This window comes from Manis pentadactyla, chromosome 6 (genome assembly GCF_030020395.1).
Source record: "Manis pentadactyla isolate mManPen7 chromosome 6, mManPen7.hap1, whole genome shotgun sequence".
Taxonomy (NCBI): domain Eukaryota; kingdom Metazoa; phylum Chordata; class Mammalia; order Pholidota; family Manidae; genus Manis; species Manis pentadactyla.
In genome coordinates, this window is record NC_080024.1 from 88,732,321 (window position 1) to 88,804,409 (window position 72,089).

General features: G+C 39.3%; 2 pseudogenes; one reads left to right on the forward strand and one right to left on the reverse strand.

Moving 5' to 3' along the window:
- The first annotated feature begins 16,212 nt into the window (after positions 1-16,212).
- Positions 16,213-21,547, forward strand: LOC130684121 (trafficking protein particle complex subunit 8-like; annotated as a pseudogene).
- A 3,128-nt stretch (positions 21,548-24,675) lies between these two features.
- LOC130684198 (iron-responsive element-binding protein 2-like) lies at positions 24,676-49,676 on the reverse strand (annotated as a pseudogene).
- Positions 49,677-72,089: the final 22,413 nt, after the last annotated feature.

A 72,089-nucleotide genomic window follows, 5' to 3' on the forward strand; every position in this document is an offset into this window, starting at 1 on the left:
TACAAGTAATAAAAGCCTGACTCAAATTGGTATAAAAATGAAGAAATATATTATCTCCTATAACAGGAAGTCTGGATGAAGGGCAGCCTTTAATGTTGATTGATTAGAGGTTCAACATTGTCATCAGAAATTTGAAGTTCTGTGCATCCCTTCACTCTACCATACTTGGGATTGGCTTTATCCTTTGTAAGGTGGCTACAGCCATTCCAGGCATCACATCCAGAAAAAAAACAACATTCAGAGAAAAAGTGGCCATTTCTTCCTGTGGCTTATTCTTAGAAGTGAAAGAAAAATTCCTAAAATATGGAGATGAGCAGATGCCCCTTCATGTTTTATTGGCCAGATTTGCAGGTAGAGATTTCTTTTGGTTAATAAACTCTATTGGTAAGAAAGAGAAGCCATCGGAATATACCATTGCTAAACTCATCACTGCTAAACTGAATGAGATTACTGAAAGACTAAATCAGACCCACATCTGGAGTTGGGATTTCACTCTGGTCATTTTGTTCTGGTAAATTAAGCCTTATATCTGGAGAGTAGAAATGAGTGGCAGTATATTAATAGGAACCCAGAAAAGTCCTTCTGTTCAAAGGTATATGAATGTACACATTGGTTCTTCTTTTAAAATGAAAATTAGTCCTGGAAAATTACCTGAAGAATTCAGAGTTCTATCAAGATCAGAGTTTAATGCAATTACCTCTGGGACAGGTACGTACCCTTTTCCAGGTTAGCTATTGCCTGGAGAGGGAGGTTTGTTATAAAATATATACATAATACAAAATAATGTTACTTTCTATTATGAGGGTCTCGTCTCCCTAAAGGGCATGGCAGACAGGTACCCTGAAATATATCTGGCATATACTGCTTTGGGTCCACTCTCTGAATCCTTATAGACACAGGTCTTCCACAGAGATTTTCAGTAACAAACACACTTGCAATGAAATAGTGCTTCTTACTATTATCAGAAAAAACATTGAGTATTCAGTCTTAAAACTTCCACAAACTTTGAAATATAATTTAGAGAAAGTACTTTGTTCACAATGAGCATACCATACAAGATTATAGTGCCAGTCACTGAACAACATATTAGAACAGATGGACCTAACAAACAGACATCTACAGAACACTCCATCCAAAAGCAGGAGGATACACATTCTTCTCAAGTGCCCATGGAACATTTTCAAGAATAGATCATATACTAGGCCACAAGAAGAGCCTCAGTAAATTCAAAAAGACTGACATTGTACCAACCAGCTTCTCAGACCACAAAGGTATGAAACTAGAAGTAAATTATGCAAAGAAAATGAAAAAGCCCACAAACATGGAGGCTTCAAAACATGCTCCTAAATAGTCAATGGATCAATGACCAAATAAAAACAGAGATCAAGCAATATATGGAGACAAGTGACAACAATAATTCAACACCATAAAATCTGTGGTATGCAGCAAAGGCCGTGCTAAGAGGGAAGTATATTACAATACAGGCCTACCTCAGGAAAGAAGAACAATCCCATATGAACAGTCTAAACTCACAATTAACAAAACTAGACAAAGAAGAACAAATGAGGCCCAAAGTCAGTAGAAGGAAGGATGTAATAAAGATTAGAGCAGAAATAAATAATATCGACAAAAATAAAACAAAAGAAAGAATCAATGAAAACAGGAGCTGGTTCTTCAAGAAAATAAACAAAATAGATAAACTGCTAGCCAGACTTATCCAGAAAAAAATAGAGTCTACACACGTAAACAGAATCAAAAATGAGAAAGGAAATATCACTACAGAAATACAAATAATTATGAGAGAATACTATGAAAAATTATATGGTAACAAACTGGATAACCTAGAAGAAATGGACAACTTCCTAGAAAAATACAACCTTCCAAGGCTGACCCAATAAGAAACAAAAAATCTGAACAGACCAATCACTAGTAATGAGGTTGAACTGGTAATCAAAAAACTACCTAAGAACAAAATTCCTGAACCAGATGGCTTCACTGCTGAATTTTATCAAACATTTAGTGAAGATCTAATACCCATTCTCTTTTAAGTTTTCCAAAAATAGAAGAAGAGGGAATACTCCCAAATTCATTCTACGAGGCCAGCATCACCCTAATTCCAAAACCAGGCAAAGACACCACAAAAAAGAAAATTACAGACCAGTATCCTTGATGAACACAGATGCAAAAATACTCAACAAAATATTAGCAAACAGAATTCAAAAATACATCAAAAAGATCATCCATCATGATCAAGTAGGATTTATTCCGGGGATGCAAAGATGGTACAACATTCGAAAATCTGTCAACATCATTCACCACATCAACAGAAAAGACAAAAACAACATGATTATCTCCATGGATGCTGAAAAAGCATTCAACAAAATTCAACATCCATTCATGATAAAAACTCTCAACAAAATGGGTATAGAGGGCAAGTACCTCAAAATAATAAAGACCATATATGACAGACCCATAGCCACCATCATACTTAATAGTGAGAAGCTGAAAGATTTTCCTTTAAGATCGGGAACAAACAAGGATGTCCACTCTCCTTACTTTTATTCAACATAGTTCTGGAGGTAGTAGCCACAGCAATGAGACAACACGAAGAAATAAAAGGCATCTAGATTGGCAAGGAAAACATTAAACTGTCCCTGTTTGCAGATGACATGATATTTTACATAAAAAACCCTAAAGAATCCACCCCAAAACTACTAGAACCAGTATCTGAATTCAGCAAAGTTGCAGGATACAAAATTAATATACAGAAATCTGTTGCATTCCTACACACTAACGAGGAACTGGCAGAAATTGAAGTCAGGAAAACAATTCTATTCACAATTTCATCAAAAAGAATAGAATACCTAGGAATAAAGCTAACCAAGGAAGTGAAAGACCTATACTCTGAAAAGTACAAGACACTCATAAGAGAAATTAAAGAAGATACCAATAAATAGAAACACATCCCTTGCTCATGGATGGGAAGAACTAATATTGTCAAAATGGCCATCCTGCCTAAAGCAATCTGCAGATTCAAGGAAATCCCTATCAAAATACCAATGGAATTCCTCAACAAACTAAAGCAAATCGTTCTATAATTCATTTGGAACCACAAAAGACCCTGAAGAGCCAAAGCAATCCTGATAAGGAAGAATAAAGTGGGAGGGATTATGCTCCCTGACCTCAAGCTCTACTACAAAGCCACAGTAATCAAGACAACTTGGTAGTGGCACAAGGACAGACCCATAGACCAATGGAACAGACTAGAGAGCCTGATATAAACCCAAGCATATATGGTCAATTAATATATGGCAAAGGAGCCATATATATATACAATGAGGAAATGACAGTGCATCAACAACTAGTGTTGGAAAAACTGGACAGCTACATGCAAGAAAATGAAGCTGGACTATTGTTTAGCCCCATGCCAAAAAGTAAACTCAAAATGGATCCAAGACCTGAATGTAAGTCATGAAACCATAAAACTCTTAAAAGAAAACATAGGCAAAAATCTCCTGAATGTAAACATGAGCAACAACTTTTTCCTGAACACATCTCTTCGGGTAAGGGAAACAAAGTAAAAGAAATGAACAAATGGGACTGCATCAAGCTAAAAAGCTTCTGTACAGGAAAGGACACCATCAGCAGAACAAAAAGGCATCCTACTTTATGGGAGAATATATTTGTAAATAACATATCCGACGGGTTAACATCCAAAATATATAAAGAACTCAAGCGTCTCAACCCCCAACAAGCAAACAACCCAATAAAAAATGGGCAGAGGATGTGAACAGACATTTATCCAAAGAAGTAATTCAGATGGCCAACAGGCACATGAAAAGATGCTTCTTAGCATCACTAATTATCAGGGAAATGCAAATTAAAACCACAATGGGATATCACCTCACACCAGTTAGGATGGCCAACATAGAAAAAACTAGGAATAAAAATGCTGGCAAAGATGTGGAGAAAGGGGAACCCTCCTACACTGCTGGTGGAGATGTAACCTACTTCAACCATTGTGGAAAGCAGTATGGAGGTTCCTCAGAATGCTCAAAATAGACTTACCATTTGACCCAGGAATTCCACGTCTAGGAATTTACCCTAAGAATGCAGCACTCCAGTTTGAAAAAGACAGATTCACCCCTATGTTTATCACTGCACTATTTACAATAGCCAAGAAATGGAAGTGTGTCCTTCCTTTTCTAAGTGTCCATCAGTAGATGAATGGATAAAGAAGATGTGGTACATATACACAATGGAATATTATTCAGCAATAAGAAGAAAACAAATCCTACAATTTGCAACAACATGGATGGAGCTAGAGGGTATTATGCTCAGTAAAATAAGCCAAGTGGAGAAAGACAAATACCAAATAATTTCACTCATCTGTGGAGTATAAGAACAAAGGAAAAGCTGAAGGAACAAAACAGCAGCAGAATCACAGAACCCAAGAATGGACTAACAGTTACCAAAGGTAAAGAGACTGGGGAGGATGGGAGGGTAGGGAGGGATAAGGGTGGGGAAGAAGAAAGGGGGTATTATGATTAGTATGTATAATGTGGGGGGTGGGGGAAAGGGGAGAGCTGTGCAACACAGAGAAGACAAGTAGTGATTCTACAACGTCATACTATGCTGATGGATAGTGACTGTAATGGGGTTTGTGGGGGGGACTTGAGGTAGGGGAGAGCCTAGTAAACAATGTTCTTCATGTAATTGTAGATTAATGACAACAAAATTAAAATATAAATTAAAAATTTAAAAAGTTAGATTTAGTTGTGGATAGAAATTACAGCTATTCAGAATATATAATATTGTACTAGATATTTGTGCCTTCAGGGGGCATCTTTTAAAATACTCATTGAAGGCTATTGTTAGTAATTTTAATAGAGAAGTATTTTTTTTAATGATGACATAGACCCAGGTTATGGTTGTGAGCTGGGTAAATAAGGAGGGAAATGTATAAAATGAAGTTTGGAAGAGAGTAAGAACTGCAGTTAACTCCTTTATTATCACTCACATACATGGTCCTTTTCTCTCCACTTCCACATGGGTCTCATTTGACTGGAATAGAACTCAACTGGCAAGAGTCTGGAAAGGTGTGCTCATACAGAAGACATGACAGTCCACAGAAAAATAGTTGCTATTCATAATCTGAACAGATATTCTACCTTTATGGAATTGCTATGTTTTATCAAAACGATTATAAATAAAATGTGTTTTCATTTTGACCTTCATATAATATTAGAAATCTTTTCCCACACATACACAAAAAAATTTATGACAAACTGAGTTGGAAAACTTCTTAGTAAACTAGCAGTGCAGATGTTAATCACTTGGTGGTGTTCAGGCTACGGTGATTTTCCTAGCTGTAATGACTTTATGGTCCTTATACTTTAATTTTGGTTTGCCTTTGAATGCATCATTCTTTGGCCCCGTAGCATCACCTATGATCTTGGCTGTCCCTTTTTCACTAACCATAAACTAGAGTTCCAAATCTTGTTCCACAATGTCAGTTCCTAAGTGTTTCTCTGCTTTTTATCTGTGTGTTGTAAAGATGCCCACATTTGATAAAGCTCCTTTCATTCATGGCACAAACCACAACCTAATTATAAAATTTTAAGTGCTGTGAATTAAGTCTTTGTCATTCATCTTCATGATGGAATTTTCTTCAGAAAACATAAACCCAGAAACTCTGTGCATGTGAGTGATAAAATCATGTTAGGAGAGGGTGGAGCCAACATGGCGGCATGAGAAGGACAGTGGGAATCTCCTCCCAAAAACATATATATTTTTGAAAATACAACAAATACAACTAATCCTAAAAGAAAGACCAGAAGACACAGGACAACAGCCAGACTACATCCACACATGCTAGAGCCCAGCACCTGGTGAAAGGGGTAAGATACAACCCCCGGCCCGGCGGGACCCGAGAACACCTCCCCCCAGCTCCTGGCGGGAGGGAGAGGGAGCCCAGGACTGATAAACACCCAGCCCCAGCCACCCGCATCAGAGCGCAGACACAGTGCATGCGTGGAGGGCTGGAAACTAGGGAAATAGTGCAGCAAGACCTCTGAGCGGGTTCCGAAGCTGATGCCCCTATGACAAAGAAAAGCGAGTGCTTTTTGAAAGTTTTAAAGGGGCAGGGACTTAACAGCTAGACGGAAACACAGGTCGCAGCCCAGTGGCTGGAATTTACAGGGAAAACCAGGCGCACTAACCCCCTGGGCAACAGCTCTGAGACCCCTCATGGAGGTAAACAGCCAAGCAGCCCCCTCCCGTCCATTACCCCTCCTGGCACTGCAAAAGCAGAGTAAAAGCCTAAGGCAAACCATGCCCACAGAAAGGGAGATCCCTCCACTCCAGCCTGGCAAGACACAAAGACACAGCCTACATGCAATTACCCAACACAAGCCAATAGGGGTCGCAGTTGTCCCAGTAAAGAAAGGCCAGTAGCAAGTGAAAAGTTTGGCCCTCCCAGCTGACAGTCAATAGCACCTGTAAACATGAAAAGACAAAAAAATATGATCCAGACAAGACTAACCCAGACAGCTTGGGCATCTACTACATCTTCCCCTGAGAAGGAACCTGGGGAGATAGATTTAACCAGTCTTCCTGAAAAAGAATTCAAAACAAAAGTCATAACCATGCTGATGGACTTGCAGAGAAATATGCAAGAACTAAGGAAGGAGAAAACAGAAATAAAACAAGCTCTGGAAGGACTTCAAAACAGAATGGACGAGATGCAAGAGACCATTAATGGACTAGAAAACAGAGAACAGGAACACAGAGAAGCTGATGCAGAGAGAGATAAAAGGATCTCCAGGAATGAAAGAATTTTAAGAGAGCTGAGTGACCAATTGAAATGGAACAATATCCGCATTATAGGGGTACCAGACGAATAAAAGAGAGAAAAAGGGATAGAAAGTGTCTTTGAAGAAATAATTGCTGAAAACTTCCCCAAACTAGGGGAAGAAATGGCCTCTCAGACCACAGAGGTACACAGAACTCTCATGACAAGGGATCCAAGGAGGGCAACACCAAGACACATAATAACTAAAATGGCAAAGATCAAAGACAAGGACAAAGTATTACAGGCAGCCAGAGAGAAAAGAAAGGTTACCTACCAAGGAAAACCCATCAGGCTATCAGACTTCTCAACAGAAACCCTACATGCCAGAAGAGAATGGCATGATATACTTAATGCAAAGAACAGAAGGGCCTCGAACCAAGACTACTGTATTCAGCATGAATATCATTTAAATATAAAAGAGGGATTAAACAATTCCCAGACAAGCAAAAGTTGAGGGAATTTGCCTCCCACAAATCACCTCTACAGGGAATCCTACAGGGACTGCTCTAGATGGGAGCACTCCTAAAAAGAGCACAGAACAAAACACCCAACATATGAAGAAGGGAGGAGGAGGAATAAGTAGGGAGATAAATAAAGAATCATCAGACCGCATTTATAATAGCTCAACAAGCGAGTTAAATTAGACAGCAAGATAGTAAAGAAGCTAACCCTGAACCTTTGGTAACCACAAACTTAAAGCCTGCAATGGCAATAAGTTCATACCTTTCAATAATCACCCTAAATGTAAATGGACTGAATGCACCAATCAAAAGACACAGAGTAATAGAATGGATAAAAAAGCAAGGTCCATCCATATGCTGCTGACAAGAGGCTCACCTCAAACCCAAAGACATGCACAGACTTAAAGTCAAGAGATGGAAAAAGATATTTCATGCAAACAACAGAGAGAAGAAAGCAGGTGTTGCAATTCTGGTATCAGACAAAACAGACTTCAAAATTAAGAAAGTAACAAAAGACAAAGAAGGACATTACATAATGATAAAGGGCTCAGTCCAAGAAGAGGATATAACCATTATAAATATATATGTACCCAATACAGGAGCACCAACATACCTGAAACAAATACTAACTGAACTAAAGGAGGAAATAGAATGCAATGCATTCATTTGGGGAGACTTCAACACACCACTCACTCCAAAGGACAGATCCACCAAACAGAAAATAAGTAAGGACACAGAGGCACTGAACAACACACTAGAACAAATGGACCTAATAGACATCTACAGAACTCTACATCCAAAAGCAACAGGATACACATTCTTCTCAAGTGCAACTGGAACATTCTCCAGAATAGACCACAAACTAGGCCACAAAAAGAGCCTCAGTAAATTCCAAAAGATTGAAATCCTACCAACCAACTTTTCAGACCACAAAGGCATAAAACTAGAAATAAACTGTACAAAGAAACCAAAAAGGCTCACAAACACATGGAGGCTTAACAACACGCTCCTAAATAATCAATAGATCAATGACCAAATCAAAATGGAGATCCATCAACATATGGAAATGAACGACAACAACAACACTAAGCCCCAACTTCTGTGGGACACAGCAAAAGCAGTCTTAAGAGGAAAGTATGTGGCAATCCAAGCATATTTAAAAAAGGAAAAACAATCCCAAATGAATGGTCTAATGTCAAAATTATCGAAATTGGAAGAAGAAGAACAAATGAGGCCTAAGGTCAGCAGAAGGAGGGATATAATAAAGATCAGAGAAGAAATAAATAGAATTGAGAAGAATAAAACAATAGCAAAAATCAATGAAACCAAGAGCTGGTTCTTTGAGAAAATAAACAAAATAGATAAACCTCTAGCCAGACTTATTAAGAGGAAAAGAGAGTCAACACAAATCAACAGTATCAGAAAGAAGAAAGGAAAAATAACAACGGACCCCACATAAATACAAAGAATTATTAGAGAATACTATGAAAACCAATATGCTAACAAGCTGGGAAACCTAGGAGAAATGGACAACATCCTAGGAATATACAACCTTGAAAGACTGACCCAGAAAGAAACAGAAAAATCTAAACAGACTGTTTACCAGCAACGAAATTGAAGCGGTAATGAAAAAACTACCAAAGAACAAAACCTCCGGGCCAGATGGATATACCTCAGAATTTTATCAGACATAAAGGGAAGACATAATACCCATTCTCCTTAAAGTTTTCCAAAAAATAGAAGAGGAGGGGATAATCCCAAACTCATTCTATGAAGTATCACACTAATACCAAAACCAGGCAAAAACCCCACCAAAAAAGAAAACTACATTCCAATATCCTTGATGAACGTAGATGCAAAAATACACAACAAAATATTAGCAAACCGAATTCAAAAATACATCAAAAGGATCATACAAAATGACGAAGTGAGATTCATCCCAGGGATGCAAGGAAGGTACAACATTCGAAAGTCCATCAACATCATCTACCACATCAACAAAAAGAAAGACAAAAACCACATGATCATCTCCATAGATGCTGAAAAATCATTTGACAAAGTTCAACATCCATTCATGATAAAAACTCTCAGCAAAATGGGAATAGAGGGCAAGTATCTCAACATAATAAAGGCCATCTATGATAAACCCACAGCCCATATTATATTGAACAGCAAGAAGATGAAAGCTTTTCCTCTGAGATCGGGAACTAGACACTGATGCCCACTTTCCCCACTGTTATTTAACATAGTACTGGAGGTCCGAGGCACGGCAATCAGACAAAACAAAAAAATACAAGGAATCCAGATTGGTAAAGAAGAAGTTAAACTGTCACTATTTGCAGATGACATGATACTGTACATAAATATCTCTAAAGACTCCACCCCAAAACTACTAGAACTGGTATCGGAATACAGCAAAGTAGCAGGATACAAAATCAACACACAGAAATCTGTGGCTTTCCTATACACTAACAATGAACCAACAGAAAGAGAAATCAGGAAAACAACTCCATTCACAATTGCATCAAAAAAACACAAAAAACCTAGGAATAAACCTAACCAAAGCAGTGAAAGACTTATACTCTGGAAACTACAAGTCACTCTTAAGAGAAATTAAAGGGGACACTAACAAATGGAAACTCATCCCATGCTCTTGGCTAGGAAGAATTAATATCATCAAAATGGCCGTCCTGCCCAAAGCAATATACAGATTTGATGCAATCCCTATGAAACTACCATCAACATTCTTCAATGAACTGGAACAAATAATTCAAAAATTCATATGGAAACACCAAAGACCCCGAATAACCAAAGCAATCTTGTGAAAGAAGAATAAAGTAGGGGGGATCTGACTCCCCAACTTCAAGCTCTACTATAAAGCCATAGTAATCAAGACAATTTGGTACTGACACAAGAACAGAGCCACAGACCAATGGAACAGACTAGAGAATCCAGACATTAACCCAGACATATATCATCAATTAATATTTGATAAAGGAGCCATGGACATACAATGGGGAAATGACAGTCTCTTCAACAGATTGTGCTGGCCAAACTGGACAGCTACATGTAGGAGAATGAAACTGGACCATTGTCTAACCGCATATACAAAAGTAAATTCAAAACGGATAAAGACCTGAATGTAAGTCATGAAACCATTAAACTCTTGGAAGAAAACATATTCAGAAACCTCTGAGACATAAACATGAGTGACCTCTTCTTGAACATATCTCCCTGGGCAAGGAAAACCACAGCAAAAATGATCAAGAGGGACTATATTAAGCTGAAAAGCTTCTGAACTGCAGAAGACGCCATCAATAGAACAAAAAGGAACCCTACAGTATGGGAGAATGTATTTGAAAATGACAGATCCGATAAAGGCTTGATGTCCAGAATATATAAAGAGCTCACATGCCTCAAAAAACAAAAAACAAATAACCCAATCAAAAAATGTGCAGAGGAAATGAACAGACAGTTCTCCAAAAAAGAAATACAGATGGCTGACAGACACATGAAAAGATGCTCCACATCGCTAATTATCAGAGAAATGCAAATTAAAACTACAATGAGGTATCACCTCACACCAGTAAGGATGGCTGCCATCCAAAAGACAGAGAACAACAAGTGTTGGCGAGGCTGTGGAGAAAGGGGAACCCTCCTACACTGCTGGTGGGAATGTAAGTTAGTTCAACCATTGTGGAGAGCAGTATGGAGGTACATCAAAATGCTCAAAACAGACCTACCATTTGACCCAGGAATTGCACTCCTAGGAATTTACCCTAAGAATGCAGCAATCAAGCATGAGAAAGATCAGTGCACCCCTATGTTTATCGCAACACTATTTACAATAGCCAAGAATTGGAAGCAACCTAAATGTCCATCGATAGATGAATGGATAAAGAAGAGGTGGTACATATACACAATGGAATACTAATTGGCCATAAGAAAAGGGCAAATCCTACCATTTGCAGTAACATGGATGGAGCTGGAAGGTATTACGCTCAGTGAAAAAAGCCAAGTGGAGAAAGAGAAATACCAAATGATTTCACTCATCTGTGGATTATAAGAACAAAGGAAAAACTGAAGGAATAAAACAGCAGCAGAACCACAGAACTCAAGAATGGACTAACAGGTATAAAAGGGAAAGGGACTGGGGAGGTTGGGTGGGTAGAGAGGGATAAGGGGGGGGAATAAGAAGGGGGTATTAAGATTAGCATTCATGGGGGGTGGGAGAAAGGGGAGGGCTGTGCAACACAGAGAAAACAAGTAGTGGTTCTACAACATTTTGCTATGCTTATGGCCAGTGACCGTAAAGGGGCTTATAGGGGGACCCTGGTATAGGGGAGAGCCTAGTAAACATAATATTCATCATGTAAGTGTAGATTAATGATAACAACAAAAAAAAGCAGTTCCTGTGTGTTGACCTCCAATGTGTTCTACACAATGGTATAAATTGCATATAAAAGTGTAGGCAAAGGGTCTGTTTGTGTTTATACAGAGGATCAAAGCCTAATTTGGCTACCCCAAAAATGAACTAAGATACGATATGAAAAAGAACTTCCAACATCAGCACTCTCTGGAAGACTCATGCCAGAAGATGATCATCAAAAAACCCCAACAAAGATCCACGCACTGCTACAGCTGTAGATGCACTCATCCCACCAGTTCCTGGACTTGCCATGGGAATGAGGAAGGAGATATCTAAGCTGGCCTGTGCATACAGTAAAACAACAAATTTGACTGGATCTATACTGTTGGAAGTCAACCAAGAATTAGGAGAAGTGCAAATTGTAGCACTCCAAAGTCTTACAACTACAGACTATTTACTGTTAAAAGAACATAAGGGATGTGAACATTCCCCAGGAGTGGGTTGTTTTAATTTTTCTGATTTCTCTCAGATGGTTCAAGTTCAGTTGGACAATATCCACCATATCATAGATAAGTTTTCACAAATGCCTAACATGCTTAACTGGTTTTCTTGGTTTCACTGGAGATGGCTGGTAATTACAGGTATGCTTTGGTTATGTGACTATACTCCTATTATGTAAATGTGTGTGCACAATTTAAGTAGTAGCTTAAAACCTATACATGCTGAAGTTACTCTACAAGAAGATATGTCAAAGAAATAATCAATCTTCCCATGTTTTCTTTCGCCTGCTACTTCTATAGCTTTTCTTCTTCCTACCTAATTACAAGCCCTAAATAGAATTTGTGCCTCATATCGAATTTACCAAGTATCATAATTCTTCAAAGTGGTAAAGATACCTCAAGACAAATGCTGGGCATAGAAGCCACAGGACATAAATATGCAAAGAAGGAAAAAGCTAACCTTTTCAAACAATAAGGCTTCTCTCTCACTTACCAACTTTACATTTCCCTGTATGGCCCCGGAAGATGACTGGTTAGCCAGAGACGGGTAAGATTTCTCAAGGGAGGAACAACCTAAGACAGGCACAGTTGCAGGGGGGCCATCAGGTGAGAAATTGGGGATCAACAGAGGTGAGGCTTAGAACCTCACCCCCCCTGTTCTGAGAGAAATCTTCTGCATAGGTGGATGTTTTATTGCCCTTGTCTAGCTTGGATTAACACTTAGTCTACAGGCACACACCTGATCATCTGCGTCTGCTCTATTACAACACTAAACTATGTTTTCTACCTTTATCTTGTATCTACCTACCACTTCAGCATTTTAATAAAAACAATAATAACAAAGAGTGAAATGTGGTATCCACATATAAATCAAGTATATAAATCAAATGAATATTCATATTTGAACTGACTCTTTATAGTTCATAATGCATGAGCAAAACCGAAAGTTTCTGTGATGACTGCCCTTGTACTGTTCACCATGTAACTTGTTCACTGTGTAAGAATTTGTTCTCCATGTGAGAACTTGTTCGTTATGCTTCAGAAGATGGGAGACTGACGAAAATTAGGCTTGGGGTGGATTAATGATTGTGCATTGAGCATTGACTCCCCTATACAGAATTTTATTGTTGTTAACAACCGTTTGATCAATAAATATGAGAGATGCCCTCACCAAAAAAAAAGTGCACACTTCCAATTGTAAAATTGATAAGTAACCAGGATGTAATGTATAGCATAAGGAATATAGTCAAAATATTGTAACAACTTGGTATGGTGATAGCTGGTACCTAGAATTATCATGTATATAAATCTTGAATCACTGTGTTGTACACCTGCAACTAATGTAATACTGTGTGTCAACTACCCTTCAATAAAAAATAATTATCTACAAAAGAAAAAACCATGTTAGCATTGATTGCTGTCAGTACAAAAGCACTGACAGATCTGTTCTTTCCAATTTGCTTGGTTAATGGACATCCTTATTTGTAGATAAGCTTAGTAGTCCACACATTTTGGACTAGTTCTACTTAAACTGTGGGTAATACTAGTACATGGTAATTTAAATTAAAAACAGGGCAAGCTCGGAATTTCCCCAAGGCTTTTGCTTTAGCTCCTCTTGGAGTTACACAGCCCTACAAGTGTGTTACACTCTGATAGAACATTCTTTGATTGTGCCTATGATGTTGAGTAAACCTTAGAGTGATGATTTTTTTAGTGCACAATCAAAATTATACAGAAATCAATTTTTTATTGTTAACATTCTTGTTATATTTGGCCAGTTAAACAGTGATTAGATTTATAGCAGGACTTAATAAATTCCTAGAAAGTAAAGTGGGTTTATGATTTAATTTTTTCTCCTTCTTCTCAAAGAGGAAGGATAAAGAGAACAGAAAAGATTGATTAGAAGGGCAAGCAGAGACTGTTGAGAAACTGCTAATTATGCAACAAAATAGAAAATTCTTGCTCTGAAATCTACAGAAAACAACACCTTTAAGAGGATACAAGACTTAAAATTTTTATGTCTTTTAAGTCATAGAGCTCTGTTCTACCTTTGGTGAATATGAAGCTTTGAGTAAGGATGCAGATACTTTCTAAACCCTGTAGATCTGACTACTGTTACTTTAGACACTGGCCTTATCAAAATTTAGGGATTAGTGCAAAAGGTACCCAACTCTATCTTAGAGTGCTTTAAGTTCCTGTGTGTCAGCAGTTTGTGGTAACAGTGTATTTTGTATTCCAAAGAATAATGACTAGAAACTCATGCCAATCTCTTTCCTGTTTAACCACACCACATCTGTAACACAACATCAGCCATTTAAACCATCTGGAGACATCAACAAAGACATACACAAACTGAAAGTAAAGGAATGGAAAAAGATATTTCATGCAATTAATAGGGTCAATAAAAGCAGGAGTTGCAGTACTTGTATCAGACAAAATAGATTTCCAAACAAAGAAAGTAACAAGAGACAAAGAAAGACATTACATAATGATGAAGGAGTCAGTCCAACAAGAGGATATAACTATTAAAAGTATCTATGCACTTAACACAGGAACACCTACATATGTGAAACAAACACTAACAGAATTAAAGGGGGAAAAAGAATGAAATGCATTCATTTTAGGAGACTTCAACATACCACTGACTCCAAAGGACAGATCAACCAGACAGAAAATAAGTAAGGAGACAGAGACACCGAACAACATGTTAGAATGGATGGATCTAATGGACATCTACAGAACACTCCATCCAAAAGCAACAGGGTACACATTCTTCTCAAGTGCCCATGGGACATTTTCAAGAATAGATCATATACTAGGCCACAAAAAGAGCCTCAGTAAATTCAAACAGACAGACATTATACCAACCAGCTTCTCAGACCACAAAGGTATGAAACTAGAAATAAATTACACAAAGAAAATGAATAAGCCCACAAACACATAGACGCTTCATATCACGCTCCTAAATAATCAATGGATCAATGGCCAAATAAAAACAGGTCAAGCAATATGGAGAGACAAATGACAACAATAATTCAACATCGCAAAAATCTGTGGGACGCAGCAAAGGCTGTGCTAAGAGGGAAGTATACTGCAATACAGACACACCTCAGAAAAGAAGAATAATCCCACATGAAGAGTCTAAACTCACAATTAACAAAACTAGAAAAAGAAGAACAAATGAGACCCAAAGTCTGTAGAAGGAGGGACATAATAAAGATCAGAGCAAAAATAAATAAAATCGAGAAGAATAAAACAATAGAAATAATCAATGAAAGCAGGAGCTGGTTCTTCAAGAAAATAAAACAGAACAGATAAACCCCTAGCCATATTTATCAAGGAAAAAAGAGAGCCTACACACACAAACAGAATCAGAAATGAGGAAGGAAAAATCACTGTGGATACCACAGAAATACAAAGAATTATGAGAGAATACTATGAAAAATGATATGCTAACAAACTGGATAACCTAGAAAAAATGGACAACTTCCTAGAAAAATACAACCCTCCAAGGCTGACCGAGGAAAGAACAGAAAATCTGAATAGACCAATTACCAGCAACAAAATTGAATTGGTTATCAAAAAACTACTTAAGTACAAAAGTCCTGGACCAGATGGTTTCACTGCTGAATTTTATCAAACATTTAGTGAAGACATAATACCCATCCTCCTTAAGGTTTTCCAAAAAGCAGAAGAGAGAATACTCTCAAACTCATTCTACAAGGCCAGTAACACTCTAATACCAAAAACAAGCAAAGACACCACAAGAAAAGAAAATTACAGACCACTATCCCTGATGAACATAGATGCAAAAGTACTCCACAAAATATTACCAAACTAAATTCAAAAATACATCAAAAAGATCATCCATCATGAACAAGTAGGATTTATTCCAGGGATTCAAGTATGGTACAACATTCAAAAATCCATCAACATCATCCACCATATCAACAAAAAGAAGGACAAAAAACACATGATAGGTTCGGCCCCAACATGGCGGTCCCGGCCGGGTGGTGACCGCGCTTTGGCCGTCGGGAGGCCTCCCTGGCGGTTGTCGGCGGGTCCTCCTCTGGGTGGAATGCGAGATCGCCGGGGCGAGCGCTGAGGAGGCCGTGACGCGGCGGGGCCGGCGGCGGGGGCCCCAGGAGCCGAGGCGGCGGCGGCCGTGCCTTCCGTTGGTCCCAGGGCTTTAGTGCGGACCCCGCCCGGCCGGGCCAGGCCGGCGGGCGGCGGCTGCGGCCTCTGCGGCCGCGGGGTGGGCGCCGCCCTGCCTCTGCCGCGGCCATGGCTCAGTGCGTGCAGTCCGTGCAGGAACTCATCCCGGACGCCTTCGTGCCCTGCGTGGCCGCGCTGTGCAGCGACGAGGCGGAGCGGCTCACGCGCCTCAACCACCTGAGCTTCGCGGAGCTGCTGAGGCCCTTCTGCCGCCTCACCTCCGAGGTTCATATGAGAGATCCCAATAATCAGCTTCACATAATTAAAAATTTGAAGATCGCAGTAAGCAATATTGTCACCCAAGCACCTCAGCCTGGAGCCATTCGGAAGCTTTTGAATGATGTCGTTTCTGGCAGTCAGCCTGCAGAAGGATTAGTAGCTAATGTGATTACCGCAGGAGATTATGACCTCAACATCAGTGATCGGTCCATTAAAGCTAGTGTTCCTTGGTACAGTAATTGGAAAGACACACTGATGGAATTGAAAGAATCCTCATTATATACAGCTACTACTCCATGGTTTGAGTCCTATAGAGAGACCTTTCTTCAGTCGATGCCAGCATCAGACCATGAATTTCTGAACCACTACTTAGCATGTATGTTGGTAGCATCGTCTTGTGAAGCTGAACCTGTGGAACAATTTTCAAAGTTGTCACAAGAACAGCATCGAATTCAGCACAATAGTGACTATTCCTACCCCAAGTGGTTTATACCAAATACTCTAAAGTATTATGTACTTTTACATGATTTAAGTGCGGGAGATGAACAGAGAGCTGAATCAATTTATGAAGAAATGAAACAGAAATATGGAACTCAGGGTTGCTATTTACTTAAAATTAATTCTCGAGCATCTAATCGAGCATCAGATGAACAGATACCAGATCCTTGGAGTCAGTATCTCCAGAAAAATAGTATTCAAAACCAGGAATCATATGAAGATGGCCCTTGTACAGTAACTTCAAATAATAATTCTGATAATAGCTTGCTTTCTTTGGATGGATTAGATAACGAAGTCAAAGATGGCTTACCAAATAACTTTAGAGCTCACCCACTTCAGTTGGACCCATCCAGTGACCTTTCTAACAGCACCGATGGCCCAGATCATGTAAAATCTGCTTCATCATTATATGAGACAAAGAAAGAAAATACTGGAATTATTCATGGTGCATGTTTAACCCTTACTGATCATGATAGAATTCGACAGTTTATACAAGAGTTCACATTTCGGGGCCTTTTGCCACATATAGAGAAAACAATTCGGCAATTAAATGACCAGCTAATATCAAGGAAAGGTTTGAGTCGATCTCTATTTTCTGCAACTAAAAAATGGTTTAGTGGCAGTAAAGTACCAGAAAAGAGCATTAATGAGCTGAAAAATACATCTGGATTGCTGTACCCCCCAGAGGCGCCGGAACTTCAGACTCGGAAGATGGCTGACTTATGTTTCCTGGTGCAGCATTATGATTTGGCCTACAGTTGCTATCACACTGCAAAGAAGGATTTTCTGAATGACCAAGCAATGCTTTATGCAGCTGGTGCCTTGGAAATGGCAGCAGTGTAAGCTTTTCTTCAGCCGGGAGCACCTAGGCCATACCCTGCACATTACATGGATACAGCAGTCCAGACTTACCGGGATATCTGCAAGAATATGATCCTGGCTGAAAGGTGTGTGTTGCTGAGTGCTGAAATCTTAAAAAGCCAAAGCAAGTACTCGGAGGCTGCAGCGCTCCTGATTCGGTTGACCAGCGAGGATTCTGACCTTCGAAGTGCACTTCTTCTGGAACAGGCAGCACATTGCTTTATAAACATGAAGAGCCCCATGGTTAGAAAATACGCATTTCATATGATACTGGCAGGCCATCGGTTTAGTAAAGCAGGACAGAAAAAGCATGCTTTACGCTGCTATTGTCAAGCCATGCAAGTCTATAAAGGAAAAGGCTGGTCTCTTGCAGAGGATCACATTAACTTCACCATTGGGCGCCAGTCTTACACTCTTCGGCAGATGGACAATGCTGTCTCTGCTTTTAGGCATATTTTAATCAATGAAAGTAAACAGTCTGCTGCCCAGCAAGGGGCCTTCCTCAGAGAATATCTTTATGTTTACAAGAATGTAAGTCAGCTGTCACCAGAGGGGCCTTTGCCACAGCTCCCTTTACCGCACACTGACAGCTCAGCAACGCGGGTGTTCTTTGGCCATGACAGACGGCCAGCAGATGGTGAAAAACAAGCAGCTACTCATGTAAGTCTCGATCAGGAATATGACTCTGAATCCTCTCAGCAGTGGCGAGAGCTCGAGGAACAAGTTGTTGCTGTGGTTAACAGAGGAGTAATTCCACCCAATTTCCACCCCACCCAGTATTGCTTGAACAGTTACTCAGATAACTCAAGATTTCCACTTGCAGTTGTAGAAGAACCAGTGACAGTGGAGGTGGCCTTTAGAAACCCGTTGAAGGTTCCGCTTTTGTTGACTGACTTGTCATTGCTATGGAAATTTCAACCTCAAGATTTCAGTGGAAAGGAGAATGAAGAAGTTAAAGAACCAGTAACAGGTGAACCTGAAATGATTGGAACTGAAGTTATTTCAGAGTTCTTAATTAATAGTGAAGAATCTAAAGTGGCAAGACTAAAGCTCTTTCCCCATCACATAGGGGAGCTGCATATTCTGGGAGTGGTTTATAATCTTGGCACTATTCAGGGCTCCATGGCAGTAGATGGCATTGGTGCTCTTCCTGGTTGTCACACAGGAAAACATTCCTTGAGTATGTCAGTCCGAGGGAGACAGGACTTAGAAATTCAAGGTCCTCGACTTAACAACACAAAAGAAGAGAAAACATCTATTAAATATGGTCCTGATCGACGTTTAGATCCCATAATCACTGAGGAAATGCCACTCTTGGAGGGCTCCTCTGTGGAGAAATCCGAAAAGCATATGTGGAATTTGTCAATGTCAGCAAACGCCCTCTTACCGAATTGAAGGTTGTTTCTAAACGTCCAGAAGTCTTTACTTTTGGTGGTAACACAGCTGTTCTAACACCGCTCAGTCCCACAGCCTCTGAAAACTGCAGTGCCTATAAGACTGTGGTGACAGATTCCACCTGTGTGTGTGCAGCCCTCCTCTCCTCAGCTTCCTCTGTTGACTTTGGCATTGGCACAGGGAGTCCGCCCGAGGTGGCTCCTGTCCCCCTTCCTGACGCCATTCTTATGCCTGGAGCTTCAGTTCAGCTACCAATGTGGTTACACGGCCCAGACGAAGAAGGGGTCCATGAAATTAACTTTTTGTTTTACTATGAAAGTCTTAAAAAGCAGCCTAAGATACGTCACAGAATATTAAGACACACTGCAGTTGTTTGTACCAGCCGATCTTTGAATGTACGCGCCAGTGTCTGCAGAAGTAATTCTTTTGAAGATGAGGAGGGCAGAGGAGGCAGTATGCTTGTCTTTGTGGATGTGGAGAATACCAATACTAGTGAAGCAGGTGTTAAGGAATTCCATATAGTCCAAGTATCAAGTAGTAGCAAACACTGGAAGTTACAGAAATCTGTAAATCTCTCTGAAAACAAAGATGCCAAACTTGCCAGTAGGGAGAAAGGAAAGTTTTGCTTCAAGGCAACACGATGTAAGGAAAAAGAAGTTGCTGCGCAGTCCTCAGAAAAACACACCTTTGCAGATGTCACCTTGGGAAACGAGCAGATAGTAAGTTCAGCAAGCCCTTGTGCAGACTTCTTTTATCGAAGTTTGTCTTCTGAATGTAAGAAGCCACCAGCCCAGCCGTGTGTGCATACAGAAAAGCAGTCAGTAGGGGAAGCTGTGAGATGGATTCAGAAGTGCAATGAGGTGGATTTGAGCATTGTCATCCTGTGGAAGGCTTACGTCGTAGAGGACAGTAAGCAGCTTATTTTGGAAGGCCAGCATCACGTTACCCTTCGCACCATAGGAAAAGAAGCCTTTTCATGTCCTCAGAAACAGGAGCCGCCAGAAATGGAACTGTTAAAATTTTTCAAGTCAGAAAACACTACAGTTTCTTCAAGGCCATCAGTAGAGCAGCTTTCTAATCTCATTAAAACGAATTTTCACTATCCAGAATCATTTAACCATCCATTTCATCAGAAAAGCCTTTGTTTAGTACCAGTGACCCTTTTACTTTCCAACTGCTCCAAGGCCAGTGTTGATGTGATCGTGGATCTTCGGCATAAAACAACAAGTCCAGAAGCATTGGAAATCCATGGATCGTTTACGTGGCTTGGACAAACCCAGTATAAACTTCAGCTTAAAAGCCAGGAGATTCACAGTTTGCAGCTGAAAGCGTGCTTTGTCCACACAGGTGTTCATAACCTTGGAACACCAAGGGTGTTTGCCAAGTTATCGGACCAATTTTCAGTGTTTGAAACAAGTCAGCAGAACTCCATGCCTGCCCTGATCATCATCAATGACGTGTGACATCTTGTAGACTTGTTGGAGTGCCCAGGAGCCAGCTTGTTCACGGAGTGGGCCTTGCAGCAGTGTTTGAAAGGCCTGCCTTGTTGCAGATACTGGTGTCAGATCAATGCACAGTCCTTGGACTTGTCAGTTTGTTGAGGACAGAGCATGTTGGACTGAGAATACTTACATTCTTTTTTTGTATTTCTTTAAACCCTGGTAATAATTTGTGTGCTCATAATACAGAATTTCAACATATCCTTGCACCTTATGAAGCCCCATCTTAAAAACCAATGTCTGAGTCTGCTGTTACAACTTATCGATGATATATGAATATCAGGAGATGATTTTGAGGAAGGAAAGGCCTTGTTGGCAATGTTCCTGTTAATAAATTCCAGCTTTACTGTGAAGTTTCTCTAGAGTGTTAAATACAAATTTTCCTGTTTTGCTTCATACAATTCTCTAATACCAGGTTTGAACTTTGGTTATAGAGTCTTCATACTTCAGTATCTTGTGGTTCCTATGGCTTATACATAACTTTGTAAAACAACATTTTTTTCTGATTCTTTGAATGTGGTTTCAAAAGTAGTTTGACTTTTTTTCCTCATTCATCTCTGCAGAGTGCACTATTTCACAATATGAGATTTTTGTCATTTAAATTATATTCTTTATTATGGAACTTTAACAATTGAGTTGATCTGTTTAAAATATAAATCTACTCAAGTGAATTAAGAATAAGCTTTTCAAAAACGTATTATATTTATAACAATTGTACTGTAAATAGAATAAAGACATGCTATTCACTGTATAGATTTATTAAATGCCATTTTTTATTAAAAAAAAACACATGATAATCTCCATAGATGCTGAAAAAGCATTTGACAAAATTCAACATCCATTCATGATAAAAACTCTCAACAAAATGGGTGTAGAGGGCAAGTACCTCAACACAATAAAGGCCACATATGAAAAACTCACAGCAAACATCATACTTAACATTTAGAAACTGAAAGCTTTTCCTCTGAGATCGGGAACAAGACAAGGATTCCCACTCTCCCCATTTTTATTCAACAAAGTTCTGGAGGTCCTAGACATGGCAACCAGACAACACAAAGCAATAAAAGGCATTCAGATTGGCAAGGAGGAAGTTAAACTGTCACTATTTGCAGATGACATAATATTGTACGTAGAAAACCCTAAAGAATCCACTCCAAAATTATTAGATCTAATATCTGAATTCAGCAAAGTTGCAGGATACAAAATTAATACACAGAAATCTGTTGCATTCCCATACACTAACAATGAACTTAGCAGAAAGAGAAATCAGGACAACATTGCCATTCACAATTGCCTCAAAAAGAATAAAATCCCTAGGAATAAACCTAAGCAAGGAAGTGAAAGACCTGTACTCTGAAAACTACAAGACACTCATGAGAGTAATTAAAGAAGATACCAATAAATGGAAACACATCCCATGCTCATGGGTAAGAAGAATTAATATTGAAAAAATGGCCATGCTGCCTAAAGCAACCTACAGGTTCAATGCAATCCCTATCAAAATACCAACAGCATTCTTCAACAAACAAGAGCAAATAGTTCTAAAATTCATATGGAACCACAAAAGACCATGAGTAGCCAAAGCAATCCTGAGAAGGAAGAATAAAGTGGGGGTTGATAACACTCCCTGACTTCAAGCTCTACTACAAAGCCACAGAAATCAAGACAATTTGGTACTGGCACAAGAACAGACCCATAGACCAATGGAACAGACTAGAGAGCCCAGATATAAACCTAAGCATATATGGTCAATTAATATACAATAAAGGAGCCATGGACATACAATGGGGAAATAACGGCCTCTTCAACAACTGGTGTTGGCAAAACTGGACAGCTACATGTAAGAGAATGAAACTGGATTATTGTCAAACCCCATACACAAAATTGAACTCAAAATAGATCAAAGAGCTGAATGTTAAGTCATGAAACCATAAAGCTCTTAGAAGAAAACATAGGTAAAAATCTCTTGAATATGAACATGGGCAACTTTTTCCTGAACGCATCTCCTCGGGCAAGGGAAACAAAATAAAAACTGAACAGATGGGACTACACCATGCTAAAAAGCTTCTGTACAGCAAAGGACACTATCAGCAGAACAAAAAGGCATCCTACAGTATGGGAAAAAATATTTGTAAATGAAATATCCCACAAGGGCTTAACATCCAAAATACATAAAGACCTCACACGCCTCAACACTCAAAAACCAAATAACCTTATTAAAAAATGGGTGGAGGATATTAACAGATACTTCTCCAAAGAAGAAATTCAGATGGCCAACAGGCACATGAAAAGATGCAGCACATCACTAATTATCAGGGAAATGAAAATTAAAACCACAATGAGATATCGCCTCACACCAGTTAGGATGGCCAGCACAGAAACGACTAGTAACAACAAATGCTGGCGAGGATGCAAAGAAAGGGGGAACCTCCTACACTGCTGGTGGGAATGTTCAACCACTGTGGGAAGCAATATGGAAGTTCCTCAAAAAAATGAAAATAGGAATACCATTGGACCCAGTAATTCCACCTCAGGGAAATTACCCTTAGAAGACAACTTCTCAGATTCAGAAAGACATAAGCACCCCTATGTTTACTGCAGCACTATTTATGATAGCTAAGATATGGAAGCAACCTATGTGTCCATCAGTAGTTGAATGGATAAAGAAGATGTGGTACATATACACAATAGAATACTATTCAGCCATTAGAAAGATGTAAATCCTACCATTTGCAACATCATGGCTGGAGCTAGAGAGTATTATGCTCAAGTGAAATAAGTCAGGAAGAGAAAGACAAATACCAAATTATTTCCCTCATTTGTGGAGTATAACAAAGCAAAAACTGAATGAACAAAACAGCAGCAGACTCACAGACTCCAAGAAGGGACTAGTGGTACTAAAGGGGAGGGGTTGGGGAGATTTGGTGGGGAGTGATGAGGAATGGGATTGAAGGGCATTATGATTGACACACATGGTGTGTGTGGGGGGGGTCACGGGGAAGAGTGTAGCTCAAAGACAAATAGGGACTCTGTGGCATCTTACTACACTGATGGACAGTGACTGCAATGGGGTATGGCGGGGTACTTGATAATAATGGTGAATGTAATAACCACATTGTTTTTCTTGTGACACCTTCATAACAGTGTATATCAATGATACCTTAATTTAAAAAACGTCTCAGGAAAAAGGGAACCTATACCTGTAATTAATATTCACAATATTTGTACTATCTCAGAAAGATGAGAGAATCAGCATGTCCATCTTAAGGGTGAAGACTAAAAACTCAAAAAGAACAAAGTTCCTAAGATATGAGAGTGGTTAGGGTTGGTTTTGCCCAGCCTTTTTACAACTACAAATTGTGAGTATGAAATGTCAGAAACTACAAGTCCTATGACTTCTCTCTCCAGTGCCCCCTATTTGCTCTCCAATAAAGAGTCTCAGGAGAAATGTCTTGGGGCAGATGACCTGTCACCATCTTCACCTGTTCTAGGAATAAAAAGGAAAACGTAGCCTACTATCTCTGAGTCTGTTAACCCCTGATGGAGCAAATCAGACAAAAGGGGTTAAGTAAACTACCACTGTACACAAGTAATTTTTATTATCAAGCAGGACAGAATCTTCTTTCCTTCTAACATTCTGATTTCCTCAAATAAGAAAAGAGTGACCTATATTTAATCAAACACAGAGTATTAAAGTGAAGCTAGATTAGTACGAAATATTATATAAGATCACAAAAAAACCAAAAATATGATATTCAAATAAGAACAAAAAATCCAAATGAGGAAAATAAACTTTCACAGGATGTTACCGCCAAAAGGAAACATTTAAAACTCTTTGAAGTTTAGTAAGATAAAATTTAAGAATTGATATCAGCAAAAACAGTCCTTTGGTGGCCCAGTCCCTTTAATTTCCTGACCCATATTTCTTTCCTGCTGAAACAATCAGTGGGATACCTTCTTTCTGGTACAGCTCAGCAGCCTCAAACACATCTAGCTATAGAGTCAAACAAACACAAAAATCATTAACACAAATTTTGATATAGTTGGCAACTGCTTAAATACTTTGTATATATACTGACTATCTGTCCTGATGGAAAATGAATTGTTTTGGGAGCTGGTTTTCCAAGAAACTTATTAAAAAGCTTGATATTTGCAAAAGTTCCTCTTGTCATTACAGCATCATTACCTCTTCGGGCTCCGTAAGAGTTGAATTCATGAGGGGTAAGGCTACAGGAAAATTATGTAAGTAATTTAATTTCAGGTGGAAAATAATCACGTACTACTGAATTGTAAAACTTACTCAAAACATTTTTTATTATGGATAATTTCAAGTATGTACAAAAGTAGGGCAAACAGAACAGTGAATCAACAAGCAGGTGCCTCTCATCACATTGTAATAATCAAATCATGGACTCTGTTTCTTCCGTAATTATCCCCTATTACATTATTTTGAGGAAAACACATTTTAGTTGTATCTATTTCAGTATGTTCCTCTAAAAGATTCGGACTCGTAAAATACTATCCTGATACCAAAAAAAGCCCCCACAGTTTCTTAATATCAGAGAGCCAGTCAATATTCAAATGTCCCTGATTTTCCCCATGATTCATTTGTTGTTGGTTTGTTCAAATCAGGCAGGGTCCAAATATGCTTCATATATTCATTCAGTCAATCTCTTAATCTTCACATCTGCTTTCCCTTCTTGCCCCTCTTGTACTTTTTCTGAAGGAAACAGGTCACTGGTTGTAGTTTCCTGCATTCATACTGTGCTAACTGCATTCCCACGGTGTCATTCCCAATCCTCTGTCACTTTATTTCCTGTAAACAAGATGTCAGATCCAATGGCTTGATAATATTTGGGTTTTTAATGTTAATTTGTGTAACAGGCCTCATAGGTCAAACATCCATTGGAGGCACATGATACCCAGTTGTCTCTTTCTGGAATGTTACCAGGGACTATCATCACTGTCCAGATTAAATCTTTCATTAGGGATTACACAACAGTGATACTCATCACTCCTCCTCCAACTTTTAGCTGGAAAACTTCTATAAAGACAAATGTCCTTCATCAATGATTAGGTTATACTGAAATTCATTCCACATGATAAAGACTGTTTACAAATCTATGACTGTTAAGTAATCAGATGGTTCCCTACCAACTTCCAGAGGTAAGTTGGTCTGTTTTTTCTTTCAGTATTATTATAAACTCAGAGACTAAAATGCATGATTTAATCCATTCCAGTTAGTATTTTTTACTGATGCTCAGCATGTCCCATCTTTAAGCAGTGGCAGGTTCAAATTGGTTCCTGAGACCTTTTCACAGAAGCCCTGTAGTTTCTGGCAGCTATTTCTCACTGGGAAAAATATAGACATTTTCCAGACCCAAATTTGGAATCAATCATCTCTCCAAGAAGCACTGGTTGTACGGGTTTCCCCTCCTATCTGGAAGAGAATGTTCCAACATAACCATTCATAAACCAAAACAGCATCCAGTCCAGGGCATCTCCTGATTTCTGGAGGGTCACATCCCTCCACTTTTGCCATAGACCTACGCTAGCACTTGCCTTTTTGCTAATGGAAAGAAATCCGAAGGGGATTTTCACTTCCACGAAAAAAGCTGTTACCACACCAATGTAGGTCTTATGTGAAAACAAAGTGGTGTGACTTGAGCTTCTGGAAAGCTGAGATACCTGTACAGTGCTATGGCATTCAGACACCATAATCTGGGTGTTAACGGGCTGGACTGGTCACCAGGACAAGAAACAGCTAAGCATCTCAACAACAGCTAAGTGTCTGTTCGGCCTTTTATGTAAAGGCAATAAATATTCTAAATTTGTACACTTAAATGTTTTTATAATGGAGGTGGGGGTGGGGGATGGTTCATATGTCTATTTAAAAAAATTCTGATTTATGAGAAGTACTGGATTAAATATTCTAAGATCTGAAACTACAATAAATATAAAAACTGTATCTTGGAAAGTGGTGGCTCCTTTTTTTTGAGGGTTGGCAGCAATGTCACAATTACGACCAAGATGGAAATCACAACCAACAAATATCTGGGAAAAAGAAAATTTACCTTATTTCTCAACACTGTATATAAAAGCTAAGTGGGTAACAAACTGATTCATCTTCGTGAAGTTTTACCAAAGGCAGCTGCTATTAGTAATTTCTACCAAAGTACTTTAATTCACACCAAACTACAGTTAACTGGAAAGTAAGTTCAAACACAAAATTCACGACAGCACTGCTGAAACTACAGTAAGAGTTTTCAGGTTTACTACATGACAAACCAAGCCACACGACATGGTCTGTGTATGAGATTTCACTGCAAAGTCTTGTCATTCAAGCAGCACAAGCACCAAGGTTGATCGGGCAGCATGTCCCACCTTCAGCAAACCTGTCTGTGGTGTCAGGATGGCTCTGTGACACCAGAGAGCATTACCATGCACAGAGAAATGAAATAATGTGTTTCTAGTTTCAGATTGTTAACTCCTCTATAAACGATCTTTACATTCATTGATTTATGTAAAATTTTAGACTCAAAAAGCAGGAATTCACTGTCTTTCCATTTGACACAGATCAAGCCTAGCTTCATGCACATGCATCTTATAGTCCACAAAAGACACATTTAAATTTCTAACTAGGGGAGGGTGGTTAGGGTAATTTGACAGGTCAAACCATGATGACTTTTCAACAAAGAAAAATTGAAAAGAGAAGTCTTGCTTCCAATCATTTGTTTATTTTGGCTACCCCTCTATTAGGGGTGCAATTTAAAACAGCCATTTCAGTTTCTAAAAACATAAGCAAAAGCAGGTACAACAGGTACTCCAGTTACTGCGTAAGTCACCATGGCAAGCAGACACCTGTGACAGCAGGTACTTCCTGGAGGAACGAACGTGACCAGAAGCCTCTCAATCAGTAAGAAAGGAGACAAAATAAAAGCATCTGAACACCAGGCACACATACCCTCTACTGGCCAAGTATTTAACAGCAGCACTACTCCTCGCAATGCTTCCAGCGGGCGATATATGGTCTGTGGTGACACAGTCTCCCAGATGCAGTAGGACGTGGGCATTTTCAATAGACAGCAGTGAAACTGGCTCTTTGGTCTAAAAGGTAAAAAGTTAAAGGAATTTAACTCTTCATGAGTTTTTTTAGTTATAACAACATTAAAAAGATGAAACAGTGATAAAACAGTACTTAACAAGCTTATCAAAAAATGAAGGACATCTGATAGAAGTAAACTTCAAGTCCCATGGAAACAAGAGTGAATATGGTGCTTCTAGGGAATCCCACTGCTTATTTCCCATCTGTGAATATGGTTTTGGTTGGTGAATTAAAAGAAAGATAAAATGGGAGTCATAAAAAGAGGCTTATATAAATGATCAAGGGAATAAAGTATTTATGTTAAAATGAAAAAAATAGGTCTTACTGATTTAGAAATAAAGCTGACAGCACATTCTATAAAATCATGACATTTTGGATGGAATCAATAAAGATTTGCTCATCAAATTCCAACACACCAGATTTTTAGGAGCACTACCCTGCGAGTTAAGTTTCAATAGAAACTGAATGTCAAAATTTGTAGACTCCAAAAATCTAAAAAACTTAAAAATATCTACACAAGTTGCTAAAGAGAGATTGTGTGTGGGTATTGCTGTTGATCTTCAGAATATCGTCATGGACAAAAACCGCTACTTCTTTCAATGCACGTCCCACATCACAGTGTGATATTTTCAAACTACACTTATAACCCTTGCCACCTGCACCACCACCCCAGCAGTCCAGCCATCATCGCCTTTCCCTCTGGATTCTGCTGTCACTGGTCTTCCTGCTTCTACCCAACCTTCACCCCAAAGAAAGTCTCAATACAAAGAGCAACCCTTTTGAGTATGACACTCCTCTGTTCGAAACCTTCCCATGGCTCCCACTCCCCGTGTCACTTCACTCAGAGTACAAGACTACATTTTAACATTGGTCTAAAGTTCCCTATGTACTGGGACCTCCATTTCTGACATCGTTTCCTACCACTATCCTTATTTCCCATGCTCTAGCCACACTGCCCTCCTTGAGGCCTTTACCCTGATTTCTCCACCGGGCAGCCCTCTTCTTTGTCCAGATATATGGCTAACTTATTCACATCTTTCAAAGTTTTGCTCAAATGTCATATTTTCAACCACTCTATATAAAATTACAATCTACTCCCCAAATTTTGCACAATTGGTTCTTTTTACCCTGATCATATATATTTTTTCATTACCACTTACCACTTTTTAGCATAATATGTAATCTACCTAGTTATTCTGCTAATGGTTCACTGCCTTCCTCTCCCCATGAGAATGTTGGGTTTTGTTAACTGATGAAATCCGCATACCTAGAAGAGTGCCTGGCACACAGCAGAGATTCAGTAAATATTTGTTAAGTGAATAAACACTTTTTGTGCCCTCATATTTATATTTTCCATTATTAAAAAAAAGTGTGACTATATGTATTTACTTGTAGGTGTAAAAGACATCCCTGGGACGATGCTTAAAAAACTGACAAGCACTGGTTGCCTCTGAGGAGGTGAAGCAGGAGGCCAGGCATGGGTGAGACAGACTCATTGCACCATCTTTCTTTCGAAATCTGAACCATCTGAGTGGGCTAACAGAGCAGTTTATATGAAGTGTGCCCATATTCAAGATGCCAAATGTAAATGCTTGCTACATATTTCTAATAGGTAAAAAAATAAATCAATTCTGTTACTCTAAGCTATTCTCTCAGATACTAGAGATTTCCAGATACAAAATGACTATCACTCATTAAAACGTATGTGTTCAAAATAATGTAATCTAAAATTTTATTCTATTCAGAAAGCAGGATGTGTGAAATAAAGAAAACATCGACACTTCACTGAACTGCTGAAGAAATGAGACTCTTACCTCTATTTCCTCTTTTCATGTTTTAAACATGGACAATATAACATGCTCTTCCTCTATCTGATTAACTTCTTCTCGAGGAGGCCAAATATTATGTAGGTAAATGTTCTTGCCAGTAGTGTCAGTACCTGTTTAGAATATTTTAGTATGAGATTCAAGACATTCACATCGCCAAAGGAATTATCATACAAACTAAGTAAATTACTCAACAGCAGACTGCTTTAGGCATAAGCAGCTGAAGGAAGCAACTATGCCCATTTTACTTTCTTCATATAAACACAGAAATGAATGACGATGCATTACACCAAGAGGTCCTGAAATGATCAAATAATGGCTGATCTAAGAAACATTTCAAAAATACAACAGCCTCTGGGAAAAAAGTGTGCGCAGGGACATATGTATGCAGATAAAGGAAGAGATACCTAAAGGCTCGGTCTGGAAATCTATATTCACTGTACCTGCTATGGCATAAGCCACCCAAGGGTGGAGAGGCAAGATAGTTGGCATGGACACAATCACAAAGACGACCTTCAAAATTTTTGTTTCCAGATAAAACTCCACAGGTAACCAAATCATCCTGAAGAAAAACACACACAAACGATATATATTCTAGAGATGGTACAAATTTGGATAATTATATATACATAAACAATCTCAAATATTGTACTTCTGAGGACAAGATAACCAAAACATATTCTACCAATTATTACAGAACTATCAAAACTGTAAATAAACTAATTCCTGGTGTTATTCTTTGAGAATCATTTTAAGATTGACAGGTTACTATTCCCACAGAATATATATAGGTCTACAGAAATACAAATGTCAATATACATTTTCTGTAATTTATTAATAAAACAGAGTTCGTTATCTTATTGAGTGACACATTTTACCTGTTTGACTGCATTTAAAATGGCTTCTGATAAGGGTGCTGTGTTTCCCACACATGCTGAACATCCATAGCCAACTATTTCAAATCTGCATTTCAAAACAGAAATATGACTGGACAGAATGTCACAGCATTTGTGAAGACACGACAAGCCTTATCTCTTATTTCCACCTTTGTAATAAGATCACTGAAGAGAATATTCATGACAGATGGATCAACCTTCATCGGCATGTCTACTCCGGTTTCTGAGCAACCAAGCCTGACTCTCCCTCTCGGGCATGCAGCCTGCACTGGATGCCAACCATTGAAGTCCTGATGCTTAGGACAAGCCCTAGTCAGGATTGGTAACTAACTCTGCAGAGAGCCAATCACACTACACAAGAAAACTCCTCAGCTACTACTTGCTAGGAACATAACATGAGCACTCAAAAAACTGATGCTGTACTTCTGCCTGAGGGTTTAAACTACAAAGCCTCAAGACAGCCTGGCTTTAACAAGCTGACCAAAGCTCACCAAAGAGGCGCTGGAGTTGGGTCCTCTGACAGGAACAAATCTTCCCATTCTTAACCAAAAAAAGTCCCTGACAAAAATCCCAAGATGATATAACTAAAAAACTGTAGGTAAAATCCTCAAAATTACCTCCAGCTGCCCTTCTAAAAGCAAAAAGAAAATCTAAAATGTATCTCTCTTGCAAAGGAATTGACTACTTATGTAGGGTATGTTCCAAAATAGACACTGAATATAGCTAGCCACAATTTATTTTTCTGATTATGTAAGAAATGTAAACGTATTTTCCCCACAGTTCAGGGACAACTTCACCTGTGCTTATTTAATAGACCCCAGCACATCACAAGCCCCAATCAAGACAATTTACTCAGTTAATAAAACAACCTGTAAGAGTTCACTCTTCCTGTCTTCCCAACTCATGGAAATTACACTCTACATGGTACCATGGCATATATGGCCGGCCACTGCTACTTGGTTTTACTTGTCCATTTTGTCTTTCCATCCTTAAACTCGAATCCACATTTCCTACTTCTGCAGCCAGCACACTGCTGCTGTGTTCACTGACTATAACCAATCTTACCTGTGAGTGACAGGGCCTCAAAGATGTGTGACAATGGTGAGGTAACAAGTAAGCTAGAGCACAATTTTTCTAACTTCTTGACTATGAAGGGTTCTAGGAAGCAGCTTCCATCACTGCTGAGTACCAATGTCAGTGTAAAGAGGTGTAACTATCACTTACTTACCCGAGTTTACTAAGGAATGCAATACTCCACTGGAACTGAGGTAATGTGTAACCATCCCACTGCCTGGAGATAAACTCATTCTGATGTAAGGTTTAACATGCAGACCAGCTTGAACAGCTTTTTTAGCCAAAAGACCTGCACAGTGAACAATGATTCATTACGGTGATGTCTCTCCCTCCTTCCTCACATTAAAGGGGGAAGCGAGAAAGTATTTATTTAACAAGCCAATCTCCATCTCTTGTCAGGGTAAAAGTCCACACTCATGAATTTACTGTCATTATTTTGTCCACTCTATGCTCTTGATTTTTTTCATTTGAAACAAACCACAAGTTGCAGCAGATACACTAGCTTTACATTGTAAATTGTTCACGTGCAGCCTGATGTGGCATGCGCATAAATGGACCAAAGGACGATATGTAGTAATATAATGCACACAGTAACCAACGCATAGTGAGCCTTTTAAAATTCCAGTCATAATAAATAATAATTCAGCATGTATTACACATGACTTTTAACAATGAGTGGTTCTATGTGCATACAACTGATTTCATTTACAATCCTTACCAATCATCTTTTACTCTCAATGGACTATGGCACACTACTATGGAAACTTCACATAGATTATCAAGGGATTCGATCATTATACTTCTAAATTACCAGAAGCAGCAGATACAACCTAAAACTAATAGACATGCAAGTTATGATTTTTTAAAAATTTACCTCCCATGTAATAAAAACAAAATTAGTAACATAAATCAAACCTAGTCTCCTTGAGACCTAATGTTGAAGACCTAAAAATCTCATGAAGTTTCTCAGACACAGACACTGATACTCACGTGTGATATAGAAAAACCACATAACAGAAAAGTAAAAAATAATTTAGGAAAAGACTATGTATGGCCATAAAACACAACCTACCTGCAGAGAGCATGACAGATGGATTGCAGTTATTGATGCAACTGGTAACTGCAGCGACGACGACAGACTCATGGGACAGCTGATAGACACCTATTCATAGCAAATAGTGAAGGCATCATTCTGCTTTTCGGCAGCAATTTGGAAGCCTTTAAATCCAACCTATGTAAATTTGCACATAAATATAAACTATGCATTCTGGATACAAATAGGAAAAAAGACTGGCAGAAAATACAGCAGATCCTTGACATATGATGATTTGACACTGGAAGTTCTGATTATTTGTGAGTGTTGCTAAAGATTCATGACCTTTAGTAGTTAAGATTCAGCTAAAATATGAATTTGAGTAGTCACAATAAGAATTACTAGGTACAGCCAACTACCCAGAATGCAGGTATACCTTGGCTTTATTGTTCTCTGCTCACTGCTGTTCAGGTAATACTCAAGAGATGTACAAATTTTCTTTGTTAACAATGGCCCTGAAGATCTGCTTCAAAATGAGCCTGTGAACCTATGTGTATAAAATAGATGAAGCAAGACTGCCAATGAGTTGTTAATTGTTGAAGTGAAGTACATGGGAATTCAACACACCATTTTGTTCCTGTCTAAGTCTGACATTTTCTCTCTCTCTCTCTCTCTCTCTCTCTCTCTCTCTCTCACACACACACACACACACACACAAAGAAATTTTAAGAAAGGAAGGCTCTGAAAGCCAGCTACTAGTTCTCAGAATAGAGAAAGTGGCAAGATTGAAGCCATGATTCTCAGAAATTCTGTATAAACCCCCAAGTCAAAGAGGTCACTTGTTACCAGATTTTGAGAATAATTAGTTACACAGTAGTGTTTTTCTCCTATTCTGGGAAGTCACAAAAGTCTAGAACAGTGCTATTCAACAGAATTTTTCTGTGATGATGTGAATATTTAGTATCTATGCTGTCCAACACAAAAGTGTTAACCACAAGTAACTATCCAGCACCTGAAATGAGGCCACTGTGACTAAGAAACCCAAATTTTAATTAATTTAAATTTTAACTTAAAGAGAGACAGTCAACCTCTGCTCCTCACAGTGGACCTGGGTAAACGACTGATCTATACTTTGGTCAGAAGGAAAAATGGGGCTGATGGTGTGTGCTGTAACAAAAAAACACAGCAGATTGACTTTATGGGTCACCTGGCTAGTTCTATATTACTTATTCAACACAAAGTGCACTGACAAGGACATCAATAGAGTGATCTACCTTTTCATTTAAGCAAGCTTGGAAATCACTTTTCATTTCTGTCACAGCAACTCTATCCTGAGGTCTTTTTGGACCACTGACAGATGGAACTATTGAATTCAGATTAATCTGGATCACCTAGATCATGGAGAAAAGGGAAAGGATTTAGAACTTTAAGTAAAGATTCTAACTTAAGGACTAATTTCTGAAGCACACTGAGTTACGTATGCATTCTGACATTCAACCCCAGAAATACAGATTTTTTTAACAACCCCATTTATGAAACATGACAAAAACTGCTAGAAGACTAGCAGAACAATGCACACACTGTCCAACATCAATTGAATAGTCTGTAAAAAATTTTCTGTTCCCCAAATGTTTTTTTTCCCAGGAAGATGATAAACACTGTCTTCACAGATGTCTCTTGTACAGTGGATGCCTGTGGTGACTATCAACTTTGGCCTCTGAGCTCTAAATTCTCCCTTCTTTGCCTGTTCTGTGACAGTGGAGTTGGGCTCGTGAGCATTTACCCTTTCACGGCCAGTCGGTAGATGGTGCTGGAGGGACACAACAGAGAAAGGGTTTTTCATTTGCTGGTTCCCCAGTGTCTAGCTGGCCAGGCAGGCTCCTGCAGGTCACACTTTTATTCCTTGGTTCAAAAAATTATTTTTTTAAAAGCCCCACCTTCCACCTAAGTTTCTATTAATTTCTCTGGTATTTCTATCACTTCCTGTCATCCACTTATCCAGCGTATGTGCAAATTAAGTTTCCCTTCATTGAGACCTTCATGATTCCTCTACAACCCCGCTTGTTCTGAATGACCTTGACCACAAACCTGCTTTTCTTATGCTTTCATTTCTCGGCTCCAGGTGATCGTAGTCTTTGTGTTTAAAAGTGGGATTCATGAGTTTCTCTTGAAATCAATTTCTTGATGGGTTATAGCTTTATTTCTTAATATGGTCAGGTTTTTAATAAGCAAATGTATTCCATTTTATTTTACCACTACCACGTTTCTACTTACTTTTTCTTACTCTTTCCTACAATTCTTTCTTCCCTTCTTTGTTTTTTAATGTGGACAAAGCACTAGAGTCAATAAACAGTGGTGAAGTGGACCAGAAAATCCTCACAGAAGTTAGAAGACCCGACCAAAGCAAATTTACACGAATTCAATCCCGACGGGTGCTATACTAGCCTTCAATATGCCAGTAATGTATTCACCTATTTGCCTAACATGTTTCCTGAATATCTACTGTGTGCCAGTCAGTGTTCTAGGAGCTGAAGATGCAATGCAAAAAATAAAAATAAATAAAAATAAATAGTGCTGACACAAGTTCCTGTCCTAATGGAGCCTATGTGTACCTTCCATTTGGAAAGACAGACAAACCAGTACACAAATTAAAATTTCAAGGAGGGATACATGCTATCAAGAACAATACAGCTGGGTGAGAAAATGGATTCCCAGCCCCCACAAAAAATATAGCTAACAGTTAACCACACCTATGATAACATCCTGTTGTTTATTTAGATCCTTGACACACTACTAGAAAATGAATGTTATTAAAATTAAGACTCCTGAAAGTGAATACTACCTACTTCAATATAAACACAAATCCTCAACAGATTATAAACGTTTGCTTAGATTGTAAAATATATTTAACATTTAAGACTGCATAACTGGATATCCCTTTCATAATTGTGGATTTTCACAAAATATAGACATTAACCAGATGCAGACATCATCAAAACTGGTATTTTGGGAGGATATTATAGTGATCATGAAGTAGAAAAAAATTAGAGTGCTAAATTAAGAGTCAATTTTGTACTTTAAATACTAAAAATTTAGACCCCATAAAAAGTTGAAAAATTCACTGTAATAGAAATCTATGTAAAATTAATTAATAAAATGAGACTCACATACCCATTAGCTTGTTAAATAGTAATAATGGCTAAAATTTATTGAGCACTTACTATGTGCCTGAGGCTGTTCTAATGAATTTGTGTTTGATCTTTAAAGAATCCTGAGTTAGATAGGATCTTCCTATCTTAGAGATGGGGAAACTGAGGCAGAAAGGCTAAATAAAGTGCCCAAGGTTACAAAACTAATAAATTTTAGGGCTGGGATTCAAACCCAGGTGGTTAGGCTCCAGAATTTACACTCTTCACTACTACTTGGGTTATTCTGTATATACTTGGGAGTACTCAGGTGTTCCTGAATTATTCTGGTTATTGCTAAACAATTTCACAGCTTTAAGGTATGCTTCCATTGACTTGAGTTTGTCTTTGTCAAAACCTAAAAAGAAGATTAATAACAAAAATCAAGTAAGGAATTGTGAAATCTTTGGGGGTAGGGTTCTGCGTTCCAATGATGAGCAAGAAACAAATATTCCAGATTACATAATACTCAGAATAGATTTCTTTCCAAATTAATATTTGATATTATTCTCAAGAGTAAAGTATACCCTTCATGAAAACGCTACTTGCTAAAAACACCTACCAGCCCTTACTTAAAAGTTAATCACTGATGATAAATACTGAGAAACTTCTATAAGACTCGCAAAAAATATTATTTGCAAAAGAAAATCCAGTAATAAAACCGAACATAATAAATTACTATCCACCATGAAGGAAGAAATCCATCACTTTCCATAAACAATAAACAATATTAATAGTTAAAATGAAAGAATAAAGTGAAAGTTAAGAACAGTTTTACAGAGAAAAAGCAGAAATTAAAGAATTTAGATGTTGATATTAAAAGTTTCCAATTGAACATTGAGGTGGTTGTCTGTAAGCCTGATGAGAAGTAAAGTGACTTATGCAGATGGTCTTTCTGCAGGATTGTCACAGAACACATCCTCCAAGTTATAAGTTCTTCTCACAATGTAACAGTAACATTCCTCCAGCAAGGGGTGGGGTCTGTGTTCCCCCTGCACCAAAGCAGTGTGATTTCCAGAAGGTTGGCTGTCTCTGTGTCCTCAGACCACTGGATTCCTAAAGCCACCACATGAGAAAGCCCAGACCCATGTAGAAGCCACCCATCAAAATCCAGCTTGAAGAAATCTCAGGATTTTATGAGGACTATTCCCTCTCCAAGAATCCAAATGAATTGTTATTCATTTTGCCATGTGACATATAATAATCTTCTCCCAAAATGAAAAATACTAGAATATATTCCCCAAATATATGTATGATTAGAGATTAGGAGTTCAGCAATGATCTCTTTAAAAGAGGAAGAGGGGCAATTTAAAAACAAAACAAAACAAAATGAAAAATACAGGCAATAGGCTGATAGACACTGAGAAGTCACTGGTGGTTACCATGGGGGAGGAATTGGGGTTGGTGGGTGAAACAGAGAGTCACAAAATCTCAATCATAATATAAATTAGTCACAGACATGAAAGTACAGCATATAGTCAACAGTTCTGGGGTGAGCATTTAATGATGTATGTAAGTGTTGAATCACTGTGTTGTATACCTGAAACCAATATAAGATTGTATAGCAACTATGCTTCAATAAAAAAACAAAATTGTTTTTACTTAAAAAAAAGAGGAAGTGGATCAAAATAAGAAAAGAGATCCTGCTTTTTAAAAACAAGGGGCCTTATGTAGTATCAACACATTGTGGGTTTTCAGGTACTTCTTATAATACATAAACTACTCAACATAAGAGTGGTAAAAACTCCTAGCTTGCCAGGCTACAGAAGATTCGGAACTTGTAACCCTGTGCTGCTTTTCACCAAATCACATGCTTCTTACTGTCAGAGCACTGGGTCCCAAACTCTTTGTCTGGTGACCACCTATTCCTGCTAAAAGAACAGAGGAGAATATTCTCAAGCTTGACTCCCATTAAACTGCAACCTCTGATCCCTAAGCAGAATGGAGGTCTCCATCATTATGGGGAAAAACAAAGCTGAAGATAGGCACTATAGATAATCCCTTTACGTTGCCGTAAATGGGCCCCAGGGAACCAGGAACAGACCAGAATCTGGGAAGTTTAATATGCATTTTATGCATTCTTTTAAAATAAGACAATTTCATGAATAACTAAATAACATGTACAAGAATAGTGACTTACTATAGAATATTTCAGAGACACACACTGGAAATGTAACAAGTTTATCCTAAGTGATCTTGCTTCTTACCTGTATGTTCTAAATGTTTTAAAGTCACATTGTCAACAGGGAAAAAGCTGAGGATAGCACCATATTCTGGACACATATTTGCTATTGTAGTTTGATCCACTATAGATAATTGTGAAACTCCACTTCCAAAAAACTCAACAAACTTTCCAGTCACTTCTACTTGCCTGAGGTGCTAATAAAGGGACACACATAAATACACAAAATCAGCAATAAGATAAGCATGGTTTCTTTGAAAACTACAAAATCTAATTTTTTACTCTTACTAGTGACGGTGAAGGAAAGAGGTCCACTTGTTCTTATGAAACAGGAACTCCTTCCGGTTTTGCAGGTGTTTTAAGATAAACTGTCAATAGAAGAGTTTTCCCATGTCACTGTTAGGACAGAAAAGGGCCTGAAAACTCAAAATGGCTAAGATTTACATTTTAATGTCTCTGAAATAGGGGTATACCTTAGACTCAATGGTGAGTCTGTTAGCTGGCAGTCTTTCTTAGCAGTATTTTAAATAAGGTTGTGTCTATCCATTAATGGCATCGTAAATTGGATGAAATAGTAATATACAGATGAACTGTATTTAAATAAAAAATTACATGTTGGCTATAAAAATTCTTCAAATTCCAACTATAGCATCACTAATTTCTACAGCACATTAAATTTTACACCACAAATATTTACAGCATCATTAATTTTAGGTAAATTCCATTTTGATAACATTTGAGATGTGGCTTCAAAATTCCTTCTAAAATCATTTTACTTAGTTTTTACCAAGAACCAAACAGCTACTCACCTGTTCTAAATTATGAAATGGTCTTGGATTGGTACAGTGAAGCAACTAGGGAGGGGACTAAGAATGAAACAGCCTTCAACCTGGGGACAATACTAAGTCCAAACATCTCAGAGGTGGTAGGGGTCACTTAATCCAAACTGCTTAAGATATAGAAACTCAAGCCTAGGAGAAAGATGTTTGTTTAAATTCATGAAGATGAGAGCAATACAGATTAGGTATACCAAACCAACTGCTACTTTCACCAAATTAATGAGGTACCACAATATACACTGTGAAAACCAAGATAAAATCAGTCCTATGAAGACCATGAATAGAACTTCAAAGAAGAAAAAGAATTCGTTAAATGTAAACATATGTAACAGATTGAAATTTTCTATGAACTAAAACATCAAAAATAGATCATAATATTGCTAAGAAAAAATACAGCCAGAGGGCTCTAAAGGCAAGATTAATTATCAGTATGTCTAAAAGAAAGAATTGATTCCTCTAAAAATATAATGGCATATTCCTTTTCCTTTGGGATAACCCTACAATTCTCAATTTAACTTTGTGATCTTTTGGTACCATACATGGAATCAATCATTTTCCCTAAGATGTCAAAATCTTTCTTAGAGGTGGAGCCAAGATGGCGGCGTGAGTAGAGGAGCAGAAATCTCCTCCCAAAACCACATATATTTTGAAAATACAACAAAGACAACTCTTCCTGAAAGAGAGACCAGAAGACACAGGAAAACAACCAGACTACATCCACACCTGCGAGAACCCAGCACCTCACGAAGGGGGTAAGATACAAGCCACAGCCAAGTGGGACCTGAGCGCCCCTCACACCAGCTCCCCAGCGGGAGGAGAGGAGTCAGAGAGGGAGGGAGAAGGAGCCCAGGACTGCTAATCAGCCAGCCCTTGCCATCCGCACTGGACCGCAGACAGTGCATGCGTGGGGTGCTGGATACTAGGGAAAAAGGACAGTAAGATGTGTGAGTAGGTCCCGGTAGCCGGTGCCCCGGAGAAAAAGAAAAGCGAGTGCTTTTTGGAAGTGTTAAAGGGACAGGGACCACACAGCCAGACGGAAGCGTCCTGGGACACAGTCCAGCAGCAGGGAACTCCGGGCACCCTAAACCCCTGGATAGCAGGTCAGGTCAGACGGAGGTCCCTCACAGAGATAAACAGCCTCCCGGCCGTTTCCCCTCCAATGCGGCTCCGCCATATCGGAGCAGCGGCCCGAGGCAGGCCATGCCCACAGCAACAGCAGAGATAAACTCCATAGCGGCCGGGCAAGAATCAGAAGCTGCGTCTGCATGCAGCTGCCCAGAACAAGCCACTAGAGGTCACTGTTCTCCCAGGAGAGGAAGGCCACAAACCAACAAGAAGGGAAGTTCTTCCAGCCGTCACTCGTGCCAGCTCTGCAAACTGTCTCTATCAAAATGAAAAGGTAAAATTTGGGGCAGACAAAGATTACAGAGTCAACACAGGAGAAGGAGACAGACCTAACCAGTCTTCCTGAGAAAGAATTCAAAATAAAAATCATAAACATGCTGACAGAGATGCAGAGAAATATACAAGAGCTAAGGGATGAAGTCCGGAGGGAGATTACAGATGTCCGGAAGGAGATTACAGAAGTGAAACAAACTCTGGAAGGATTTATAAGCAGAATGGGTAAGATGCAAGAGGCCATTGATGGAATAGAAAGCAGAGAACAGGAACGCATAGAAGGTGACACAGAGAGATAAAGAATCTCCAGGAATGAAACAATATTAAGAGAACTGTGTGACCAACCAAAAGGAACAATATCCGCATTATAGGGGTACCAGAAGAATAAGAGAGAGAAATAGGGATAGAAAGTGTCTTTGAAGAAATAATTGCTGAAAACTTCCCCAAACTGGGGGAGGAAATAATCGAACAGACCATGGAAATACACAGAACTCCCAACAGAAAGGACCCAAGGAGGACAACACCAAGACACATAATAATTAAAATGGCAAAGAACAAGGACAAGGACAGAGTTTTGAAGGCAGCTAGAGAGAAGAAAAAGATCACCTATAAAGGAAAACTCATGAGGCTATCATCAGACTTCTCAACAGAAACCGTACAGGCAAGAAGAGAATGGCATGATATATTTAATGCAATGAAACAGAAGGGCCTTGAACCAAGGATACTGTATCCAGCACGATTATCATTTAAATATGAAGGAGGGATTAAACAATTCCCAGACAGGCAAAAGTTGAGGGAATTTGCCACCCACAAACCAATTCTACAGGGTATTCTAGAGGGACTAGTCTAGACGGGAGCACTCCTAAGACTAAACAGATGTCACCAGAGAAAATAAAATCACAGCAAAGAAAGCAGACCAACCAAATACTAACTAAAGGCAAAAAATAAAATCAACAACCCACTAAAAGCAGTTAAAGGAAACACGAAAGAGCACAGAATAAAACAACCAACATATAAAGAATTGAGGAGGAGGAATAAGAAGGGAGAGAAGAAAGGAATCTCCAGACAGTGTATATAACAGCTCAATAAGCGAGCTAAGTTAGGCAGTAAGATACTAAAGAGGCTAACCTTGAACCTTTGGTAACCACAAATTTAAAGCCTGCAATGGCAATAAGTACATATCTTTCAATAGTCACCCTAAATGTTAATGGGCTGAATGCACCAACCAAAAGACATAGAGTAATAGAATGGATAAAAAAGCAAGACCCATCTATATGCTGCTTACAAGAAACTCACCTCAAACCCAAAGACATGCACAGACTAAAAGTCAAGGGATGGAAAAAGATATTTCATGCAAACAATAGGGAGAAGAAAGCAGGGATTGCAGTACTAGTATCAGACAAAATAGACTTCAAAACAAAGAAAGTAACAAGAGATAAAGAAGTACATTACGTAATGATAAAGGGCTCAGTCCAACAAGAGGATATAACCATTCTAAATATATATACACCCAACACAGGAGCACCAGCATATGTGAAACAAATACTAACAGAACTAAAGAGGGAAATAGAATGCAATGCATTCATTTTAGGAGACTTCAACACGCCATTCACCCCATAGGATAGATCCACTGGACAGAAAATAAGTAAGGACACGGAGGCACTGAACAACACACTAGAACAGATGGACCTAATAGACATCTATAGAACTCTACATCCAAAAGCAACAGGATACACATTCTTCTCAACTGCACATGGAACATTCTCCAGAAGAGGCCACATAGTAGGTCACAAAAAGAGCCTCAGCAAATTCCAAATGATTGAAATTCTACCAACCAACTTTTCAGACCACATAGGTATAAAACTAGAAATAAATTCTACAAAGAAACCAAAAAGGCTCACAAATACATGGAGGCCTAACAACATGTAACTAAATAATCAATGGTTCAACGAACAAATTAAAATAGACATCAAGGAATATATGGAAACAAATGACAACAACAACACAAAGCCCCAGCTTCTGTGGGACACAGTGAAAGCAGTCTTAAGAGGAAAGTATACAGCAATCCAGGTACATTTAAAGAAGGAAGAACAATCCGAAATAAATAGTCTAACATCAGAATTATCGAAACTGGGAAAAGAAGAACAAATGAGGCCTACAGTCAGCAGAAGGAGGGACATAATAAAGATCAGAGAAGAAATAAACAAAATTGAGAAGAATAAAACAATAGAAAAAGTCAATGAAACCAAGAGCTGGTTCTTTGAGAAAATAAACAAAATAGATAAACCTCTAGCCAAACTTATTAAGAGAAAAAGAGAATCAACACACATCAACAGAATCAGAAATGAGAATAGAAAAATCACGACAGACTCCACAGAAGTACAAAGAATTATTAAAGACTACTATGAAAAGCTATATGCTAACAAGCTGCAAAATCTAGAAGAAATGGACAACTTCCTAGAAAAATACAACCTTCCAAGACTGACCATGGAAGAAACACAAAAGTTAAACAAACCAATTACGAGCAAAAAAATTGAAATTTTACTCAAAAAACTACCCAAACACAAAACCCCCGGCCCGATGGATTTACCTCGCAATTTTATCAAACATACAGAGAAGACATAATACCCATTCTCCTTAAAGTTTTCCAAAAAATAGAAGAGGGAATACTCCCCAACTCATTCTATGAAGCCAACATCACCCTAATACCAAAACCTGTCAAAGACCCCACCAAAAAAGAAAATTACAGACCAATATCCCTGATGAATGTAGATGCAAAAATACTCAATAAAATATTAGCAAACTGAATTCAAAAATATATCAAAAGGATCATACACCATGTCCAAGTAGGATTCATCCCAGGGATGCAAGGATGGTACAACATTAAAAAATCCATCAACATCATCCACCACATAAACCAAAAGAAGACAAAAACCACATGATCATCTCCATAGATGCTGAAAAAGCATTTGACAAAATTCAACATCCATTCATGAAAAAAGCCTCTCAGCAAAATGGGTGTAGAGGGCAAGTACCTCAACATAATGAAGGCCATATATGGTAAACCCACAGCCAACATCATACTGAACAGCAAGAAGCTGAAAGGTTTTCCTCTGAGATCGGGAACAAGACAGGGATGCCCCCCCTCCTCACTGTTATTTAACTTAGTACTGGAGGTCCTAGCCATGGCAATTAGACAAAACAAAGAAATACAAGGAATCCAGATTGGTAAAGAGGAAGTTAAACTGTCACTATTTGCAGATGACATGATATTGTACATAAAAAACCCTAAAGACTCCACTCCAAAGCTTCTAGAACTGATATCGGAATACAGCAAAGTTGCAGGATACAAAATTAACACACAGAAATCTGTGGCTTTCCTATACACTAATAATGAACAAATTGAAAGAGAAATCAGGAAAACAACTCCATTCACAACTGCATCTAAAAGAATCAAATAAATAGGAATAATCCTAACCAAGGAAGTGAAAGACCTATACCCTGAAAACTACAAGACACTCTTAAGACAAATTAAAGGGGACACTAAGAAATGGAAACTCATCCCATGCTCTTGGCTAGGAATAATTAATATTGTCAAAATGCCCATCCTTCCCAAAGCAGTATACAGATTTGATGCAATCCCTATCAAATTAATAGCAACATTCTTCAATGAACTGGAACAAATAGTTCAAAAATTCATATGGAAACACCAAAGACCCCAAATAGCCAAAGCAATCCTCACAAAGCAGAACAAAGTGTTGGGGGGATCTCACTCCCCAGCTTCAAGCTCTACTACAAAGCCATAGTAATCAAGACAATTTGGTACTGGCACAAGAACAGAGCCACAGACCAGTGGAACAGATTAGAGAATCCAGACATTAACCCAAACATTTATGGTCAATTAATATTTGATAAAGGAGCCATGGATATACAATTGGGAAATGACAGTCTCTTCAACAGAGGGTTTTGGGAAATCTGGATAGCTACATGTAAGAGAATGAAACTGGACCATTTTCTAACCCCATACACAAAAGTAAATTCGAAATGGATCAAAGACTTGAATGTAACTCATGAAACCATAAAACTCTTAGAAAAAATCAAAGGCAAAAATCTCTTAGACATAAACATGAGTGACCTCTTCTTGAACATATCTCCCCAGGCAAGGAAAACAAAAGCAGAAATGAACAAGTGAACTATATCAAGCTGAAAAGCTTCTGTACAGCTAAAGACACCATCAATACAACAAAAAGGTACCCTACAGTATGGGAGAATATATTTGTAAATGACAGATCCCATAAAGGCTTGACATCTAAAATATTTAAAGAGCTCATGTACCTCAACAAAAAAATGTAAATAATCCAATTAAAAAATGGGCAGAGGAGCTGAACAGACAGTTCTCCAAAGAAGAAATTCAGATGACCAACAGACACATGAAAAGATGCTCCACATCAGTAGTCATCAGAGAAATGCAAATTAAAAGCACAATGAGATATCACCTCACACCAGTAAGGATGGCTACCATCCAAAAGACAAACAACAACAAATGTTGGTGAGGTTGTGGAGAAAGGGGGACCCTCCTACTCTGCTGGTGGGAATGTAAATTAGTTCAACCATTGTGGAAAGCAGTATGGAGTTTCCTCAAAATGCTCAAAATAGACTTACCATTTGACCCAGGAATTCCACTCCTAGGAATTTACCATAAGAATGCAGCACTCCAGTTTGAAAGACAGATGCACCACTATGTTAATCGCAACACTATTTACAATAACCAAGAATGGGAAGCAACCTAAGCGTCCATCAGTAGATGAATGGATAAAGAAGATGTGGTACATATACACAATGGAATATTATTCAGCCGTAAGAAGAAAACAAATCCTACCATTTGCAACAACATGGATGGAGCTAGAGGGTATTATGCTCAGTGAAATAAGCCAGGTGGAAAGAGACAAGTACCAAATTATTTCACTCATCTGTGGAGTATAAGAAAAAAGGAAAGACTGAAGGAACAAAACAGCAGCAGAATCACAGAACCCACGAATGGACTAACAGTTACCAAAGGAAAGGGACTGGGGAGGATGAGTGGATGGGGAGGGATAAGGGGGGGTAGAAGAAAGGGGTAGTATGATTAGCATGCATAATGTGGGGGGTGGGAGAAAGGGAAGGGCTGTGCAACACAGAGAAGACAAGTAGTGATTCTACAACATTTTGCTATGCTGATGGACAGTGACTGTAATGGGGTTTGTGAGGGGGACTTGGTGTAGGGGAGAGCCTAGTAAACATAATATTCTTCATGTAATTGTAGATTAATGATAACAAAAAAAGAAAGAAATGGGGGAATACTTCCCGATAGGATAAAACTAACTGTAAATCAATGATTAATGCATCCTTTACATATCCTTAATATTGATCTTTTAAAGGGTGTGAGATGATCAGCTATGGAAGTACACTTTTCTGATAATATATCTTTCTCTTAAAAAAAACAGCAGTTCCTGTGTGGTGATCTCCAATAGGTTCTTCACAATGGTATAAAGGTCATATCAAAGTGTGGGCAAAGGGTTTGTTTGTGTTTATACAGAATATCAAGGCCTAATTTGGCTACCCAGAAAATGAATTAAGGTACTGTATGAAGAAGATCTTCCAACATCAACATCCTCTGGAAGAGTCATTTCAGAAGATGATCATCAAAAAACTTCAACAAAGACCCTGGCACTGTTGCAGTTGTAGCTGCATTCATCCCACCGGTTCCTGGACTTGCCATTGGAATGAAGAAGGAGATATCTAAGCTGGCCTGTGCATACAGTAAAACAAGAAATTTGACTGGATCTATACTGTCGGAACTCAACCAAGAATTAGGAGAAGGGCAAGTTGCAGTGCTCCAAAATCGTGCATCTATAGACTATCTACTGTTAAAAGAACATATGGGATGTGAACAGTTCCCAGGAATGTGTTGTGTTAATTTGTCTGATTTTTCTCAAACTATTCAAATTCAGTTAGACATTATCCATCATATCATTGATAAGTTTTCACAAATGCTTAGGGTACCTAACTGGTTTTCTTGGTTTCACTGGATATGGCTGGTTATTGTAGGTCTGCTTTTGTTATGTATCTGTATTCCTATTCTGTTAATGTGTGTATGCAATTTAATTAGTAGTTTGTTAAAACCTATACATGCTTATGTTACTCTACAAGAAGATATGTCAAAGAAATAATCAATTTTCCCATATTTTCTTCTGTCTGCTACTTCTGTAGCTTTTCTTCTTCCTAATTACAACTCTTTAGTAGAATTCGTGCCTCATATCGAAAATTACTGAGTATCATAATTCTTCCAAGTGGTAAAGATACCTCAAGACAAATGCTGGGCATAGAAGCCACATGGCATAAATCTGCAAAGAAGTAGAAAACTATCCTTTTCAAAGAATATTGCTTCTCCCTCACTTACGAACTTTACATTTCCCTGTATGGCCCTGGAAGATGACTGGTTAGCCAGAGACAGGTAAGATTCCTCAAGGGAGGAACAACCTAAGTCATGCACAGTTGCAGGGGGGCCATCAGGATAGAAATTGGGGATCAACAGAGATGAGGCTTAGAACCTCAAACCCCCCCCATTTTGATAGAAATCTTCTGCATCCGTGGATGTTTTGTTGTCCTTGTCTAGCTTGGATTAATACTTAGTCTATAGGCACAGATCTGATCATATACATTTGCCCTCTTACAGCACTAAATCATGTTTTCTACCTTTATCTTGCATCTACCTACCACTTCAGCATTTTATTAAAAAACAATTATAATAATAAGGGAGAAATGTGGGATTCACATATAAATCAAGTATAAAAATCAAACGAATAATCATATCTGACTTGATTGTTTATAGTTCATGATGCATGATCAAAACTGAAAGTTTCTGTGATATGACTGCCCTTGCACTTTTCACCATGTAAGAACTTATTTACTGTGTAAGAAATTGTTCACCATGTAAGAACTTGTTTGTTATGCTTCAGAAGAATGGAGACTGTTGAGAATTAGGCTTGGGGTTGATTAATGATTGTGCATTGAGTCCCCTATACAGAATTTTGTTGTTGTTAACAACCATTTGATCAATAAATATGAGAGATGCCCTCTCAAAAAAATATCTTTTTTAATTATGGAAGAAGGATGAATACTAAATGCCAAAAGGGAGCCAATACCGTTTTCTTCTCCTGCAGAGTATCCTGAAAGCTTTCAGACCAATGATTAAACCAAAAATACCGAGACTCTAGGAACCAAACTGGAATTACATGTGGAACATTTGCCAGGTTCAGGCACTTAACAAAATGGGACTCAAATCATTAGAATAAAGTTAGTGTAAAGCTGAAATTTAGGATGGAGTGTTACAAATTCATGTTTACTATTAAAATCTGGAGCACATGTACTGGATGCAGGAAGCCAGTATTAAAAATTCAGAGAAATTCAGCAGCCCAGTTTCAAAAAGACAGTTGCACCCCTATGTTTATTGCAGCACTATTTACAATAGCCAAGAAATGGAAGCAACCCAAGTGTCCATCAGTAGATGAATGGATAAAGAAGATGTGGTACATATACACAATGGAATATTATTCAGCCATAAGAAGAAAACAAATCCTACCATTTGCAACAACATGGATGGAGCTAGAGGGTATTATGCTCAGCGAAATAAGGCAGGTGGAAAGAGACAAGTACCAAATTATTTCACTCATATGTAGAGTATGAGAACAAAGGAAAACTGAAGGAACAAAACAGCAGCAGAATCACAGAACCCAAGAATGGACTAACAGTTACCAAAAGGAAAGAGACTGGGGAGAATGGGTGGGAAGGGAGGGATAAGGGCGGGGAAAAACAAAGGGGTATTACAATTAGCTCACATAATGTGGGAGGGGTCCCAAGGGGAAGTCAGTTTAGTACAGAGAAGTCAAGTAGTGATTCTATATCAGCTTACTAGGCTGATGGTCAATGACTGTAATGGGGTATGTGGTGGGGCTACTTGATGACCTGGGGAGTCTAGTAACCATAATGTTGCTCATATAATTGTAGATTGGTTATTGTGAATAGTGCTGTGATAAACATAGGGGTGCACATATCTTTTTTATACTGGTCTGCTGCATTCTTTTATTTATTTATTTATTTATTCATTCATTCATTCATTCACTCATTCATTACTATCTATCTACCTATCTGTCTATCTATCTTTCTGTCATTAATATATAATTAGATGAGTAACATTATGTTTGCTAGACTCCCCCCATCATGAAGATGCCTCCAGGTACCCCATTGCAGTCACTGTCCATGAGCATAGTAAGATACTGTAGAATCCCTACTTGTCTTCTCTGTGTTGTATAGCCCTCCCTGTGATCCCCACTCCCACATTATACGTGCTAATAGTAATGCACGCTTTCTTTCCCTCTCCCCTTATCTCTCCATTACCAGCTATCCACCCCAGTCCCTTTCCCTTTGGTAACTGTTAGTCCATTCTTGGGTTATGTGAATCTGGTGCTATTTTGCTTATTCAATCTGTGTTCTGTGTGCACGCCCATTGGCTGCCTCCCTTCGATTGACGGCACTGACTGCCATTTATTGCGCAGAGTCACTCGCAGGCCCGCCCCAGACAGGCGTCCCTCGCGGCCAATGAGTGAGCGCTGACGCAGTGCAGCCCGCCTTTGGGGGCGCCCACAGAACACGTGTTTCAGGTGGCTGCGCAGTAGCTGCAGGCTTTCCCGCCTCCGTGTTCAGTACTCATTAGCTTCCCGAGCGCCGCCAGGAGAGGGGTTTCTAACGGCTCCCTCCGGTCTTCTGTCCTCCGGCCCTGTCCGCAGGGGCGACCTGGCGCCCTCAGACAGCCGACTCCTTCGCACCGCGTGCCCGGCGGAGACCAGATGTTGGACCCGCGCTGTCCTCGGCTGTGCCTTCCTCCCGGCACGAATGTGCTGGCAGCACTGACCTCGCTCCCCAGCCTCGGATCACCTCTTCACGCTTGCTGGGTCCCTGGCGCCGCCCTCGCCCCTTCTCTTCTCTCCAGTGGCGGGCGAAAGGCGGCGATCGACCTGGACTTGAAGCCGCTGCCCCGGTCGGACGTGATCCATTACAGCTCTGCCACCTCCAGCCTAGCGCCGTGGGGCGGCGCGACCAGGAACCCCGATGCCGCCGTGGGCCTGCCTTCTGCCTCGGTGGCCACTGAGGGGCAGTCGCGCAAGAGCATCTCTTCCGGCCGCAGCGCGTGGTGCAACCTGTCCCATGCCGACCGCATCGCCGAGTCCATCGAGATTGAGAGCTTGGCCGAGAAGCGGCTCACGCTGGCGCAGATCTACGGTGGGTGGTCAAGAGCAGGCCCTAGTTGAAGGATGAAGGCGAAGCGACGGCTCTGCGGGCTGGAAGGTACGTGACCTCGGTGGGCGGCCGGACCCGGACGGGGCGCGGGGACACCTGTCTCCACCTGAGGTCGCGGTGGAGCCGGTGAGGGGCGTCCATGCAAGTTGCTTGGCGGATACTGCATCGCCTGTGTGACCGGGAAGCGACCGACACGGGTGGTGGGCCTGCCGGGCCCGGCCGGGGGTCAGGAGATGGCGCACTCCACCAGAGGGGCTGTCCGGGGAGGGAGGGAAGTGGAGCAAGTGCGCTGAGAAGGCTGTCCGCGCCGCCGCCGAAGTCGGCCAGGCAGGGGAGAGGGGCTGCCTGGACCGCTGCTCCTCTGTCTGGGACCGGGCGGTGAAGGCGGCTGCTCTCTGTCTGGCCTGGTGCCGCGCCGCCGACCTGCTACCGCCGCCTGGGCCGGGGCCACAGGTGGAGGGCACAGGTGAGGCCACGCAGATGTGGAGGCCCGTGGGCGGTTTGCCTTGCGTGGATTTTCTAGGCGGGGGCCTCGAGGGTGAGGGCTGGGGGAGCTGAAGTTCAAGTGGGACCCGCAGCGGGGCGGCGGGGTAGAGGCTGCCCGGAAGGCAACGCCTTTAGAATTGAAAATTTTTTCATGAGGTACCTCTCGTATTTTCTATTTGGGAATGAAGTTTCTTTACTTTGGTTTTGGAATTGACAGTGCATTTTCTTGTATTTAAAATTACTGTCTTTCAGTCATTGAGGTTTGTGGTCTGCAGCTGAGTAGTTTGCAATTACCGGCAGAGATTCTGAGACAGGGACCATGGGTATAGTCAGAGTAGCATGGGGGCCTCTGAAAAAGACCCCTACCAAAACTCCGTATTAAACAGTTGAGCGCAGTCAGAGTCACATTAATTCTCTAAAGTAAAATGTCAGACTAGTAGGAGTATAAGCATTGTTCAGTTCAGGAGTATAAGCATTGTTCAGTTCAGTGAAGCTGAGTTAAAACTAAAAAGCCAGGAGAAACTTGGCCTGGAATGTGTGAACATCCCCCAGATAAGAAAATAGCTCAGCATGGCCCATGTCTTCATTGTGTCAATTAAATGAAGCTATTGTAAACTTTACTTTAGCCTGCTAAAAGGCCCAGTTTAACTTTAGCTTTGCCTGGATGCTGCTTTTCCTCCTCGAGCCCCTAATGACATAATATATAACCTGGGCAATTAATACGGCAAGTAAGCCCAGCCACAGACTACATAGTAAAAGGCACGAAGGATCCCATCTTAAAGATGAGATTGCATTTTAGCACTCAGGAAGTTGAGAAGTAAGATTCTTTTTATTATTATTATTAAGGTATTACTGATATACCCCCATTTGAGGGTTTCACATGAAAAACCAATGTGGTTACTACATTCACCCATATTATCGAGTTGCCCCCCATACCCTATTGCAGCCACTGTCCCTCAGTGTAGTAATTTGTCACAGATTTACTTTTTGCCAAGAAGTAAGATATTTTCTTTCATTTATTTATTTATTTTATTAAGGTATTATTGATATATATTCTCATAAAGGTTTCACATGAAAAAACCATGTGGTTACTACATTCACCCCTTTATCGTGTTCTGCCCATGCCCCATTGCGGTCACTGCCCATCAGTGGAGTAAGATGCCACAGAGTCAACTGTTTGCCTTCTCTGTGATGCACTGTCTTCCATTTGATCCCCCCACACACCATGTGTGCCAATCATAATACCCCTGAATCCCCTTCTCCCTTCCTCCCCTATCCCTCCTCTTTAGTAACTGCTAGTTCCTTCTTGGAGTCTGTGAGTCTGTTGCTGTTTTGTTCCTTCAGTTTTGCTTCCTTGTTACCTTCCACAAATGAGGGAAATCATTTGGTACTTGTCTTTCTCAGCCTGCCTTATTTCACCAAGCATATCCTGAAGCTCCATCCATGTGGTTGCAAATGGTAGGATTTGTTTTCTTCTTATGGCTGAGTAGTATTCCATTGTGTATATGTACCACATCTTCTTTATCCATTCATCTACTGATGGACACTTAGGTTGCTTCCATATCTTAGCTATCTTAAGTAGTGCTGCAATAACCATAGGGGTGCATATGTGTTTTTGAATCTGAGAAATTATAGTCTTTGGGTAAATTCCTAGGAGTGGAATTCCCAGGTCAAATGGTATTTCTAGTTTTAGTTTTCTGAGAAACCTCCATATTTCTTTCCACAATGGTTGAATTAGCTTACATTCCAACCAGCAGTGTAGGAGGGTTCCACTTTTCCATGTCCTTGCAAGCATTTGTTGCTTAGTCTTTTCGATACTGGCCATCCTAACTGGTGTGAGATGATATCTCACTGTGTTTTTTTTCTTTGGTATCATTAATCTACAATTACATGAGGAACATTATGTTTACTAGACTTCTCCCATCACCCATCTCCCCCCAACATACCCCCATTACAGTCACTGTCCATCAGCGTAGTAAGATGCTGTAGAATCACTACTTCTCTTCTCTGTGTTGTAGAGCTCTCCCCGTGACCCCCTACATTATGTCTGCTGATCATAATGCCCCCTTCCTTTTCTTCCCCCTCTTATCCCTCCCTTTCCACCCATTCTCCCCAGTCCCTTTTCCTTTGGTAACTGTTAGTCCATTCATGGGTTCTGTGAGTCTGCTGTTGTTTTGCTCCTTCAGTTTTTTTTTTTTTTATTCTTATACTCCACAGATGAGTGAAATCATTTGGTACTTGTTTTTCTCCGCCTGGCTTATTTCACTGAGCATAATACCCTCTAGCTCCATCCATGTTGTTGCAAATGGTAGGATTTGCTTTCTTCTTATGGTGAATAATATTCCATTGTGTATATGTGCCACATCTTCTTTATCCATTCATCTACTGATGGACACTTGGGTTGCTTCCATTTCTTGGCTATTGTAAATAGTGCTGGAGTAAACATGGGGGATAGGTCTTTTTCAAACTGGGCTCCTGCATTCTCAGGGTAAATTTCTAGGAGTAGAAATTCTGGGTTAAATGGTATTTCTCTTTTGGGACTTTTGAGAAACCTCCATACTACTTTCCACAATTGTTCAGCCAGTTTACATTTCCACAAGCAGTGTAAGAGGGTTCCCCTTTCTCCACATCCTCGTTGTTTGTCTTATGGATGTTGGCCATCTTAACTGGTGTGAGGTGATATCACATTGTGGTTATAATTTGCATATCTCTGGTGATTAGCTGCGTGGAGTATGTTTTCATGTGCCTGTTGGCCATCTGAGTTTCTTCTTTGGAGAAGTGTCTGTTCAGCTCCTCTGCCCATCTTTTAATTGGCTTATTTGCTTTCTGTTTGTTGAGGGTCATGAGCTCTTTATATAATTTGGATGTCAACCCCTTATCAGATATGTCATTTATAAGTATATTCTCTCATACTGTAGAATGTCTTTTTGTTCTTCTGAAGGTGTCCTTTGCTATACAGAAGCTTTATGGTTTGATATAGTCCCACTTGTTCATTTCTGCTTTTGTTTCCCTTGCCCGGGGAGATATTGTTCATGAAGATGTTGCTTGTGTTTATGTCCAAGAGATTTTTGCCTATGTTTTATTCTAAGGGTTTTATGGTTTCATAACTCACATTCCAGTCTTTGATCCATTTCGAATTTACTTTTGTGTATGGGGTTAGACAATGATCTAGTTTCATTCCCTTACATGTAGCTGTCCAGTTTTGCCAACACCAGCTATTGAAGATGCTGTCATTTCCCCATTGTGTATTCATGAATCCTTTATTGTATATTAATTGAGAATATATGTTTGGGTTAATATCTGGCCTCTCAATTCCATTCCACTGGTCTTTGAGTCTGTTCTTGTGCCAGTACCAAATTGTCTTGATTACTGTGGCTTTATAGTAGAGCTTGAAGTTGGGAAGCAAGATCCCTGCTGTTTTATTCTTTCTTCTCAGTATTGCTTTTGCTATTCGGGGTCTTTGGTGGTTCCATATGAATCTTAGAACTGTTAGTTCCAGTTTGTTGAAGAATGGTGTTGGTGTTTTGATAGATAGCATTGAATCTGTACTTTGCTTTAGGCAGTATGGACATTTTGACAATATTAATTCTTCCTATTCATAAGCACTGTGCTTTTTTCCATTTATTGGTATCTTTTCTTTTAAATTGAATGATGTATTTTATTTCTCCCAGCATGCCAAAATATGTCAACATGAAATTCATATAAAATTATTCTTGAGATCCTTTGCACTGTTTTATTGCACAAAGTCTTCCACATCTAGCATGTATTATGCCCTGTGGCACACCTCCCTTCAGACTTACACGCATCTCAAGTACTAGTAGCCATCTGTAGTTGGTAGATACCATACTAGACAGCTCACGTCTAGAGAGAATGTGACAGTTCTGGCCCATTTCTTTGCAGTCACATGGCCTGCCTGTTTTTCAGTGTTATTTCTGATCCATGTGCATCAGCCATTCATAGGGCATAAAATGCAAGAACTCAAGAAGTTTTTCCAAATTCAGCTTTATACAACTAAGACTATAGATACCAAAGAAAACTTGTATGTATGTATGTCACATAATTTACATATTTTCTGGCACAGTGTTGTGTATGCTACAGAAAATAAACAACTGCTAAGAACTTTATCATCAATGGAAGATAATAACACAGAAGTAGACATTCTGCAAACTATTTGAGCCTCCCTCTTAAATTTTGCCAGCATGCTTTCCTGTATTTATTTATATATATTTTTTTACTGCTTTATATTTTTGGTATCATTAATCTACAATTACAGAAAGAACATTATGTTTACTAGGTTCCCCCCTTCACCAAGTACCCCCCACATACCCCCATAACACTCACTGTCCATCTGCGTTGTAAGAAGCTGTAAAATCACTACTTGTCTTCTCTGTGTTGCACAGCCCTCCCCGTGCCCCAAACGCACTACACATGCTAATCGTAATGCCCTCTTTCTTTTTCCCCGCCCTTATCCCTCCCTTCCCACCCATCGTCCCCAGTCCCTTTCCCTTTGGTAATTATTAGTCCATTCTTGGGTTCTGTGATACTGCTGCTGTTTTGTTCCTTCAGTTTTCCTTTGTTCTTATTCTCCACATATGAGTGATATCACTTGGTACTTTTCCTTCTCTGCCTGGCTTATTTCACTGAGCATAATACCCTCTATCTCCATCCATGTTGTTGCGAATGATAGGATCTGTTTTTTTCTTATGGCTGTATAATATTCCATTGTGTATATGTACCACCTTTTCTTTATCCATTCATCTACTGATGGACATTTAGGTTGCTTCCATATCTAGGCTATTGTAAACATGCCGCAACAAACATAGGGGTGCATCTGTCTTTTTCAAACTGGGCTGCTGCATTCTTAGGGTAAATTCCTAGAAGGAGAATTCCTGGGTCAAATGGTATTCCTATTTTGAGCATTCTGAGGAACCTCCATACTGCTTTCCACAATGGTTGAACTAGTTGACATTCCCACCAGCAGTGTAGGAGGGTTCCCCTTTCTCCACAACCTCGCCAACATTTGTTGTTGTTTGTCTTTTCAATGATGGCGATCCTTACTGGTGTGAGGTGATATCTCATTGTGGTTATAATTTGCATATCTCTGGTGATTAGCTGCGTGGAGTATGTTTTCATGTGCCTGTTGGCCATCTGAGTTTCTTCTTTGGAGAAGTGTCTGTTCAGCTCCTCTGCCCATCTTTTAATTGGCTTATTTGCTTTCTGTTTGTTGAGGGTCATGAGCTCTTTATATAATTTGGATGTCAACCTCTTATCAGATATGTCATTGATAAGTCTATTCTCTCATACTGTAGAATGTCTTTTTGTTCTTCTGAAGGTGTCCTTTGCTGTACAGAAGCTTTATGGTTTGATATAGTCCCACTTGTTCATTTCTGCTTTTGTTTCCCTTGCCCGGGGAGATATTGTTCATGAAGATGTTGTTTGTGTTTATGTCCAGGAGATTTTTGCCTATGTTTTCTTCTAAGGGTTTTATGGTTTCATAACTCACATTCCAGTCTTTGATCCATTTCGAATTTACTTTTGTGTATGGGGTTAGACAATGATCTAGTTTCATTCTCTTACATGTAGCTGTCCAGTTTTGCCAACACCAGCTATTGAAGAGGCTGTCATTTCCCCATTGTGTATTCATGACTCCTTTATTGTATATTAATTGAGAATATATGTTTGGGTTAATATCTGGCCTCTCAATTCCGTTCCACTGGTCTTTGAGTCTGTTCTTGTGCCAGTACCAAATTGTCTTGATTACTGTGGCTTTGTAGTAGAGCTTGAAGTGGGGAAGCAAGATCCCTGCTGTTTTATTCTTTCTTCTCAGTATTTCTTTGGCTACTCGGGATCTTGTGTGGTTCCATATGATCTTAGAACTGTTAGTTCCAGTTTGTTGAAGAATGGTGTTGGTGTTTTGATAGATAGCATTGAATCTGTACTTTGCTTTAGGCAGTATGGACATTTTGACAGTATTAATTATCCTATTCATAAGCACTGTGCTTTTTTCCATTTATTGGTATCTTTTCTTTTAAATTGAATGATGTATTTTATTTCTCCCAGCATGCCAAAATATGTCAACATAAAATTCATATAAAATTATTCTTGAGATCCTTTGCACTGTTTTATTGCACAAAGTCCTCCACATCTAGCGTGGATTATGCCCTGTGGCACACCTCCCTTCAGACTTACACGCATCTCAAGTACTAGTAGCCATCTGTAGTTGGTGGATACCATACTAGACAGCTCAGGTCTAGAGAGAATGTGACAGTTCTGGCCCATTTCTTTGCAGTCACATGGCCTGCCTGTTTTTCAGTGTTATTTCTCATCCATGTGCATCAGCCATTCATAGGGCATTAAATGCAAGAACTCAAAAAGTTTTTCCAAATTCAGCTTTATACAACTAAGACTATAGATACCAAAGAAAACTTGTATGTATGTATGTCACATAATTTACATATTTTCTGGCTCAGTGTTGTGTATGCCACAGAAAATAAACAACTGCTAAGAACTTTATCATCAATGGAAGATAATAACACAGAAGTAGACGTTCTGCAAACTATTTGAGCCTCCCTCTTACATTTTGCCAGCATGCTTTCCTATATTTATTTATATATATTTTTTTACTGCTTTATTTTCTTTTGGTATCATTAATCTACAATTACAGAAAGAACATTATGTTTACTAGGTTCCCCCCTTCACCAAGAACCCCCCACATACCCCCATCACAGTCACTGTCCATCTGCGTTGTAAGAAGCTGTAAAATCACTACTTGTCTTCTCTGTGTTGCACAGCCCTCCCCGTGCCCCAAACGCACTACACATGCTAATCGTAATGCCCTCTTTCTTTTTCCCCGCCCTTATCCCTCCCTTCCCACCCATCGTCCCCAGTCCCTTTCCCTTTGGTAATTATTAGACCATTCTTGGGTTCTGTGATACTGCTGCTGTTTTGTTCCTTCAGTTTTCCTTTGTTCTTATTCTCCACATATGAGTGATATCACTTGGTACTTTTCCTTCTCTGCCTGGCTTATTTCACTGAGCATAATACCCTCTATCTCCATCCATGTTGTTGCGAATGATAGGATCTGTTTTTTTCTTATGGCTGTATAATATTCCATTGTGTATATGTACCACCTTTTCTTTATCCATTCATCTACTGATGGACATTTAGGTTGCTTCCATATCTAGGCTATTGTAAACATGCCGCAACAAACATAGGGGTGCATCTGTCTTTTTCAAACTGGGCTGCTGCATTCTTAGGGTAAATTCCTAGAAGGAGAATTCCTGGGTCAAATGGTATTCCTATTTTGAGCATTCTGAGGAACCTCCATACTGCTTTCCACAATGGTTGAACTAGTTGACATTCCCACCAGCAGTGTAGGAGGGTTCCCCTTTCTCCACAACCTCGCCAACATTTGTTGTTGTTTGTCTTTTCAATGATGGCGATCCTTACTGGTGTGAGGTGATATCTCATTGTGGTTATAATTTGCATATCTCTGGTGATTAGCTGCGTGGAGTATGTTTTCATGTGCCTGTTGGCCATCTGAGTTTCTTCTTTGGAGAAGTGTCTGTTCAGCTCCTCTGCCCATCTTTTAATTGGCTTATTTGCTTTCTGTTTGTTGAGGGTCATGAGCTCTTTATATAATTTGGATGTCAACCTCTTATCAGATATGTCATTGATAAGTCTATTCTCTCATACTGTAGAATGTCTTTTTGTTCTTCTGAAGGTGTCCTTTGCTGTACAGAAGCTTTATGGTTTGATATAGTCCCACTTGTTCATTTCTGCTTTTGTTTCCCTTGCCCGGGGAGATATTGTTCATGAAGATGTTGTTTGTGTTTATGTCCAGGAGATTTTTGCCTATGTTTTCTTCTAAGGGTTTTATGGTTTCATAACTCACATTCCAGTCTTTGATCCATTTCGAATTTACTTTTGTGTATGGGGTTAGACAATGATCTAGTTTCATTCTCTTACATGTAGCTGTCCAGTTTTGCCAACACCAGCTATTGAAGAGGCTGTCATTTCCCCATTGTGTATTCATGACTCCTTTATTGTATATTAATTGAGAATATATGTTTGGGTTAATATCTGGCCTCTCAATTCCGTTCCACTGGTCTTTGAGTCTGTTCTTGTGCCAGTACCAAATTGTCTTGATTACTGTGGCTTTGTAGTAGAGCTTGAAGTGGGGAAGCAAGATCCCTGCTGTTTTATTCTTTCTTCTCAGTATTTCTTTGGCTACTCGGGATCTTGTGTGGTTCCATATGATCTTAGAACTGTTAGTTCCAGTTTGTTGAAGAATGGTGTTGGTGTTTTGATAGATAGCATTGAATCTGTACTTTGCTTTAGGCAGTATGGACATTTTGACAGTATTAATTATCCTATTCATAAGCACTGTGCTTTTTTCCATTTATTGGTATCTTTTCTTTTAAATTGAATGATGTATTTTATTTCTCCCAGCATGCCAAAATATGTCAACATAAAATTCATATAAAATTATTCTTGAGATCCTTTGCACTGTTTTATTGCACAAAGTCCTCCACATCTAGCGTGGATTATGCCCTGTGGCACACCTCCCTTCAGACTTACACGCATCTCAAGTACTAGTAGCCATCTGTAGTTGGTGGATACCATACTAGACAGCTCAGGTCTAGAGAGAATGTGACAGTTCTGGCCCATTTCTTTGCAGTCACATGGCCTGCCTGTTTTTCAGTGTTATTTCTCATCCATGTGCATCAGCCATTCATAGGGCATTAAATGCAAGAACTCAAAAAGTTTTTCCAAATTCAGCTTTATACAACTAAGACTATAGATACCAAAGAAAACTTGTATGTATGTATGTCACATAATTTACATATTTTCTGGCTCAGTGTTGTGTATGCCACAGAAAATAAACAACTGCTAAGAACTTTATCATCAATGGAAGATAATAACACAGAAGTAGACGTTCTGCAAACTATTTGAGCCTCCCTCTTACATTTTGCCAGCATGCTTTCCTATATTTATTTATATATATTTTTTTACTGCTTTATTTTCTTTTGGTATCATTAATCTACAATTACAGAAAGAACATTATGTTTACTAGGTTCCCCCCTTCACCAAGTACCCCCCACATACCCCCATCACAGTCACTGTCCATCTGCGTTGTAAGAAGCTGTAAAATCACTACTTGTCTTCTCTGTGTTGCACAGCCCTCCCCGTGCCCCAAACGCACTACACATGCTAATCGTAATGCCCTCTTTCTTTTTCCCCGCCCTTATCCCTCCCTTCCCACCCATCGTCCCCAGTCCCTTTCCCTTTGGTAATTATTAGACCATTCTTGGGTTCTGTGATACTGCTGCTGTTTTGTTCCTTCAGTTTTCCTTTGTTCTTATTCTCCACATATGAGTGATATCACTTGGTACTTTTCCTTCTCTGCCTGGCTTATTTCACTGAGCATAATACCCTCTATCTCCATCCATGTTGTTGCGAATGATAGGATCTGTTTTTTTCTTATGGCTGTATAATATTCCATTGTGTATATGTACCACCTTTTCTTTATCCATTCATCTACTGATGGACATTTAGGTTGCTTCCATATCTAGGCTATTGTAAACATGCCGCAACAAACATAGGGGTGCATCTGTCTTTTTCAAACTGGGCTGCTGCATTCTTAGGGTAAATTCCTAGAAGGAGAATTCCTGGGTCAAATGGTATTCCTATTTTGAGCATTCTGAGGAACCTCCATACTGCTTTCCACAATGGTTGAACTAGTTGACATTCCCACCAGCAGTGTAGGAGGGTTCCCCTTTCTCCACAACCTCGCCAACATTTGTTGTTGTTTGTCTTTTCAATGATGGCGATCCTTACTGGTGTGAGGTGATATCTCATTGTGGTTATAATTTGCATATCTCTGGTGATTAGCTGCGTGGAGTATGTTTTCATGTGCCTGTTGGCCATCTGAGTTTCTTCTTTGGAGAAGTGTCTGTTCAGCTCCTCTGCCCATCTTTTAATTGGCTTATTTGCTTTCTGTTTGTTGAGGGTCATGAGCTCTTTATATAATTTGGATGTCAACCTCTTATCAGATATGTCATTGATAAGTCTATTCTCTCATACTGTAGAATGTCTTTTTGTTCTTCTGAAGGTGTCCTTTGCTGTACAGAAGCTTTATGGTTTGATATAGTCCCACTTGTTCATTTCTGCTTTTGTTTCCCTTGCCCGGGGAGATATTGTTCATGAAGATGTTGTTTGTGTTTATGTCCAGGAGATTTTTGCCTATGTTTTCTTCTAAGGGTTTTATGGTTTCATAACTCACATTCCAGTCTTTGATCCATTTCGAATTTACTTTTGTGTATGGGGTTAGACAATGATCTAGTTTCATTCTCTTACATGTAGCTGTCCAGTTTTGCCAACACCAGCTATTGAAGAGGCTGTCATTTCCCCATTGTGTATTCATGACTCCTTTATTGTATATTAATTGAGAATATATGTTTGGGTTAATATCTGGCCTCTCAATTCCGTTCCACTGGTCTTTGAGTCTGTTCTTGTGCCAGTACCAAATTGTCTTGATTACTGTGGCTTTGTAGTAGAGCTTGAAGTGGGGAAGCAAGATCCCTGCTGTTTTATTCTTTCTTCTCAGTATTTCTTTGGCTACTCGGGATCTTGTGTGGTTCCATATGATCTTAGAACTGTTAGTTCCAGTTTGTTGAAGAATGGTGTTGGTGTTTTGATAGATAGCATTGAATCTGTACTTTGCTTTAGGCAGTATGGACATTTTGACAGTATTAATTATCCTATTCATAAGCACTGTGCTTTTTTCCATTTATTGGTATCTTTTCTTTTAAATTGAATGATGTATTTTATTTCTCCCAGCATGCCAAAATATGTCAACATAAAATTCATATAAAATTATTCTTGAGATCCTTTGCACTGTTTTATTGCACAAAGTCCTCCACATCTAGCGTGGATTATGCCCTGTGGCACACCTCCCTTCAGACTTACACGCATCTCAAGTACTAGTAGCCATCTGTAGTTGGTGGATACCATACTAGACAGCTCAGGTCTAGAGAGAATGTGACAGTTCTGGCCCATTTCTTTGCAGTCACATGGCCTGCCTGTTTTTCAGTGTTATTTCTCATCCATGTGCATCAGCCATTCATAGGGCATTAAATGCAAGAACTCAAAAAGTTTTTCCAAATTCAGCTTTATACAACTAAGACTATAGATACCAAAGAAAACTTGTATGTATGTATGTCACATAATTTACATATTTTCTGGCTCAGTGTTGTGTATGCCACAGAAAATAAACAACTGCTAAGAACTTTATCATCAATGGAAGATAATAACACAGAAGTAGACGTTCTGCAAACTATTTGAGCCTCCCTCTTACATTTTGCCAGCATGCTTTCCTATATTTATTTATATATATTTTTTTACTGCTTTATTTTCTTTTGGTATCATTAATCTACAATTACAGAAAGAACATTATGTTTACTAGGTTCCCCCCTTCACCAAGTACCCCACACATACCCCCATCACAGTCACTGTCCATCTGCGTTGTAAGAAGCTGTAAAATCACTACTTGTCTTCTCTGTGTTGCACAGCCCTCCCCGTGCCCCAAACGCACTACACATGCTAATCGTAATGCCCTCTTTCTTTTTCCCCGCCCTTATCCCTCCCTTCCCACCCATCGTCCCCAGTCCCTTTCCCTTTGGTAATTATTAGTTCATTCTTGGGTTCTGTGATACTGCTGCTGTTTTGTTCCTTCAGTTTTCCTTTGTTCTTATTCTCCACATATGAGTGATATCACCTGGTACTTTTCCTTCTCTGCCTGGCTTATTTCACTGAGCATAATACCCTCTATCTCCATCCATGTTGTTGCGAATGATAGGATCTGTTTTTTTCTTATGGCTGTATAATATTCCATTGTGTATATGTACCACCTTTTCTTTATCCATTCATCTACTGATGGACATTTAGGTTGCTTCCATATCTAGGCTATTGTAAACATGCCGCAACAAACATAGGGGTGCATCTGTCTTTTTCAAACTGGGCTGCTGCATTCTTAGGGTAAATTCCTAGAAGGAGAATTCCTGGGTCAAATGGTATTCCTATTTTGAGCATTCTGAGGAACCTCCATACTGCTTTCCACAATGGTTGAACTAGTTGACATTCCCACCAGCAGTGTAGGAGGGTTCCCCTTTCTCCACAACCTCGCCAACATTTGTTGTTGTTTGTCTTTTCAATGATGGCGATCCTTACTGGTGTGAGGTGATATCTCATTGTGGTTATAATTTGCATATCTCTGGTGATTAGCTGCGTGGAGTATGTTTTCATGTGCCTGTTGGCCATCTGAGTTTCTTCTTTGGAGAAGTGTCTGTTCAGCTCCTCTGCCCATCTTTTAATTGGCTTATTTGCTTTCTGTTTGTTGAGGGTCATGAGCTCTTTATATAATTTGGATGTCAACCTCTTATCAGATATGTCATTGATAAGTCTATTCTCTCATACTGTAGAATGTCTTTTTGTTCTTCTGAAGGTGTCCTTTGCTGTACAGAAGCTTTATGGTTTGATATAGTCCCACTTGTTCATTTCTGCTTTTGTTTCCCTTGCCCGGGGAGATATTGTTCATGAAGATGTTGTTTGTGTTTATGTCCAGGAGATTTTTGCCTATGTTTTCTTCTAAGGGTTTTATGGTTTCATAACTCACATTCCAGTCTTTGATCCATTTCGAATTTACTTTTGTGTATGGGGTTAGACAATGATCTAGTTTCATTCTCTTACATGTAGCTGTCCAGTTTTGCCAACACCAGCTATTGAAGAGGCTGTCATTTCCCCATTGTGTATTCATGACTCCTTTATTGTATATTAATTGAGAATATATGTTTGGGTTAATATCTGGCCTCTCAATTCCGTTCCACTGGTCTTTGAGTCTGTTCTTGTGCCAGTACCAAATTGTCTTGATTACTGTGGCTTTGTAGTAGAGCTTGAAGTGGGGAAGCAAGATCCCTGCTGTTTTATTCTTTCTTCTCAGTATTTCTTTGGCTACTCGGGATCTTGTGTGGTTCCATATGATCTTAGAACTGTTAGTTCCTGCTTGTTGAAGAATGGTGCTGGTGTTTTGATAGATATCATTGAATCTGTACTTTGCTTTAGGCAGTATGGACATTTTGACAATATTAATTCTTCCTATTCATAAGCACTGTGCTTTTTTCCATTTATTGGTATCTTTTCTTTTAAATTGAATGATGTATTTTATTTCTCCCAGCATGCCAAAATATGTCAACATGAAATTCATAGAAAATTATTCTTGAGATGCTTTGCACTTTTTTATTGCACAAAGTCTTCCACATCTAACGTGGATTATGCCCGGTGGCACACCTCACTTCAGACTCACACGCATCTCAAGTACTAGTAGCCATCTGTAGTTGGTGGATACCATACTAGACAGCTCAGGTCTAGAGAGAATGTGACAGTTCTGGCCCATTTCTTTGCAGTCACATGGCCTGCCTGTTTTTCAGTGTTATTTCTCATCCGTGTGCATCAGCCATTCATAGGGCATAAAATGCAAGAACTCAAGAAGTTTTTCCAAATTCAGCTTTATACAACTAAGACTATAGATACCAAAGAAAACTTGTATGTATGTATGTCACATAATTTACATATTTTCTGGCACAGTGTTGTGTATGCTACAGAAAATAAACAACTGCTAAGAACTTTATCATCAATGGAAGATAATAACACAGAAGTAGACATTCTGCAAACTATTTGAGCCTCCCTCTTAAATTTTGCCAGCATGCTTTCCTGTATTTATTTATATATATTTTTTCACTGCTTTATATTTTTGGTATCATTAATCTACAATTACAGAAAGAACATTATGTTTACTAGGTTCCCCCCTTCACCAAGTACCCCCCACATACCCCCATAACACTCACTGTCCATCTGCGTTGTAAGAAGCTGTAAAATCACTACTTGTCTTCTCTGTGTTGCACAGCCCTCCCCGTGCCCCAAACGCACTACACATGCTAATCGTAATGCCCTCTTTCTTTTTCCCCGCCCTTATCCCTCCCTTCCCACCCATCGTCCCCAGTCCCTTTCCCTTTGGTAATTATTAGTCCATTCTTGGGTTCTGTGATACTGCTGCTGTTTTGTTCCTTCAGTTTTCCTTTGTTCTTATTCTCCACATATGAGTGATATCACTTGGTACTTTTCCTTCTCTGCCTGGCTTATTTCACTGAGCATAATACCCTCTATCTCCATCCATGTTGTTGCGAATGATAGGATCTGTTTTTTTCTTATGGCTGTATAATATTCCATTGTGTATATGTACCACCTTTTCTTTATCCATTCATCTACTGATGGACATTTAGGTTGCTTCCATATCTAGGCTATTGTAAACATGCCGCAACAAACATAGGGGTGCATCTGTCTTTTTCAAACTGGGCTGCTGCATTCTTAGGGTAAATTCCTAGAAGGAGAATTCCTGGGTCAAATGGTATTCCTATTTTGAGCATTCTGAGGAACCTCCATACTGCTTTCCACAATGGTTGAACTAGTTGACATTCCCACCAGCAGTGTAGGAGGGTTCCCCTTTCTCCACAACCTCGCCAACATTTGTTGTTGTTTGTCTTTTCAATGATGGCGATCCTTACTGGTGTGAGGTGATATCTCATTGTGGTTATAATTTGCATATCTCTGGTGATTAGCTGCGTGGAGTATGTTTTCATGTGCCTGTTGGCCATCTGAGTTTCTTCTTTGGAGAAGTGTCTGTTCAGCTCCTCTGCCCATCTTTTAATTGGCTTATTTGCTTTCTGTTTGTTGAGGGTCATGAGCTCTTTATATAATTTGGATGTCAACCTCTTATCAGATATGTCATTGATAAGTCTATTCTCTCATACTGTAGAATGTCTTTTTGTTCTTCTGAAGGTGTCCTTTGCTGTACAGAAGCTTTATGGTTTGATATAGTCCCACTTGTTCATTTCTGCTTTTGTTTCCCTTGCCCGGGGAGATATTGTTCATGAAGATGTTGTTTGTGTTTATGTCCAGGAGATTTTTGCCTATGTTTTCTTCTAAGGGTTTTATGGTTTCATAACTCACATTCCAGTCTTTGATCCATTTCGAATTTACTTTTGTGTATGGGGTTAGACAATGATCTAGTTTCATTCTCTTACATGTAGCTGTCCAGTTTTGCCAACACCAGCTATTGAAGAGGCTGTCATTTCCCCATTGTGTATTCATGACTCCTTTATTGTATATTAATTGAGAATATATGTTTGGGTTAATATCTGGCCTCTCAATTCCGTTCCACTGGTCTTTGAGTCTGTTCTTGTGCCAGTACCAAATTGTCTTGATTACTGTGGCTTTGTAGTAGAGCTTGAAGTGGGGAAGCAAGATCCCTGCTGTTTTATTCTTTCTTCTCAGTATTTCTTTGGCTACTCGGGATCTTGTGTGGTTCCATATGATCTTAGAACTGTTAGTTCCAGTTTGTTGAAGAATGGTGTTGGTGTTTTGATAGATAGCATTGAATCTGTACTTTGCTTTAGGCAGTATGGACATTTTGACAGTATTAATTATCCTATTCATAAGCACTGTGCTTTTTTCCATTTATTGGTATCTTTTCTTTTAAATTGAATGATGTATTTTATTTCTCCCAGCATGCCAAAATATGTCAACATAAAATTCATATAAAATTATTCTTGAGATCCTTTGCACTGTTTTATTGCACAAAGTCCTCCACATCTAGCGTGGATTATGCCCTGTGGCACACCTCCCTTCAGACTTACACGCATCTCAAGTACTAGTAGCCATCTGTAGTTGGTGGATACCATACTAGACAGCTCAGGTCTAGAGAGAATGTGACAGTTCTGGCCCATTTCTTTGCAGTCACATGGCCTGCCTGTTTTTCAGTGTTATTTCTCATCCATGTGCATCAGCCATTCATAGGGCATTAAATGCAAGAACTCAAAAAGTTTTTCCAAATTCAGCTTTATACAACTAAGACTATAGATACCAAAGAAAACTTGTATGTATGTATGTCACATAATTTACATATTTTCTGGCTCAGTGTTGTGTATGCCACAGAAAATAAACAACTGCTAAGAACTTTATCATCAATGGAAGATAATAACACAGAAGTAGACGTTCTGCAAACTATTTGAGCCTCCCTCTTACATTTTGCCAGCATGCTTTCCTATATTTATTTATATATATTTTTTTACTGCTTTATTTTCTTTTGGTATCATTAATCTACAATTACAGAAAGAACATTATGTTTACTAGGTTCCCCCCTTCACCAAGTACCCCCCACATACCCCCATCACAGTCACTGTCCATCTGCGTTGTAAGAAGCTGTAAAATCACTACTTGTCTTCTCTGTGTTGCACAGCCCTCCCCGTGCCCCAAACGCACTACACATGCTAATCGTAATGCCCTCTTTCTTTTTCCCCGCCCTTATCCCTCCCTTCCCACCCATCGTCCCCAGTCCCTTTCCCTTTGGTAATTATTAGTTCATTCTTGGGTTCTGTGATACTGCTGCTGTTTTGTTCCTTCAGTTTTCCTTTGTTCTTATTCTCCACATATGAGTGATATCACCTGGTACTTTTCCTTCTCTGCCTGGCTTATTTCACTGAGCATAATACCCTCTATCTCCATCCATGTTGTTGCGAATGATAGGATCTGTTTTTTTCTTATGGCTGTATAATATTCCATTGTGTATATGTACCACCTTTTCTTTATCCATTCATCTACTGATGGACATTTAGGTTGCTTCCATATCTAGGCTATTGTAAACATGCCGCAACAAACATAGGGGTGCATCTGTCTTTTTCAAACTGGGCTGCTGCATTCTTAGGGTAAATTCCTAGAAGGAGAATTCCTGGGTCAAATGGTATTCCTATTTTGAGCATTCTGAGGAACCTCCATACTGCTTTCCACAATGGTTGAACTAGTTGACATTCCCACCAGCAGTGTAGGAGGGTTCCCCTTTCTCCACAACCTCGCCAACATTTGTTGTTGTTTGTCTTTTCAATGATGGCGATCCTTACTGGTGTGAGGTGATATCTCATTGTGGTTATAATTTGCATATCTCTGGTGATTAGCTGCGTGGAGTATGTTTTCATGTGCCTGTTGGCCATCTGAGTTTCTTCTTTGGAGAAGTGTCTGTTCAGCTCCTCTGCCCATCTTTTAATTGGCTTATTTGCTTTCTGTTTGTTGAGGGTCATGAGCTCTTTATATAATTTGGATGTCAACCTCTTATCAGATATGTCATTGATAAGTCTATTCTCTCATACTGTAGAATGTCTTTTTGTTCTTCTGAAGGTGTCCTTTGCTGTACAGAAGCTTTATGGTTTGATATAGTCCCACTTGTTCATTTCTGCTTTTGTTTCCCTTGCCCGGGGAGATATTGTTCATGAAGATGTTGTTTGTGTTTATGTCCAGGAGATTTTTGCCTATGTTTTCTTCTAAGGGTTTTATGGTTTCATAACTCACATTCCAGTCTTTGATCCATTTCGAATTTACTTTTGTGTATGGGGTTAGACAATGATCTAGTTTCATTCTCTTACATGTAGCTGTCCAGTTTTGCCAACACCAGCTATTGAAGAGGCTGTCATTTCCCCATTGTGTATTCATGACTCCTTTATTGTATATTAATTGAGAATATATGTTTGGGTTAATATCTGGCCTCTCAATTCCGTTCCACTGGTCTTTGAGTCTGTTCTTGTGCCAGTACCAAATTGTCTTGATTACTGTGGCTTTGTAGTAGAGCTTGAAGTGGGGAAGCAAGATCCCTGCTGTTTTATTCTTTCTTCTCAGTATTTCTTTGGCTACTCGGGATCTTGTGTGGTTCCATATGATCTTAGAACTGTTAGTTCCAGTTTGTTGAAGAATGGTGTTGGTGTTTTGATAGATAGCATTGAATCTGTACTTTGCTTTAGGCAGTATGGACATTTTGACAGTATTAATTATCCTATTCATAAGCACTGTGCTTTTTTCCATTTATTGGTATCTTTTCTTTTAAATTGAATGATGTATTTTATTTCTCCCAGCATGCCAAAATATGTCAACATAAAATTCATATAAAATTATTCTTGAGATCCTTTGCACTGTTTTATTGCACAAAGTCCTCCACATCTAGCGTGGATTATGCCCTGTGGCACACCTCCCTTCAGACTTACACGCATCTCAAGTACTAGTAGCCATCTGTAGTTGGTGGATACCATACTAGACAGCTCAGGTCTAGAGAGAATGTGACAGTTCTGGCCCATTTCTTTGCAGTCACATGGCCTGCCTGTTTTTCAGTGTTATTTCTCATCCGTGTGCATCAGCCATTCATAGGGCATAAAATGCAAGAACTCAAAAAGTTTTCCCAAATTCAGCTTTATACAACTAAGACTATAGATACCAAAGAAAACTTGTATGTATGTATGTCACATAATTTACATATTTTCTGGCACAGTGTTGTGTATGCCACAGAAAATAAACAACTGCTAAGAACTTTATCATCAATGGAAGATAATAACACAGAAGTAGACGTTCTGCAAACTATTTGAGCCTCCCTCTTACATTTTGCCAGCATGCTTTCCTATATTTATTTATATATATTTTTTTACTGCTTTATTTTCTTTTGGTATCATTAATCTACAATTACAGAAAGAACATTATGTTTACTAGGTTCCCCCCTTCACCAAGTACCCCCCACATACCCCCATATCACTCACTGTCCATCTGCGTTGTAAGAAGCTGTAAAATCACTACTTGTCTTCTCTGTGTTGCACAGCCCTCCCCGTGCCCCAAACGCACTACACATGCTAATCGTAATGCCCTCTTTCTTTTTCCCCGCCCTTATCCCTCCCTTCCCACCCATCGTCCCCAGTCCCTTTCCCTTTGGTAATTATTAGTCCATTCTTGGGTTCTGTGATACTGCTGCTGTTTTGTTCCTTCAGTTTTCCTTTGTTCTTATTCTCCACATATGAGTGATATCACCTGGTACTTTTCCTTCTCTGCCTGGCTTATTTCACTGAGCATAATACCCTCTATCTCCATCCATGTTGTTGCGAATGATAGGATCTGTTTTTTTCTTATGGCTGTATAATATTCCATTGTGTATATGTACCACCTTTTCTTTATCCATTCATCTACTGATGGACATTTAGGTTGCTTCCATATCTAGGCTATTGTAAACATGCCGCAACAAACATAGGGGTGCATCTGTCTTTTTCAAACTGGGCTGCTGCATTCTTAGGGTAAATTCCTAGAAGGAGAATTCCTGGGTCAAATGGTATTCCTATTTTGAGCATTCTGAGGAACCTCCATACTGCTTTCCACAATGGTTGAACTAGTTGACATTCCCACCAGCAGTGTAGGAGGGTTCCCCTTTCTCCACAACCTCGCCAACATTTGTTGTTGTTTGTCTTTTCAATGATGGCGATCCTTACTGGTGTGAGGTGATATCTCATTGTGGTTATAATTTGCATATCTCTGGTGATTAGCTGCGTGGAGTATGTTTTCATGTGCCTGTTGGCCATCTGAGTTTCTTCTTTGGAGAAGTGTCTGTTCAGCTCCTCTGCCCATCTTTTAATTGGCTTATTTGCTTTCTGTTTGTTGAGGGTCATGAGCTCTTTATATAATTTGGATGTCAACCTCTTATCAGATATGTCATTGATAAGTCTATTCTCTCATACTGTAGAATGTCTTTTTGTTCTTCTGAAGGTGTCCTTTGCTGTACAGAAGCTTTATGGTTTGATATAGTCCCACTTGTTCATTTCTGCTTTTGTTTCCCTTGCCCGGGGAGATATTGTTCATGAAGATGTTGTTTGTGTTTATGTCCAGGAGATTTTTGCCTATGTTTTCTTCTAAGGGTTTTATGGTTTCATAACTCACATTCCAGTCTTTGATCCATTTCGAATTTACTTTTGTGTATGGGGTTAGACAATGATCTAGTTTCATTCTCTTACATGTAGCTGTCCAGTTTTGCCAACACCAGCTATTGAAGAGGCTGTCATTTCCCCATTGTGTATTCATGACTCCTTTATTGTATATTAATTGAGAATATATGTTTGGGTTAATATCTGGCCTCTCAATTCCGTTCCACTGGTCTTTGAGTCTGTTCTTGTGCCAGTACCAAATTGTCTTGATTACTGTGGCTTTGTAGTAGAGCTTGAAGTGGGGAAGCAAGATCCCTGCTGTTTTATTCTTTCTTCTCAGTATTTCTTTGGCTACTCGGGATCTTGTGTGGTTCCATATGATCTTAGAACTGTTAGTTCCAGTTTGTTGAAGAATGGTGTTGGTGTTTTGATAGATAGCATTGAATCTGTACTTTGCTTTAGGCAGTATGGACATTTTGACAGTATTAATTATCCTATTCATAAGCACTGTGCTTTTTTCCATTTATTGGTATCTTTTCTTTTAAATTGAATGATGTATTTTATTTCTCCCAGCATGCCAAAATATGTCAACATAAAATTCATATAAAATTATTCTTGAGATCCTTTGCACTGTTTTATTGCACAAAGTCCTCCACATCTAGCGTGGATTATGCCCTGTGGCACACCTCCCTTCAGACTTACACGCATCTCAAGTACTAGTAGCCATCTGTAGTTGGTGGATACCATACTAGACAGCTCAGGTCTAGAGAGAATGTGACAGTTCTGGCCCATTTCTTTGCAGTCACATGGCCTGCCTGTTTTTCAGTGTTATTTCTCATCCATGTGCATCAGCCATTCATAGGGCATTAAATGCAAGAACTCAAAAAGTTTTTCCAAATTCAGCTTTATACAACTAAGACTATAGATACCAAAGAAAACTTGTATGTATGTATGTCACATAATTTACATATTTTCTGGCTCAGTGTTGTGTATGCCACAGAAAATAAACAACTGCTAAGAACTTTATCATCAATGGAAGATAATAACACAGAAGTAGACGTTCTGCAAACTATTTGAGCCTCCCTCTTACATTTTGCCAGCATGCTTTCCTATATTTATTTATATATATTTTTTTACTGCTTTATTTTCTTTTGGTATCATTAATCTACAATTACAGAAAGAACATTATGTTTACTAGGTTCCCCCCTTCACCAAGTACCCCCCACATACCCCCATATCACTCACTGTCCATCTGCGTTGTAAGAAGCTGTAAAATCACTACTTGTCTTCTCTGTGTTGCACAGCCCTCCCCGTGCCCCAAACGCACTACACATGCTAATCGTAATGCCCTCTTTCTTTTTCCCCGCCCTTATCCCTCCCTTCCCACCCATCGTCCCCAGTCCCTTTCCCTTTGGTAATTATTAGTCCATTCTTGGGTTCTGTGATACTGCTGCTGTTTTGTTCCTTCAGTTTTCCTTTGTTCTTATTCTCCACATATGAGTGATATCACCTGGTACTTTTCCTTCTCTGCCTGGCTTATTTCACTGAGCATAATACCCTCTATCTCCATCCATGTTGTTGCGAATGATAGGATCTGTTTTTTTCTTATGGCTGTATAATATTCCATTGTGTATATGTACCACCTTTTCTTTATCCATTCATCTACTGATGGACATTTAGGTTGCTTCCATATCTAGGCTATTGTAAACATGCCGCAACAAACATAGGGGTGCATCTGTCTTTTTCAAACTGGGCTGCTGCATTCTTAGGGTAAATTCCTAGAAGGAGAATTCCTGGGTCAAATGGTATTCCTATTTTGAGCATTCTGAGGAACCTCCATACTGCTTTCCACAATGGTTGAACTAGTTGACATTCCCACCAGCAGTGTAGGAGGGTTCCCCTTTCTCCACAACCTCGCCAACATTTGTTGTTGTTTGTCTTTTCAATGATGGCGATCCTTACTGGTGTGAGGTGATATCTCATTGTGGTTATAATTTGCATATCTCTGGTGATTAGCTGCGTGGAGT